The 72089-nt window shown below is 32.6% G+C and overlaps 1 protein-coding gene across 1 annotated transcript; it reads right to left on the bottom strand.

Annotated features, from left to right (window-relative positions):
* Positions 1–10044: 10044 nt before the first annotated feature.
* On the bottom strand, positions 10045–55858 carry LOC137398623 (uncharacterized). The gene is made up of 13 exons (XM_068084791.1): positions 55830–55858; positions 43440–43575; positions 40682–40778; positions 34359–34614; positions 30012–30117; positions 24731–24862; positions 22223–22325; positions 19871–20065; positions 18544–18759; positions 16358–16493; positions 14173–14264; positions 12000–12151; positions 10045–10601 (listed from the first exon to the last, which is right to left on the bottom strand). The coding sequence occupies exons 3-13, from the start codon at positions 40719–40721 to the stop codon at positions 10482–10484; spliced, it is 1548 nt and encodes a 515-aa protein (XP_067940892.1). The 5' UTR covers positions 40722–40778; positions 43440–43575; positions 55830–55858; the 3' UTR covers positions 10045–10481.
* Between the last annotated feature and the right edge of the window lie 16231 nt (positions 55859–72089).

Below are 72089 nucleotides of genomic sequence, written 5' to 3' on the forward strand. Positions count from 1 at the left end.
CACACTAGCAGGATTTGAAGCATTTTTGAGAGCGATATGTAAGTGAGAACTTGTTTTGGAAACCACAGGTTGCTCTCAGTGTACGAAATTTTGCATGAATCTTGCTAATGTAAAGGGATTTGTCAGCCCTTTATTTTGGCACAATCTAGAATGTTGCATAAAGAAGAGAGAGTAAATATGGCTTTTTGTTCAATTTATTTATGAAAGAAAATCCATTAGTTGAGGAGCTTACTACTATTGCTCTGCTTTCTTATCGAGCGCGCTCTCTCGATATACAATTATTTACCTATTCTGGATAGGGGAACCAAGTAAAGAAAACCGACTAACAATGAGAATAAATGGAATCACTAGTGCATTGTCATGGTTATAATACACTAATATTACAATATCAATAAAACATAAACAAAGGCAAAACATAATAGAAATGTAATATAACAAACAAATTATTAAGCATACAATAAAAAGAGCTAACACAACATGCAAGACATATATACAGTATATAGGAATATTTATAAAAATAAGAAAGCCGTGGCTCGGTGTCCACCACAAACTTCCCTCTATTAGAGACTGTGTGTAATTACACAAAAAATGGTGGAGTAACCAACCGGGTCCATGTTTCATAGAGTTCAGCACAATGTTCAAGGCAGGTAACTCCTCTACTGATTAATCGTCTGTCGTCAGTAGCAGGTGTATCTAGACTCTGGTACTGCAGGCCTCCTTTTTGCACTGTCTCCCTTCTTCCTAAAGTTGTCACTGCGTGGTCTGAATACGGCTGTCCTAGTAGAGTGGTCAGACGATCTGGACTGGGCTCCTGGGTCGTCTGGTCTGTGGCTAGATCTTCGTATTCTCTTGTTGTCTGATAGACCAATCACCGAACCATTCCGGATTTTGTCTAGTACGGGATAGATGATGATTGGGCTCTACTGTATTGGGGATGAGGTTTTCCTCAGCCTGGGGAGACATCGCCAGGTGTCCGGAGTTCAGGTCCGTATCCAACTCACCAGGGCTTTCTAGAGAGGAGGAGTTTATTTCCTTTCTAGTTTTACTTTAAGGGTGTGTTGTAGGAGGTTCAGAGTTTGAACCCTTGTGCAAGTTTTGTTTTTGGCATTGGCCTGCAGAATTGCCTTTCCCATTTTGTTGAGCTTATTAACTGGACTTATTTGAAAAGGGAACTTTATTAATTCCTTGTCCGTTTGTGCGTGGTTTCTTCGTGAAGGCTGAGCTCTCCTGGCCCCTTTCATATTTGGCCTCCTTTGAGGCTCGAGCATTGCTGGAGCGCGTCTGAGGTTTTTTGGACAAGCAGAATAAGGTCTTAACATGGAATCGTGTTTAGTTAAGGTTTAGCCCTGTCTTTCCACCACACTAAGCACCTACTTTCCTGATTGGTTAGTCTATGGAAAATATGAAAGGTTTATTGAAATAGTGACAGAGCAACTAGTTTTAGAAAAATCTAACCACTTCTATAATTTTTTTAAATGGTGCAAAACAGCAAGCAAAAAAATTGATGCTAATTTTTGCCAGACAAAAATTTGGAATTAAATCAATGACCTCTATCGCTAATCAATGACCCTATGATTAATTAGCGATAAAGATAAGTCAATTTTTCTCATGTGTGTTTTAATTTGAATGAGAGTTTTCTCGCCATGCTGATAGCCCTCACCCCTAACATAACCGCGAGCAAAAACTCACTAGTCCGTTCATACCTATATGTATACATAGTTTGGTTTCCATTATGTGTTTGTCTTTTACAAAAACCAGCTTCCAGTTAAATAATGTGTCTCAAACTTTACATGCCTTACTTTGATACTCCTCTGGGTTTTAGGCACAAAACGATTTTTAACTCCACAAAATCTAAAACAGTTAACAAACAGCATTGAAAATCTGATTTTATTTAACTTAAAATGCTGTCACATTTAAGGACAGAGCAGTAAAAAAATTTGGTAAAGTAATATCGCTAGATTTTGAAAACTTCTGTATCAAAGTTTAGTATTGACATTTTACTAGCAAACTTTAAAAATTTGTCGATGGTAGAGCTACTCCATATTGAAGAGAATTTAGAATAAAATGATTTAAAACTAAGATACAGTAAATAACAAACATCACTGAATTACATGTTTCTTTCATTTTTAAACTTTTATAAACAAGTTCTTTACTTTAGTATTCAAACTGTTTGACTTTATTATTGAGTTTTGGATTTATGAAAAATTACATGAAGCCTAGTATTTACACTAGGGAAAACAAACACATTAACAATAGACGCTCCTCTACTTCAACCATCCTTTTTGTAAATTCCTGTAAGATATCAATTGAAACTTTTTTTTATTCAAAACGAAGTTATAAGAAAAATGAAACAATTTTAGACAAATTAAAAAATAAAAAAGTACAAAACAAGTAAAAAAATAAATTTTTTTATTATATTATTTAATAGTGCTCCTCTAATGTTAATTTATTTTTCCATAAATTCCATTGAACATCAATAACTTATGGAAAGTTTTGGCATCGTGTTACATAAACAGTTACATATAACGTAACTTATCAAGTTTTGGCAAGTTCCCACATTCTATTTGTATGACAATAGTCTCATAGTTAGCTTTAAAAGCATCATTTTCTTTCTTGTTGTACTTGGGAGAGAAAATGACATATAGGGCTATATACATGTATTATATGTACTAGTATGCTTATTATTTCATGCGCAGTAAGAAATCGTCAGGTGTAATAACTATGTGCACAATTATCCTTAGATGTGGAAATGAGGTCGAGTGATGCAGACGTAGCATGCTTGAATGGGAATTGTTGGATATATAGGTTCAGTTCTTATATGGGGTAATCTTTTTATCGGAATATGGCAATTGGAATTTGACTATCCAGGTTTGATTATTGTGTGGTGCAATTTCTTTCTAATGCTCTTTTCATAGCTTTGGACAGACGGATGGACAGCCAGACATGGATCTTATTATAGTAAATATTTTATTAAATTTGTCTCAGACATATACAAAACATTCTTTCTTTTTTTTTTGCAGCATAGACCTTGTTGCAGAAAAAAGTAATGAAAGGTCATTATATTATACCGTGTTTTGTCGCATTATATTATGGTTAGTTATATTATATCTCTGAATGATATAATGATATTATTCATTATATTATTATATTAAAATATAATAATAAAATGAATAACATTATTACATGTATGTTATTGCATAATTATAGTACTTCCTATATTATTATAATGAATAACATTATTCATTATAATAACATTATGAATAATGTTATTCAATATTTTATTTCAATGTAATGAATAATATTATTCATTATAATAATACGATGAATAATATTATTCATTATTTTATTTCAATACAATAACTAATATTGTTACAAACGTGGTCTTATATTACAATAATATAAGGTAACATTTGTAATATAAGTATTACAAACACTATCAAATTATTGTAATACTTTGCTATATACATGTATATAATAACATATAAAATATATTATCTATGAAATATATAATAAATAAAAGTCATAATGATATACTATGTTTTGTCGCATTATATTACAGTTAGTTATATTATATTACGCCATATTATATTATTGTAATACTTTGTTTAGTAAAGCAGCTGATGAGTGATGACTTTCTTGTGCCGAGTAGACTGGCAGTTGTCTGCTCGTCTATTCCTCCATCTCTCAACTCACTAGAAGCTTGGAGAAGGTTCCAGATGCCACTAGATGAAATGATGTCAGACAATTTCCAATCATGGGGCCGTTCAATGATGGTATGTCTTGCTTTTCACAAAAAGCTTTAATTCTGCACAACTTTTTGATTTGAAAAATCAGTAAAGTGATGATTTCCAATAAAACCTTAGGCTAGATTGTCACACAAACCAGTTCTGAGATTTACCTCAATTTGACTTTTTCACAACACAATTTTTTTTGCAAGTTTTTGCAAAATTTTTGCTGCAAAGTTTTATCTGATTTATACCCAGTATGTTTACTGTTAAAACATAAGTTTTTTTCCTTCCTAGAGATTTAATCCTAAGTTCTTTGAAATCACCAAAAAAATTCCTGTCAAGAATCAATACATTTGAAGTACCGAAAACATCTTTTTTTTTCTAGTCCAGTAAAACCGACAGCAAGATAGAAATGCTATCATTTTCACAGTTTGATCAAAAAGCAGACAGTGTACAGTTTTTCTTTTCATCCATCCTAAACTGGAAATTAAAAAGATTCGGAATTTAGATTATTATGTAATTATATTATAGGGATATTGCACTGTCAATTCTAAGCAAAAATAAAACTAAATGCTTTGTTTGTGTTGGCAAAACGATAACACAACATCTTAAACTTATTGTAGCCAAATCTTCGGCAAGATATTTCAATTTTGTGATCGGTGATGAATATTTTTGTGAAGGTACTAAAACAGCTGTTATAGCAGACGATGCCAGAATGAAGGATATATGTAGGTAAACCGTTTGAATGCCTTTTTGTAGTAAAAGAGTTAAAAAACAGCATTTAGTTCACCATCCGCTTCAAGATTGAAGTACCAACTATACTATGCATAGTTTTAGATAAATAGAATTTGGCTGCAAAAGTACACAGTTTAGTTTGCGCGCTGCTAAAACCAATTCACTTATCAAAGCATAAAACAAGACTTGAATTTGTTAGACTAAAAGGAAATTCCCAAATTTGAACAGCTGAGATCAATTGTATTAAAAATCTATGCAATATGTTGCGCTAAACAAATGTACACATGTGTAATCGTTTGTGTCACCAGCTTTCAATCACACAAGAAAGCTAGTTCTTATACTTTGCTCATATAAAAAGCTCCAGTTTCACCACTTCTTATTATGGTGTTGGTTAAAACTTTCTATACTCTATAATTATGAATTTGATTTCAGATGATAGTCTACACCCAAGTTCTAGCTCACAGCTGCTTTGAACTCGGGTACATGTCACGCGTTGCCGAACTAATAGAGTTTTTTGGGCGATACATGGCTAAACATCATATAGATAGGTGGATAGAGATTCATGGAGGATGGGTAAGAAACGTAGTTTTGTACTTAGTCATGTCAGCTGTTAATACAGTGGTCACCTTTATGGTGAACATTGACTGTAAACCAGTGAATTTGTTTTAATATAGTGACAGTAATCATGTCAGATATAATACAGTAGTCACCTTTATGGTGAACATTGACTGCAAAACAGTAACTCTGTTTTAGTATAAGGACAGTAATCATGTCAGCTGTTAATACAGTGGTCACCTTTATGGTGAACATTGACTGTAAAACAGTAAATCTGGTTTAATATAGTGATAGTAGTCATGTCAGCTGTTAATACAGTGGTTACCTTAATGGTGAACATTGACTGAAAACCAGTGAATCTGGTTTAATATAGTGACAGTAATCATGTCAGCTGTTAATACAGTAGTCACCTTTATGGTGAACATTGACTGTAAAACAGTAACTCCGTTTTAATATAAGGACAGTAATCATGTCAGCTGTTAATACAGTGGTTACCTTAATGGTGAACATTGACTGTAAAACAGTAAATCTGTTTAATATAGTGACAGTCGTCATGTCAGCTGTTAATACAGTTGTCACCTTAATGGTGAACATTAACTGTAAACCAGTGAATCTGTTTTAATATAATGACAGTAATCATGTCAGCTGTTAATACAGTAGCCACCTTTATGGTGAACATTGACCGTACAACAGAAAATCTGGTTTAATATAGTGACAGCAGTCATGTCAGATGTTAAAACAGCAGTCACACTTTTGGCGAACATTGACAGTAAACTAGTAGATGCCGTGTCAATATAGTGACAACAGTTTAGTAAATTAATCTTGTTAATTTTAATAGAGTTAATAGCAGTTCAGTCTCTTTTGCTGTTAAACAGCCATCAATATAAACTTTATAAATACATAACAAAAATAAAGATATAAACTTTATTTTCTTGATCACTACCGTTCAAAGCAAATTAGTCAATGAGAAAAATATAAAGAATCGAAAATTATGATTGCTAGTATCCTGAAAGTCTAGTGGGTTGTGAAATATTGTCAGGCGTGCAAACAAGTGCAGAGGGTAACAGTATTATCAATAATTATAAATGCCTGGAAGGTGACAGTGCATGCTGAGTAGCTGTTTTGAAGATCACGGGTTCGAATCCTGTACGAAGTCATCTTTTTTGCCAACCTTCAACCTTGGCTGTGGACAAACAGAAGGACAAAAAAGGTAATAGGAAAAACTAGCACTCTGGCAGTCTAGCATGGTGTGAGAAGTCAAGCGTGTCGATAGAGCACTGCGAATAAGTATCGGCACAATTATTACATTCGAAAGCGGTTGAAGGGCACAGGTGTTAAATTGCAAGCTTGAAAAGTTGACCGTCATCTATTTAAATCCAGCAAATGCAATTGTTTCCCAATCTCCAACAGACACAAATTTCGTTGTAGTAAAGATTCATCAATATACATATACTTGTTGAATGCCCGGCATTGCTCGAGTAATAAAACGGTCTTGGCAAAAACTTTCTATTTTTATTCATCATATACAGCTTTGGCCATAACAATTTTAGAACTTCACATTTTGAGAAAAACTTTTAGGTCAGTTCAAATAAATTGAGAAAAAACAAAAGTTCTTGTGAAGGCATTTAAATGAAAAATAATTAGCAAGCAATCGCTGGATAGTTTGTTTTGCTGCAATGAAAAGGATATTCGCTGATACAATTATTATGAATTGAAAAAACTAAATAAAAGTAATAAATATGTTTAATTAATAATACCATTGACTCCATAAAAGTATGTGTATAAAAAAGTCATTGTTGCAGCAGAAGCTTGTTGTATTCAAAGTTTTGATGGAAAATACTAAAACCACTCAATACTGGTATGAATGTATAGCAGTGAAGCATACAAGGGTGTTTTTTTGTAATGTACTTTGTCGATTCAGCTATCGCCCTTTAAAGATACCAGAAATAAAAGTGTAGCGGCATATTTGGAATTAAAATGTTACACTTGAAAAGTACAAATTAAAAATAGAGGTAGCGAACTTTTATTAAAAAATTACAAAAGAAAAGCAAAAGGTATTATTAGTTAATATTAAAAAGTACATATTTAGTTTGTAACTTGCAGTAGAGATGAGGATAGATAGAGATTTGAAGTTGATAAAAATGGTGTAGTCTAGTAGTCACACCCGCATGCTAGTTGTCTTGTAATTTGAAGGCCGCGAGTTCAAATCCTCAGCGATACAGATTTTTTCTTACTAAATCTCTGTTGATGCAACTGGACAGATGTAATACAAATGACATCAGATGATCACATTTATTTATAGTAACTCTAAATGTAGAATCTCATTCTCTTTACTTTCTGCAAATAGAATCTGTGAATGTTTTTATAAGCACAAAAAGTGGCTCTCTGAATATGGCTGGACATGTTTGAGCACAGTGTACAAAACCTTGAAAACAGGAAACATGTCCAGCTGTAAAGAGCAATTCCTGTGACTAATAGTGACCTTTTTATAAATTGAACCCTAACCTCTCATTTATAATTCAAATTTTTGGACAATTTGGAGTTTACTGCCAGTTTGACAGCTTTAATGCAAAATCGCAGATTTTGCGATTTTGTCAAAAATCTTTTTTATAAATCTCTTAGCCTATTTTCCATATAATTACTAAGGATTACCTGATGAATGATAAACCTTTAGGAGAAAGCCCTGTGCAGAGTGATCTACCTATTCAAGTAATCAGTGGTGAGACGTCAGCCATCTTAGCATCGTCAGGTCTCGTTATGCGAGTCATCGCCAATAGACTTCAACAAATTGACATTGACATCAATGATTAAACTTTCTAGCAACTTTAAAGATGAGATACTAGTTTTGGAGGTCTAAAATTAAGAAATTACTGTTATGTTTCTCATGTGAAACTTTTTTAAATATTTAATTCAATTCTAATATTATTATCATTTTTTCAAACCTTAAGACTTACTTGATAGCAGTTTTTTGCTAATTCAGAATTAGCCAAATGTTTTGAAACTTTGTTTGATAGTTGTGTTTTTTCTCCTTTTTCTTTCTAAAATGTATCCTATTTGTTGTAATGGTTTTATTATTTAAAGACTTACACTATATAATTTTTAACGCTGGTTATAACGTTGTTTGAAACCACAATAAAGTACGCAAAATATCAGCAACTTACAATATATCTACTGCTCCACTACTAAACTCACTGTTGCAATTGATTCACTGCCAAGTGGGGCACAAGTTAGCCACCCTTAAAATTAATAAATACTCAGGCTATAGTGCTTTGTAGGTGGTCAGCAAAAATAGCATTAACGTAGCGAGACCGAAAACTAATCTAATATATGTTACCTGTCATGTGATGGTACGTGCAAGTATTAAAACAGTAAGAGTTGTCTCAACTCTGATATAAGAGTAGATAACTGTTACTTTGATGGGCATAATTACTGTACATTATATGAAATATTTCATGAGATAAATGTAACAATTTTAAATATTTGTGAAAATGAAATTAATATAATAATAACGATAAAAAGGCATCTATTCTTAAGTGGCCTTAAAGTTACAAATACCGATACGTAGATTACACAATGCAAAGGGTTGGTGAAAAACGGATCTATAACAAATAAAAAGTGCAACTTACTCCCACTTATATTACATAATTTATCTTCAATTAAATTAATTTACATGTATATGTTTGTTAGTTTTGTTTTATACTAGGATATTTATGTTTTACTTATAAAAGTACAGTGATATAGAAAAATAATTTTTCGTATGTCAATAAAAGTATGTCCTCAAACTGTATAATAATTTGTATGTAGAAGATCTCTGTTTGTCAATTTTTGGCTGTTCTGCTGCGGTGACTAGCACTAACAACTAAAATGGGCTCCACAGGATTCTCAGCTCTCTCGGCTTTTTTTAGCTTTCTAGGCTCTCTCCGCTCAATGGCCTTGCAGAGATCACATCTCTCCCGTCTCTCTTTCTCGTCTATCCCGGCTCCCTTGGCTCTCCCGGCTCGCCTGGTCTTCTCGGTTTTCCCAGTTGTCTTGGTCTTCCCGATTCTCCCAGTTGTCCTGGTCTTCCCAGCTCATCTGGCTCTCTAGGCTCTTCTAAATTTTCCGGCTTTCCTGGCTCTCCTAACCCTACCTGCTCTCTCGTCTCTGCCAGCCCTCAGACATTTTATTTCTCTCAGTCGTGTTGGCTGTGCCTTTGCCCAGACTTTGAGAATTTAGAGGTGTGAGAAGTCCTTGACCAGTGCTAAGACTACCCATTAACTTTAGGGTGATCTTTTTACATTTAAAAGGAAATGAAATGATAAAGCAATGCTAATTATATTAGAAGCAGGCTGTACTACGAAAGAGATGGCAAGCCAGCATAGTACTGCCAGATAGCATAGCTGATCTTTGGTCTGTTTTGGTTCAACTTCTATCACTATACATGCATACAATCTTTTATAATTCTATAAGCTTTGTTCCCACAACTTGCTAAAACAAAATCTGTATGTAATGAAAAGAAACTATCATGGTGTTGGAGGCTATTATTTAATTTGTCTTTGAAGCTAAATCATTTCTTTATCCTAATTTAAGCCTTTCCAGCAATTTGCTCAATTAATATTGAAAAGACCACAGCACAATTTTTATCATTCTGGTCAAATTCTTGACCAAAACTATTTGATGAAAATCGAACTATGTTTGACATGTTCTAGAAATATTATATTACTAGCCAAATGACCGGCGTTGCACGTGTATTAAACCTCAGCTCATAAACAGTGGCGCGTAATGCAGTCAGTCTGCAATTTGCCATTAGCCTGGATGATTGCCAAGGGTTAGTTTGAGTAAGTCAGCATCCGTATTGCTGAACTTACTAACAAGAGCCGTAAGAGCAAGCTTTAGTGACATTGCATAACACAGAGCGCTATGCGTATTTTAACTGACATAGCGACTGACACAATTTTTGCACCTTGCGTAGCTTAATTAGTAAGGTTGTCACCTGGCTATCAAAAGTTCTAAGATCACACCCAGCATGAAACAGATATTTTTTTCTAAATTATAATAGCTTAATAGTTAAACACACCAAACGAAAGACTCTGCAATTTATATATAAATAGATTATTTGAGGAAATTATAGATTTTACGAAAAAAGAAGTAGTAAAATAAATGAAATTTAATTGGAAACAAAGTATTTTATCATATAAAAAGTTTAATAGCATAAATATGCAAGTTGCTATCAATGCTGATAATATATAAAAAGCAACTTTTCATCCACCTTTGTGAACGAGTTTTTCAAAAAAGCCAAGAAAACCTGTAAACATAAACCATCATTGAAGCTGCAGCACAACCATGTGTTTGAGATCTATACAGCGATAGGCTAAATATTAGTTTACAACAATTGAATCAAAACTCTTTGCAATTGATAACAATTGAGTTGTGAGAGACCAACTCCATAGAATAATGCAGTTATAAAATAACTTTTGTCAAGTGTCAAGCCTGATAGCTGTATTGATTTGGTACTGAGGTCGGGAGGCTGCTAGTATAGCCTGATGGGCCGTTTGTAGCTGACGGTTGGTTTGATGCAGATGGCTGGTTTGGAGCTGATGGTTTCTGAAACAGAATAGCTACATTGGCAACAATTCTTGAGCTAGTTGTGTTGAGTTTAAATAAAAATTTGTTAACTTTTTATTATAAGTCAAGGTTGTTTTTTATTAAAACTTAAATTATATAGGAATGGTTATAACTTCAAAAGTTTAATATCTAAGAGAAACTTTTTGATTTAATTTAATAATAATGATAATGACAATAATAATTACAACAATTAAATAACAACAGCAATAACATAAAAGAGTCGAGTCAGTCTTGTCAATTGAGATGGAGTAATCCAGAATCATGAAATTACCAATATTCATTTTGAAATTTTGGTTAAATATAACTAACATTTATTTTGAAATTTTGATGTTTTAAAATAAATATATAATTCATAAATACTTGAAATAAATATTTATAAATTAACAAACACTTATTTTGAAAACTTCGACAACAAAAAAATGGAGCATTTTTTCAAATATACAGCAGACCTTGAGATTTGATTTCACCGTATGCTGAAATGAAGTACCAGATTTGTCTCAATCTGCACAAAAAACTATGAGGTTCTAATCTACGGCAGTTTTGGGATGGCGACGATTAACTGTTCGTTTTTGAGCTTTTCAGAGCTTGTAATCACATTTCCACATATTTTGCACTTACAACACAGCCGAGTAAGACATGGTGAATTTTTCAATACCAAACAACTGTAATGTGAATTTTGTTGCAAGTCTACCTTTAAGTTATTGTCGCATTACACTGCCGTATTTGCTAACTAATATATATCAAAGCACTTACAATTCACTATCCCAGTTTTTCCTGAATGCTTTCAGATTACCAACTTTTAAAAACCGTTTTTCATCTCAATCAATAGTTCCCGATTTTTTTGTTCCATCATTTTTTGGTCATGTAACAAAAACATCCTACTATTGATGACTACCAAAGCCAATAAAAATTTATACATGGTATAAAAATGTGCTTCTGGCAAAATTGCCAATACTTCGAAGAGCCTACTCAAAAAATTAAACACAATAAATAGTCTACAGGTTCCGCTAATCAGCTCCAATCAAATACTGTAAAGTCTAATGATGATAATAATAAGAATGGTAATAAGAATGTAAAAACTCTTTGCTATAATAAGAGCAGATTTTGTTTGTCTGCATGTTCGAAGCTGCGCTACAAACGTTAGACAAAATTGCCTCGCACAGGAATTGAACTAAGGTACTATGACTCACACACAAGCGCACTAGTAATAATATTTACTGATTTCGGTATAACGATTTTTCATGTTCAGTCAATTATTCTGCTAAAGGTTAAAGGTTAAGTGAAAGTAAAACACGAGTACGGACATAAAGTAACAGCAAATGCAGTTACGGTTTGCGCTATGCTTTTGTTTTTACTCTCTCTGTAAAGGAAACTTACGGTGTTGTATTTGTTGAACCGAGGATCATCAAACTGTAGCTGTGGCCCATCGTAACCGCCTTGTTCTGATCTCCTGTTGAACATCTTTGCAGCATCTCTTTGGCCTTTTATTTTTATATAAAATACAAGGCCAACAAGGCCTCCAATCAAAACTAAAATGGAAATAACAGTTATGTTAAATTAAAATGAATTAATATAAATAAATCTAATTATGTGTACAGTGGTGGGTGAAATAAACTGGACACCTTTGAATGAAAACTGAAATTTTCATTTCCTTTATTTTTACTCATGGCGAGTTTAGCCAATAGCCATAAATTATATATTAAACTAATCTTCACCTGATCATTATTTCAAATATGTAAACCAAACAATTATGTTAAATTATGTTTTTGAGTGATTATGTAGGCTAAATTACAAACATTTTATTATTTTAATGGTTGAAGATAGTGATCTATACAGATATAATCACACCGCATACATTTTTTTGCGTATTTTTTGTGATATATATTTAAATGAATTAGTATTGCAACAGTTGTAAAAAATCAGTATATATTTGTAGACTTAAGAAATATAGAGAGTTGCATTTCATTAGCAGTACAAACAGCACAAATGAGTACAGCCCTCTTTAAAAAATTTAAACATTTCCGGATCATTTGTACTGTTAACGAAGAACTTGCTGTAATACTAGAATTATTAGTCTTTAGTTATTTCATTATTACTATTATAATTTTGATAAAGCTAATAACTTTAGACAAGGTGATAAAAGTATTAAAAAAATATCAAAAAATACTGGAACCAAAAATTCAGAAGCTCTTTGTATACAAAGTGCAACTCTTTACTTGTAAAGGCTTTAAGTGCAAATATCTTTTAATAACTATTACTTATTCATTCGTAGCTGTAGCTAACACTTGCTTATTTCATATTAATTATGGCCTTTACTAGCACTACTAAAATCATTTTAAGCTGTTTAATGGGATGAAGCCATAAGGCAAGTCTGAATTTGAAATTTTACAGATAAATTTATGTTAATGTTATTTCACAGATTAATTTATTAATTTAATTTACGCCAACTTTATTGTTTCAAGTCAAACTTCGGTATTTTTAGGTCATATTCTAGCTTCTAATGATCTATCAAAAAAAATTTAAAACTGAAATTCAAATTATACACAAACGGGTCTTTATAATTTTTTACTTTTTTCGATGATTTGCAACACTAGCTTGTTAAAAAACTAAAGTGAAGATTGGAACTGCGTAACTTTAAACAGCGGCACTGATTGTTTTATAAAAAAATACAAAGCAATAATTATTATGTTTACAAAATAGAAATAGCACTATTAAAAAAATTAAACTTTAGTTTGCTAATATGACCTCTGAACTCTATTTCAGCAGTTGTCTAAACACTCAATAACATTCATAACATAAACTCATAACATTCATAACATAAACTAATAACATTCATAACATAAACTCATAACATTCCTAACATAAACTCATAACATTTATAACATAAACTCATAACATTCATAACATAAACTCATAACATTCATAACATAAACTCATAACATTCATAACATAAACTCATAACATTCATAACATAAACTCATAACATTCATAACATAAACTCATAACATTTATAAACAATCTGTTAAAACTAACCAGTCTTTTATTTTACATATAATAATATAATACATATAATATATACCAATAAACCCAACTTGTCATTGCGTCTGACTGTTAGCCTGTGTAAATAAACACTATGCGTTTCCACATTTTCTGCCTGATATTGTCAAAAATTTCCAAGTATATTTCCACAGATTTTCATAAGATCGCAAAAAATATTTGGTTATGAAACTCTGTTTGGTTCATGAGAACCAGGCTTGTAAACACCCACTTTCAGACTATCTGATTGAAACGGAAAACACATCTCGTGTATTGCCAAGCTTACCACTAAAAATCTATAAATAAATTTATTTTCATTTGCTCTGATTTGCTTGTATTTGTATTGGCAAGCAAAATAAAGTTAGATCAAATAAAATAAAAACCTAAGGCTACACAAAGGCTATTTTGGAAATAAGACTAAAATTTGGTAAATACATGAGCATGACCATTTATGATGTGGTTTACTAAAATCCCTAAAATAACCTAAGTTTATTAAATCTCTCCCTATACTTACCAAGTGGAACGAGAAGTCCTACAGATAGACCGAGAACCAATGGAGACTGAGCCTTTGCAGGCTCTTCAGTTGGAGGTTTCCAGACCCAAAAACTAAAACATACCGCAAAGTTTTTATTACCAGCAGTCATGTAGTTTAGACCACATCATATATATTTTGTTTGTATAATTTTTTTATATATGCATATTTAATATGTAAATATATTTATTTAATATATATATTTTTTCAGCTTGAAAAATAAAATAGAAGTATTTGTTTAAAGAGCAAACAGACCTCATTTTATAACCATCTCTACATATAAATTTTGCTACACTTGACTGAATTATTGAGGAGATACTTGTTTTTAAATACAAAGCAACTTTTAATTACTAAGTTATTATATTCTGCTGGGTGTGCCAGCTGTGAAGCTCTACACTGGGCCAACAAGCAGACCATGTTTTATAGCCCACTATTATAGTAGAGTGATGGTTGTGTGACGCCTTATGTAAAGGAATACGTCTGCATGTGAAACAACAGGAAAGCCAGGCTTATGTGCGTGCATACATGCAACGCCATTGGTTGCTGGGAAAAGTCGTCATTGGTTTGCACCTTTCATGGCAAAAAAATGACGCATTGCATGATCGTTTAACTTTGAAACAGCAACACTGAATCACGACAGAATGAGAGTGACCCGCTTGTTTCCATTATGACATCGCAGCACCACATGGGTCTGCCACTACGCTGCCGCTGTATGAAAACTTAGTAAATCTGTAACACAATTGGCTTGAAGCTGTGGGTAAAAAAATCGTTCATTTTGTTTTTTGCTTAGAGCAAATTAAAAAAATGGCAATGTATTGTTATAAGAACACTTGCTACAACTTACAATAGTTTTGACATATAAAGTTAATATCAATTCAAATTAACGTGATATGTTAGGGTGCAGAGTAGCAAGTCATTAATTATTCAAAAACACATAATTTTTCTCAAATCAGTATTATGGGTTAAAAATGAATTTTTTGAAGATTTATTTTAATATTAAAGTCATAATAAAAAGCTGAAAATTGCTACATTGTTATATTATCTCACACATTCAGAACATGATATTACTAGGAAAATCGTATATTTAAATTAATTGAAATATGTGTTTTTTATATTTAGTTATGTTAAATTAAAATATATTAATATGTTTAAATAAATGCACCTTTCAAATATAAAGTCAGATAAATAAATTTTTTGGTGAATTGATAGACTATTAAGTTAAACCTCAATAAATCACCACTTGATTTATTGAGGTTTAACTAAATAGTCTATCAATTCACCAAAAGTGGCAACCTTTTCTCAAACATATATTATTTATAGATGATGGAAATAGTTCAAGCAGGAGTTTTTTGGACAATTTTAGTTCAGTATTAAAACTAAAATGGAAAATTTAAAATTTCTTTTTGTTTTATTATCTCACACATTCACAGCATGATATATAGCTCTAAAAGTTTACCTACATAAACATCAAACAAGTTACGATGTAACGGAACTAAATGATGATGTATGTAATACTCTCATAAATAAATTTTCTTTATTTTTAGTAAAATGAAAAGAATACTTTTTAATCTTCAACAATGTTTTTAAACTAAAAAAAATTGAAACACTCTCATGGTAATTACCATTTTATTGGGCGGGTGCGCTTCCTCTGCTGTAACCATCGTAACATGTTTTTATTTCCTAAATTAATCTGACTCAACATTTTTTGAAACCAACTCTGCCACAGCCTGTGAGAACGTAGGCAAACCTGGTTCTCCCTACTTTATGCCAATAATTTTTCTTGGCAGGCTTTAACAGTGATTTTCCATTGCTTTCTCTTAGGTGTTTTTATTGAGACACTATCTCTAGCTAGCTGGCCCTCGACTCACAAAAGCGCTTCTTCGCCCTTTGTCAAGTTTTATTTTTAGTCCTACAGGGTTCCTCGCCAACCTCCTCATCCACGCTGGAGTGCATATGAGGAAGCCGGTTCAGTCAGCGACAACCCGACCAAAATTGGCGCATGAGCCATTGTGGCCGGATGCCTTTTCTAACACCATCAATGGTCCTTATGTGACTCAACCACAAACCTAATAATCACAAGCCAGCCCCAACCGCTAAACTACAGAGGCTCTCTCTACACAATACAGGTAATAATGGAAAATTCTATTGAATGTACAGCTAATCATACCCGCTAGTAACTTCTTGCTCTGGAGCGGTTGGTTTCCACTCTGGTTTAGATGTAGGTCTAGGGGGTCTAGGGGATTCGGGTGTAGATGTTGGTAAAGTAAATGGTGTGGTTGTTGTTGGCCTTCTTGGGGTAAAACCTAAAGAATTGTATTTACATTAGCAACCTGACAGTATCAAGTCCTGTGATAGATAATCACGTATAATAACTATGCGAATTTATTCCTATATGTAGAAAGGTAGTTTAGTGGCGCTGTGGTGGTGCGCTAGTCTTTGGATATGAATATCTGTGTTCAATTCCAATGTTGTGGAATCTTTTTCCTATTGTATTGGCATGGTTTCAGACAGACGAAAAGGCAGACAAACTGACCCGGTTCTTACTATAGCAAAGACTAACTGAATGCTTGGCGTTGTTCGGCTAATAAAATAATTACTCAATAAATTTGGGTAACCTACCTGGTAAGCTGGTAATTTTAACTAGTTTAAATATTTACTATAATAATTGCCGTCACTGTAATGATACACGTAATGACGTTACACCTAACGTCAAGCTAGCTAATAATAAACAAGCGCATCTTAAGTATATGTCTTAATATTCTGCAGTATGGCAAGTATAGCATAGTAAAATAGTCTAGCTGGACAGTCTGCAGACCTGAAGGTTGCGAGTTCAAATCTTGTATGAAATGGATTTTTCGTTCATAAAACTTTATTGCTATAACTAGACAGGCAAACGACAGATTACACAAAAACACTAAGATTTATATATAGATCATAGTAAAGAAGTCTATAGAAAGTGTAGTGCGCTGTGAGAGGTTATCTTTTGTAATAATGTATAGTTAAGTGTAATATCTTTTGTAATAACTATATGCATAATTATTCCATAATGCAGCAAGATGATCAAATCGAGCAGATGGTAGTGTGCTTGATTGGGAATCTGAGCACTTGGGTATGAATCCCGTGTGTGACAGTTTATTTTCTTAACGCTGAGGCTTCAGACATAGAGATATTTAAAAATATTATTTTCAAAATCATCATACAAAAATGTGCAATACTATTTTAATAGCTCTTTAAAAGCTTATTTAATATTGGTTTATTTAAAAATTAAATTATTAAAAGGTATACTTTCAATAATTGAGTATCTGCTATGTGAAATCTTTAATAATTCAAGTTAAATTATTTTTTTAAAGTTTAAATTCTCCGTTAAATTCATGTTAAAAATCTGAGCAATGCAAATAATTAAACTTGTTAAAATTTGTAAGAAATATTTAAAGAGAAAAATAAATAATTTAGTAAAAAAATTAAAAAAAATAAACTAACCAATCTAAATTCTATCATGAAAATTCAAAACAATCTAACATGAAAATGTAGAATCAGTGATATCAAAGTTTACCTGTTATTCTGCAAAATCATGAACGAATTAAATTACGTTATTACTATTAACTAAATTATCTATTTTATAACTAGATTATAATTTAACTATAGTATACATGCATAATAATATATTATATGTACTGTAAAACTAATAGATTATTGTTAGATTAGTTTATTTTGCCATACAGTCTGATTTGACTTTGTTGGCATTGGCCAGCGAAATAAAGTTTAGATCAAATCAAATCAAACCAAAATTAGCTAGCACACATACATGATTAACATTATAATGAAACTAGCTGTGCTTTCCGACGTTGCCCGGGTAATTAAAATCAGCTTCTAAACAATGAGAAGTAATAATAATTGCCTGCCACTTGCTATTAGCCTGACACACTGCCAATGGAAAATTTGAGAACGCTTAATAATGAGGGCTACCAGCTTCAGTGATGTTATGCTATGACCTTGTGTAATACGCAAAGCCATTGGGTATTTGCTCCCTTACACCGACATATATCAGCTAACTTCAAAATCAATCACTGTGACCTAATTGGTATGGTGCTAGACTTGCCAACGAGAGGGTCCAAGATCACACCTTCTTCGGTGTGGATTCTTTATTCCCAGATTTTGATAGCTATACCGATAATGCAGACATACGACATACTTTACGAAATATACATAGACAAAAAATAAGCCAGAGCAATGCTCCAGTACTGCAGAGAGTACAATAATCAAACTGTTGCATAATATTCAATAAAATAATATAAAATATATTGCTAGCTGCATATTAGACCTACTAAAACATACAACCCATTTATAACTTACCTGTACTGGGTAGAGAGTACTGAGCTCGCCGTATCACTCTACTACGATATTCCGTAACAAAGATGGCGCCGCTATCAATAACAGCAACACCTTGCGGCGAGTTGAACTCACAAGTTTGTGAAGACCCATCTGTTCTGTTAAGTGGTAATGTCAGCTGCCCTGTGCACATTTGAGCAGCGCCACCACGTTGTAAGTCAACAAAGATGAGACGGTTGCCTGCGACGAATACAGAGGAATTATATTTCAGTTGGTATTCATTTGTTTGTTGTCTATTGATAAATTGTTGAATGCATCGTTTAGGGTGTTCATGGCAACCTGCCGGAATATAGCAAGCAGTGGTTTTAAAAATAAAAAGCTGCCTTTTGTTAGAAACTTCAAATTATTAATAAGAAAGAATTACCCTATTTACCAACTGAAATCTGTGAAGCAACTTTGCGCGTCTTAGAGATGGAAAGGTCTGTTCAGATTTTAATCAGATCAGATTTTCTCCATCTTTAAAACTCATGAGAAAAAAAATCTAGATGGGAAAACTAACTTTAAGAAAAAATCACACGCAATTTTTTGAAAGTATTTGTTTTAATGTACTACCATTAATATATTTCAGTGCCAATAGAAATTTCAATCTTTTTGCCTTTAGAGTTACTTGAAATCTTTTTAGCAACAGAGTTTTGCTATTATTTTATATTATTATATAAATATATATATATTTATATAATATATATTATATATATATATTATGTAAATATATATATTTATATATTATTTTTCAAGTAATTAGTTAGTAATTTTATTGTGTATCTTTTCAAATCACTCTTTATCAAAACTTAAAAAAACGTGATTTTAAGCCATGAAGTTTTATAACCTAAAATATGTTAGACACAGCTTTGTTATACAAAAACTTCTTGTTTAGTAGCCTAGCAACATATTAACATATATTAGCAACATATTAACAACTAACTACCATAGCAACATAGTAACCTAGCAACTTAGTAGCATAGTGGCCTAGTAACCCAATAACATAGTAACCTAATAACGTAATAAAATTGTAACCTAGCAACCTAGTGAGCTAGTAACCTAGTAACATAATAACCTAGTGACATATTAACCTAGAAAAATAGCAAACTAGTAACCTAGTAACTAACATAGCAACATGGTAATATAGTAGTATAGTAACCTAAAAACCTATGACCTCATCAAATACTTCTAGGCAAAAGCTAACTGGTAAATGGCCTGGCCAAAGTTAAGAAATGCCAAAATTTAGAAACTGAGATTTTTACTGTCTAGTGTTCTGCTTTAGTCACAATGTAAAAAGCTGCTTTTTACCAACCGTTGTATTCTGGTACTACTGCGAATTGGCCACCCTCGATTAGCGTGAGACCCAGCAGAGTTGCATCATGAACTCCTGTTCCATAGGCGTGTTTCACTGGATAGCCTGTGTCATTGCTTCGATAGTTACTAATTTGCATTAGACCGTTTTCAGTTGTTAGATACATGTGTTCTTCATTAGGTCCCAAGGCTATACCTGCAACATTGAATGATACATAGAGCAACTCAGAGATATATGACAAGATAAATCATTATTATAATAAATATATCGTAAAGGCTTACATAAAATGATGAAGGAATATAAATGCACTAAGGCTATGATTACTGGTATGTACAGTATATCATCCCAGGTATAACATGATACTCTACCTATGATTATTGGTATGTGTATAATCTAAGGTATAACATGATACTCTACCTATGATTACTGGTATGTATATCATCTATGGTATAACATGATACTCTATCTATGATTACTAGTATGTATATCATCTAAGGTATAACATGATACTCTACCTATGATTATTGGTATGTATATAATCTAAGGTATAACATGATACTCTACCTGTAATTACTAGTATATATATATATATATATCATTTAAGGTGTAAAATGATACTCTACTTATAATTACTAGTATGTATATCATATAAGGTATAACATGATACTCTACCTATGATTACTAGTATGTATATCATCTAAGGTATAACATGATACTCTACCTATAATTACTAGTATATATATATCATTTAAGGTGTAAAATGATACTCGACTTATAATTACTAGTATGTATATCATATAAGGTATAATACGATACTCTACCAATGATTACTAGTATGTATATCATCTAAGCTATAACATGATACTCTACCTATGATTACTAGTATGTATATCATCTAAGCTATAACATGATACTCTACCTATGATTATTGGTATGTATATCATATAAGGTATAACATGGTATTCTACCTATGAATACTAGTAGTATATCATCCAAGGTATAACATGATACTTTACCTATGAATACTAGTATGTATATCATCTAAGCTATAACATCATACACAACCTATAGTTACTAGCATGTATATCATCTAATCTATAACATCATACACTACCTATAGTTACTAGCATGTATATCATCTAATCTATAGTATGATACATCACCTATAATTGTTAGTATGTATATCATCTAAGGTGTAGTATGATACTCTACCTATAATTACTAGTATGTATATCATCCAAGGTATAACATGATACTCTACCTATAATTACTAGTGTGTATATCATCTAAGGTGTAGTATGATACTCTACCTATGATTACTAGTATGTATATCATCTAAGATATAACATGATACTCTACCTATAATTACTAGTATATATATCATCTAAGGTGTAAAATGATACTCTACTTATAATTACTAGTATGTATATCATATAAGGCATAATACGATATTCTACCTATGATTACTAGTATGTATATCATATAAGGTATAACATGATACTCTACCTACAATTACTATTATGTATATCATCTAAGGTATAACATGATACTCTAACTATAATTTCTAGTATGTATATCATCTAAGATATAACATGATACTCTACCTATAATTACTAGTATATATATCATCTAAGGTGTAAAATGATACTCTACTTATAATTACTAGTATGTATATCATATAAGGCATAATACGATATTCTACCTATGATTACTAGTATGTATATCATATAAGGTATAACATGATACTCTACCTACAATTACTATTATGTATATCATCTAAGGTATAACATGATACTCTAACTATAATTTCTAGTATGTATATCATCTAAGATATAACATGATACTCTACCTATAATTACTAGTATATATATCATCTAAGGTGTAAAATGATACTCTACTTATAATTACTAGTATGTATATCATATAAGGCATAATACGATATTCTACCTATGATTACTAGTATGTATATCATATAAGGTATAACATGATACTCTACCTACAATTACTATTATGTATATCATCTAAGGTATAACATGATACTCTAACTATAATTTCTAGTATGTATATCATCTAAGGTGTAGTATTATACTCTACTTATAATTACTAGTATGTATATAATCTAAAATGAAATATGACAGTCTAACTTGGTTAACTGCTATGTTTTTATGTATGTACATTATTTCCAACATTGCGATTTGATTATTATTACCCTGCACCATAAATTATTAGCACCCTCTAGAAATTGTATATACAGGTATGTACTACTGTATAAACATACTCTATATGTACGAACTTAGTATATAAACATATGACTGTAACAGTTCATATCATAACCATATCTAATCTACTCACTTGTAGGGAGTATAACTCGACTCTTTTCAGGGAAGGAGTTGTCTATAACTGTCTCAACCCAATGCTCTTGAGAAACCAAGTCTAGTTTTAAAATTCTGTTATTCTATAAAACACGTAACACATCAAATGACATAGAACAACTTTAAAGATCTAAACAAAATTGAAATTTATTATAAAAGCTTTAAGAAGTTTTCCTTTGAAAGATATAAAAAATGCAAATAAGTTTTATTAATTTTATTTTTTCTCTACTGAGAGAGTTTTTTCTTTGACAATATCATTTTAAGTTGGAACCAGCTATAAGTAGGATTAGAAAAAGAACACAACTTCATATAAAAGCAAAATAGTATATTCTTCACAAATATTACATTATGCTTAAAAAGGTACTCAAAAAGCAAAATTTTTAATTAAAATAATATATTACTATTATTCAAAACTTTTTTGAAAACTGAATTAATTTGAATACAAATATTGAGTTAAGTAATGATATTGATTCATAAAGACTTTGTCTGAGAGTATAAGAAAATGCTGGCAATTCCTAAAAACAAACACTGGTGGCAGTACATTTATTAAAGCATAAACTTGTTATATCAATATAAAATTATGAATTTTTTAGTATTAAAGTTACCTCTAATAATAGTGCAAAAATAAAAAGAAAAAAAATGGCATTTTAACCAAACGTTGTTTTTCAGAAATTCCTCTGTTTTTAAGGCAAATGTCTGTAAGCTTGGTAATGGTTACATTTGCAAAAGAACGGACAGATGTATGCGTGATTGACTCCTTGGTTGATTTATATTAAAATTATTTGAGACTTTGCTCAAATTATTATTAGAAGCATTGTTTGTTTTGAATTACTGAGGAGCACTTTACAAAATCTTATTTTTTTTACTCTTAAATTTGTCCCGCAATTCATCTTAGCAAACATTTTAGTGGTAATAATAATATTAAATATGAGAACAGCGCATCTTTGTAGACTTTCCAATTTAGCAGAATAATTAAAAAATTTGAATTGAATTAACCCTAAGGAATAAAGATAGGAACAGAAATGCAAATAAAATTACTTTAAAGGAAATAAAACTTAAACAAGCCAAACTGGAAATAGATAATAAAAAACCAGACGATGACAAAATTAAAGTTGAAGGTTGATTTGCAACAAAATTCACATTACAGCTATTTGGTATCAAAAAGTTTATCATGTCTTACTCTGCTGTGTTGTAGGTTCAAATATGTGGAAATGTGATTACAAGCTCTTAAAAGCTCAATAAAGAACAGTTAATCGCAGCCATCACAAAAATGGCGTAGGTTGGAATCCCTCTAAAAACGGCTTAAAAGTGACGTAACTGAACACAATGTGCTTCTGTTTACACTTTCATGCACCCTCAGTCGTCGAAATATTCTCACAAATAAACTTCAGGCATTTGATAAAACCGTGTATATTGTCATTACGCCTCTATTTCAATATCATTGCAATGATGTCATTTTGAACATTTATATCTCAAAACCTTGCTTAAAGATTACTTTAATTTTTTAACTTTAGCTCGAAGGATTGCAAATCATTCGCTGATAAACATGAGGAGCCTGTTGGTCACCTGTGAGGGTTGAGAAATGCTGCAGAAATTGTTCATGCGATTTGGTAGAAAATATGGGTCACACGTCATATTATGACTAGATGATTAGACCAAGCTGAAATAGAACCTTAAAATAGAGAGGATTTATAGTTGATCAAGGCTTTCCATTAGAACACCCAAGTGTTTGTCATAAGCTAGTAATATGAGATGCTTTATATTGAGCTTTTTCTTGGCTTTTCATTTCACTTGATAACATCACATGCCAAAACAATGTCCACATCAAATTGAATAGGTCATCATAATAAAAGGATTCCAACCTACAGCCTTTTTTTAACTGACCGTTTCTGAGCTTTTAAACGCTCGCAATCCCATTTCCACATATTTTGAACCAACAATACAGCAGAGTAAGACATAGTGAACCTTTTGATACCAAGTAACTGTAATGTGAATTTTGTTGCAAGTCAACCTTATTAATATAGCTTTAAGAAGTGGAAGATAGTTTAATAATAAATATTGAAAAGTTTAATAATAAAATAACATATTTTTGTAATGCAAAAGTGATTTATAACAAATTGTATTCTACCCAAAAAGGTAATGCTGCTCCTCATTTTTGCTTGAAACAATCGAAGTTATTGTTTTATAATCAAATTAGAGTTTTATTAAATAGATAGGCGTTAATGTCCTCATAGTAAATTGCAGATTATTCCTTGTTTCATTTTAAAGAGAAAAAGAGAGAAAGAGAAGACAATGAAGAATCCTTTTTGTAGAAATCCATGTAATGCTCATGGTAACAGTGAATCATCCTGCATATACTTACCAGACAGCAAAAAAATTATTTACAAACTTAAACTAAAATTTTAAAACCTGTAGACTGTTTTAAGCTTTCATATAAAAACAAATTACAGTATATAACTAAACCAAGTTATTAGGGAGTTGTCTTTACCTGTCGATCTGCTATGTAAAGCCCAGTATAATCTTTTGTTAGAGCGAGGCCTGTCGGGCTAGATAATCTTGCATCTAATCGGGCTCCAGTATACTGCCCGTATTCAGTACAGTTTCCTACATACTCTGTAACCTAAAATTATGAACTATTGATGAAAAGCCAATAATGTGCTAATAACATAACAGTAATAATCAATATTAGATCAATGATTTGTAGAAACTGTAAACTGGTCTCTTATGATTGGTGCTAAAGCAGCTCTTTATGCAAAACACATTCCTTAAGGCTGGTTCACATTATACCGCTGTCTGTCGGAATTGTCCTCTCGGCAATTAATAGTTGATCATGTTCACCATAAACCCAAGGCATCGTCGAGAGGACCAGATACCTGATAGACCAGATATTTTCCGATAGTTTGTTGAGGACCTACAATAGCTTGTGCAATGTGTACCACTTCGGTGCTTGTTTACTGCAAATTGCTCTTCAACATTTTCTTTTATGACAGTTCCAGTATTTTGTTGTTTCCGAAACCGTATCATATAATGAAAACCTTATGTTGCAGAAATTTTGCAGACCTAAATGCGGATGGGTTTGTGATAGTGTGAAGATTGTTACCATAAATGATCACCCAAGTATCTTTCGTTTTTGCGTGATGTCATTTTATCGTTGTCAGCCATCTTTATAGACAATTTTATCGTTGAAATCACGAAGCTTTTGCAATGAATTTTTGAAAACGACGCTTTTGTTTGCAATTTTTTATTATAGTATCAAAACAACACCAAAAAGTACTATTAAATAAAAAATGATGATCGTTTTCTACAAATAAGGCGGCTTTTTCATGAACGAGCACATGTGCAAACGGCTTAATGATGTAAAAAAAATGATGGATTGTGTGGTTAACACTGACATACTGCAATATAGTGTGAACCAGACTGTATGCTCGAACCATATAATTTTTGATTAAATACAATAATCTTATATCTTTATAACAATAATTATAGCTTTTAATCTGGCGTTAATGAGTTTGTCGTGGGTGGTAGACCCATTATTTCATTTTTATGTGTGCAAGCAAATGACTGTTCCCCCAATGGCTTAACGTACAACATAATAAAAATAAAAATTGAAAAACACCATTTACTATAATAAGATTCATGTCCATCCGTGTGTCCAAAAATATAGTTAGGTGTTGGGATAAATTGAAGTGAAATGGAAAACGAGAATTGAACTCAAATACTTCATTTACCAAGGCAAACATGCGACCAACTGCATCACTTAACCACCTTTGCAAAAGTGAAGGATAGCTGTGCATACAGTTAGTTGACCTGATGATCTTTCATGGCGCACAAGTCTGCCAACGTACTAGTATTTACTACAAGATCTGTTTCTATCTGTTCCAATCCATGACTAGCGGTTAGAATAAAATATTGCATCATACAGAGTTTGATCTTGCAACATTCAGCTTTATAAACCTACTCTCTAGCACCTGCACCAAGTATCTTCTAAGGCACACTTAATGATTCCGCACAGCTTACTAGACTGACAGGCCACTAGTGTGTATAATAACTATACAAACAACAAAATCGTAGCGTGTTAGAGGTTTGAAACAGCCAAAGGCTCAGGTTTGAAACAGCTAAAGGCTCAGGTTTGAAACAGCTAAAGGCTCATGTTTGAAACAGCTAAAGGCTCAGGTTTGAAACAGCTAAAGGCTCAGGTTTGAAACAGCTAAAGGCTCAGGTTTGAAACAGCTAAAGGCTCAGGTTTGAAACAGCTAAAGGCTCAGGTTTGAAACAGCTAAAGGCTCAGGTTTGAAACAGCTAAAGGCTCAGGTTTGAAACAGCTAAAGGCTCAGGTTTGAAACAGCTAAAGGCTCAGGTTTGAAACAGCTAAAGGCTCAGGTTTGAAACAGCTAAAGGCTCAGGTTTGAAACAGCTAAAGGCTCAGGTTTGAAACAGCTAAAGGCTCAGGTTTGAAACAGCTAAAGGCTCATGCGCACTTTTGCTCAAATCAATGTTTAGCTGTGCGATGGATCCCAACGATTAGCTGTTTTTACGTCATCACAAACAAAGGAAGTGGGAGAGTGGTTAACACACTATACTATCAATCAGAAAGTCAGTGGTTTGAAAATAACTAATGAATGCCAAGATGAGCATTTGATCTTGAATCGCTCCAGCGCTTCCACATAGCGCTGTAAAACGGCTCTGTCTCAAAACCAACATTTTAGTTCAACAGTAATGACAATCTGTTGTCGTGCAAAAAGAAGTAACCATATAAATCTTTTTACTATAATATAAACCGTGTCCATCCCTCTATCCGGAGATAAGCTATAAGCGTTAGAAAAAAAGAATTGCACAACCCAGTAATCAAACTGATATATGAATTATTCTAGTCAAGCATGCTACCAACTGCACCACTTAGTCTTCCTGCTACATTGCAGGATAGTTATGTGTATAATTAATACACACGCACGAGCAGTGTAATAGCTGGTAAAAAATTGCAGCTGTTTTCTAATCGAACTAATACTTTTAGCCCAGCTAAAAAGTGTAAAATGTTAAAGCCATGCTGTATACATCTTTTAATAAACATAAATCTTAGATGAAAAATTCCTATCATTGCTGACAAGTTGAAAAGCATAGAGATGTCATTCATATAGACATCATAAAATGATAGAGCTGCAGTTACTAAGGAAACAGCTATAGGCTGCAACTTAAGCAATGTATGTGACATCCGTTCATTAACTTGTCACTCTCTAGCAGGTGAGTTTGAAAGAGGCATAGATTAGCTATTACTTTATTACGGTGATAAATGCTACGATAAATCTCCTACTCTGTATTAATTAGCATCTTAGTCTCCAGCAGTTGATATTCGGAGCTGATCTTGGTTGAGAAAGGGAAGTCATAAGACTGATATCTTTCCTCAGCACACCCGTTGACACCTGTCATTTTTTACATTGGTCTGAACTAGTATATACCCTGGCGGTCTGGGGTGCCGTGAGAGACCATCAGGTGGGATTTGACTATCTGAACAATTATTACCACAGGTGCTAAACAGATGAGTGATAGACTGTCGGTCTATGGATCCTGTATGGTGCAATCTTTTTTCACCACATCTGACCATGGCTATGGACAGAGGGGCATACACTTCTGTTATCTTAGAAATGCCAGAATGCTGGCAGTCCTTGGGCCAAGAGAGATCATTGTGTTTAATCAATAGGTACTCAATTATCTCGTAATACTGCAAAGTGGACAATTGCAATCACTGCAATTGTAATATAGATTGTGATTAAGTTCAGACTTTACCATAGATAAATGTACAAACAAATATCCAAACACATTCGCAAATATATATATTATATGTATATATATTATATATATATATATTATATATATACTGTATATATATAAATATATATATATATAAATATATATAAATATAATATATATATACATGTATATACCGTAAAACCTTTAATTGAATGCCACCTCTATTTGAACGCCATCTCTATTTGACCGCCACAACAAGAGAAAGAGTGAAAAATGAAGAGCCACTCTCTTATTGAACGCCACCTCTATATGACAGCCACTTTGACTATCTTTGATCCATGTGAACTCATAATATCAAGTGGTCAGAAAAGAAGTGTCTATAAAATGTGGTAATAATGAATTTTTTACATTAATAATAATCAATTTTCTCGTTGTCCAACTTCAAAGCTTTTTGCTTTGTCTTCATTAAAACTTTCAAAGCAACGCCATAAAAATAATTAGTAGCAGTAGTTCAATGCTCTCTTGAGACTTCTAAGTACATAGAGTACTTGTATATAAAACAACGGTTTAAATTTACGATGGTAGATGAACTTTGAAATCAACACCATAAGAATAATTGTTGTTTCAGACTAATAGTAGTTCCTTGTTTAACTAGTGTTTAGTAGTCCTGATACTTCGATGTACATGTATCAAAAGTGGTTTGCAAGTTTTGGGCAAAAGATTAAGTTTAGCAAGCAAAACATTTACGTGTTGCATTTCTGCTAAATGCAACACGTAAAAGTTTTGCTGTGCCAAAAATTGCTTAAACGCTAATATCAACTAGTTCAGCAGTGCAGAAGAAAAGATAAGGCCAGATGATATTGGAAAACCAGATGATGTTCATACCATCGAAAGCAACAATCAGAATGCAGCTGTTCTAGCAAACGATGCAAATATTTTTGTTTCAATATCGTTAATTTTTGTTTATGCATGTAATATAATTATGTTTCATTTATGTCACCTATTCATGAATCTATATTTGTAGCATTTGCTGGATTATCATTACATAATTTATAAATTTAAAGATTTATAGCATATTAATTGATAACATCATTGTGGCATGTGATCTTACAATTGATTGACACTCGCATCTCCTTTTCTATTGCACATAAAAAGCTAGCGTTGGCTGCAAACTGTAGCAAACATATCAACGAGTGCACTGAGCTTTATGCAATATTAGTAAATACATATAAAAAAATCAAAATGCGTTTTCTAATTTAAAATGAAGTAAAAATTGAAACCTCAAACAGATTGCAAACAGGAAACAGACTACAATATCATCTCAGTTTGATTGCAAGCAATAAATAACTACTGGTAGAGATGTTTCTCGATTTCTCAATGCATATTTAGTAAGAGATCTTTGACAAGTTAAAGGTGAGTTAGGAAATTTATTACGTACAAAATGTTTAATATCGATCCACCGAAAAAAGAGTGCAGAATATAGGCGACATTCGCTTCACACGATAAATGGCTAAATTTATTTTCCCACAATTCTGACGAAGGATTTGAAAAAAAACAGCGCCAGCTTTTATTTGAATGCCGCCTCTAATTGACCACCACTATAGGGAAAGAGTTGAGAAATGGAGCACCATAGCGTTCAATTAGAGGTTTTACGGTATATATAGTACAGTATATACGTATATATATATATTTGTGCATATGCCTGAATAGGTGCCTGTACATATACATCTACTTATATACATATATGTAAACATACATATATAAATATATATGCATATAGGTAATATATAGGTATATATGTTACCTATATAAATATATATATAATATATGTTATATAATTGATATATGTTAATATATTATATAATATATACATAGCTATATATATTATGCAATATATAAATACGTATATATTTTACATAATATATACATAACTATATATACATATGTATGATGGCTTGTGAACCAAGTTATAAGAATAACAAGAAAATTATTTTTACTATTCTCAAGGTATTCTGTCAACTTACAGTATTAAGAGATCTGTCGAACAGTCTGATGCAATGATTGTTCTGGTCAGCAATGTAAACGAGGCTGCCGTTCCGACTCTGCACAAAGTCGCTGATATGGGAGAACCTTTCAATAGGACAATTAACTTGTTCACACATGGCACAATATAAAAGTTTTATAGAATGCTGTTGGTGTCAAAATAAAAGAATTTTTTTATACAATCTTCATACAGCAAACCCTCTAACCAGTTTCTTTCTACTAATTTTGAGTTTTCCAAATCAATGAGGTCAGTAATAGAAATAGCAATTAGTAATTAAACATTTATAACTAATATATAATATATATATAATATATATAGTGTTTCTTGTGCAGTTATTAATGATGCATTGAATTTTTTATATGCTTTTCTAGTTTCATTCATACGCTCAGAATCTTACAGTAATCACTCCCATTTAGCGATGAAACACGACTGGCAACCGGCTCCTGGTGAATAGTGTAAGCCCACAGAGTACAAGCTAATAAACTCACATCTAATAGAACCTATTTGTTGTTAATCATAAGCATTTTCATCTGTTTTTAAGCTCATTAGAAGATTCTAAGGGTCGATGGCATTTAAGAAACACTTCACACATATAATTACAAACGAATTACAACTGTTTTACTACTAATTGCCTATTTTTTATTTTGTACTAGTTGAATGCCCGGAGTTGCACGAGTAATAGAATAATTACCTAATAAATTTGAGTAACTTACCTGGAAAACTAGACCTTTACTCAAACAATACCTGCCTTTATGGCCAGCTTAACAATTATTACGCGTAACAGTCAACAGTGCTAGTTATTAGCCCCAAACAAGCACTTTAAGCATGAGTATCTTAACCAATGTAATGACTCTTTGCACAATGAATCTGTTGTATTCTGTGTAGTTTAATGGTTAAGTCCACTGTCTCTAGATCTGGAGGTCTGGAGATCAAATCTAGTGAGATGTGGATTTTTCATTGCTCATTTTAGAGGTTACAACTGGATACAGGGTTTAAAAAAAGAAAAAAGTACAAAAGGGAAACACTGTGGTCTATATATATATATATATATACATATATATATATATATATATATATATATATATATATATATATATATATATATATATATATATATATATATATATATATATATATATATATATATATATATATATATATATATATATATATATATATATATATATATATATATATATAGATTAATCAACTCATTGATTTGACAGACACACAAACTTAATGAAAAGAATTTAGTTATATGGCTAACAGCCTAATGAACAAGAGTAGGCAACAAGCTTCCATTCCGTCTTACAAGAATTCGTAAAATTTGATGTAAGTCAGAAAATAATACTTTTTACTAAAGTTTTAATAACTTTTTTGGGAATAATCAAGGAAAGCCAACTAATGCTGAACTAGTATTGAGCAGCTCCAACCAGTGTTGAGCGTCACAGAGCGATGCCATGTAACGAAAAGCAGCCATGAACCAGTTAAACTGAGCCTGATGAAGTAGGGTCACAGCAATTGCTGTAGAGGCGGCAGCAGCAAACACTTGACTAAACTATTTTGTACGCAGCCCACCAAAAGTTTATTAATTAAAAACACACCAACAAAAGCCGAAGTAACCTTCACTAACCACATCACACGCTAATTGCCGATATTCATAGGCTTAACAGCATTATCCATGCTTGCGTTGTTTTTACCTAAATGAATATTCCTGGACTGGCACAGAAGAGAGTTATTGTAGAAAGTTTGTTTTAATCACGATAACATATGATATCAATATTGACATTATTTGTTGCTGTTCAATATCGAGTTTATCACCTATTATAACAAATTATTACCATCTTTGCTATATTTGAGTGATGACTCGTACTGCCGTTGAAATAATAATATAACTTTTTAGTTAATCTACCAAACACTGACTATGCTTGATCGCTAATATCTGTGCCAAGGGCTATTAATGTCTGTGACAACACATTCCTTTCACTTTTACCACTAGCCAACAATCCTACTAGCACAAAACGTAGAAAAAGGTGGTTTTTCAAATTTTGATATTTTTTATACAGATAGTTTTTTCATATTTCATTTACACCCGTAAACCTTCATTAATGTATTAATCTTTAGTATTAATGCAGGCAAATATTAATGTTTTTGATGCGATATCAAGTTGACTTCAAATGAGTTGAAACTTTTAAACCTTGAATCAGTAACTGTGTTCTCTCAGTTTCGTTTCGGTTCAGCGTGCTACTTCAAACAGCTGTTAAATATTTGAACTGATTGTAAAAAATGATTGCAATGCTTGCCAAATAGTTATCGAAGGTCATATGCCAATTGTCAACACATTGAAACATTATATTTTGCGTTTCATTAATGAACTTAATTGGGCATTATGCCAACTTCATCACCTGCAATAAACGGCTCTATGCAATGAGTTTTGGTTTGAAACGATGCCATTAATAAAAAATGGCTATATTTGGGTGAGTTTTAAGTGCCTGTGAAACACTTTTGTTGATTTTTAAAGTCCATTGAGTAATCGACGATTGACGGACAAAAAAAACAAGACTGTTCATAATTGTTAGTTGAATTTAAAAGGTAAACATATTCATTTAATTATATTTAAAAATTGCATATAAATTACCTCCTAAAGTATATTGAACAATCGGATTACAGAATTAATACATTTTTAATTTTTGGTGTATGTTAAAGAAATAGCTAAAAGTTTTTGTAATTTGAAGTAAAAAAAAACCAAAAAATAAAAGTTTTGAAAATGTTTTTTGTTATCCCAGTTGGTTGACGTGTTTGTGATCTTTGAAAACCATGAATGAAACTGAATCAAAATAAGTTCTGTCAGGTTTCCTATGTGAACCCATGATTAGTACATGGGATTGATTAGCCCAAAATACTTCAGCATTAGCTTAGGATTAAAGAGGAATTTACACATATTTTTGTAGATTTCATCATAAAATATAACAAATTTTTTGTTATTTGCAATTGTTTTTGATGTTTGAGGTGATCTGGTTGCCAGGATGTTTCTAGATTAACATTGATAAAACTTGATTGTGGTTAAAATGCTCAGAAGAAAAGTCCGTGCATTATGACATCACTAGTTGCCATCATTGTTATAATTGATATCAGCTGGTGCATTCAGGTTGAATCATTAAACGTCTCTGTTCTGCTGGCCTTTTTTAATTATAGATGTCGTAATCACACTTTTTCTTGATTTGAGCGTGATCAAGTTTTGTCACTTTTAACTTATTAACATCCTGACACTCAGATCACCTCCAACATAAAAAACAATTGCAAATGATTAAAAAATACCGATAATTCCTGATAAAATCTACAAAAGATTTGTGTAAACTCAGCTTCAAGCATATGTTTATCTGTAAATGGGGAGTTATCTACTACCTGAGGCTTTCAACGAGGTGACTAAAATGTTAATTACTTTACTAAAGATGTACGAAAAAATCCAATATGGCATTTTTACTATACACTTATGTGTATGCAGCATCTTTCGGTTATTAAATCTCAAAATGTCAAAATATTTATATAGATCTTCGACCATGACGTTTGCGTATAAATCACCTTACACGCCCTAATTTACTTTCAACAAGCCCTAACCCTTTAACCTTGTTCTCTTCATTCGAGGTAAAAACTAGTGTATTTCTCTTAAAATTGTGAGAGGTACACAAACCAACCGAGTTCCTCCCACTCGCAAGGATTCCGAAAGCAATAGATACAATGGTTATGTTTTAAGTAGCAGCAAGTAAACTAACTGAAAATCAGTCTACAACAAAAACAAACAAAACTATGGCCAAACTAAAAACAAATGAATAGTATTGGTTTGATGGATATTGATAGGATCAATATTCATCAATACTCTAAACAATACTCATATCAATAGGATTGATATGAGTATTGTTTAAACAAAATGTGGACAAATAAAAGCTCTGTGAAAATAGTTATAAATACCTAAGACAACAAATTGCTAGTTTGTTATCAATCAAGCTAAACACTTGATTGTTGAGAATGTAACTAACAGTTGCCTGGTAGCAAGTGTGGTGTAGAGGTTAGCATTTCAAGATACACAACACCTGGTCATAGGTTCAAACCCCACCACTGGTTATCTATTTTTAATTGCTCCTGTCCTTATCTAGTCATATTGCCAGCGTGGCTACTAGCAATTATTTCAGCCTCTGACGGTTTCTAATTACAGTTTTCATTAGCCTGATAAGCATTGTGATTATAAATTCAGCAAAAAAGGTAACTGGACACAGTTCAAATATGAGCAAAAAACAATGGTTCCTTTGTTTTTTCACATCTATCTTACCTGGCATCGGCTGCGGCATCGTCTACATATCCGGTTATTACAGGATGTCCAGCAAGCTGAGAAACCGTATAATAAATGTTTTCTCCTACTGGAGCACTCATCTTGACCAGAGCAGATGAATCCGCTACCAGAAAAGAGTTTGGACCATCCTGTGGTAGACGAGATCTCCGTAAAGTGTAGGGCATGTACATCTGGGCACTGGTATTCGTGAGAGTGACAACATCACCTGAGACTTTGGGAAGTTCTCTGCCTAAAGCTAAAATAGAGGATAAATTATAAAAAATGCTCAAAATTACCCATATTTGCGGTTTTTTCAACTTAGGAAGAGTATCAAATCTCTGTCAATTTTAGTGCTTGAAAGTTGTTAGTCGTAAGCAAGTAACTTTAATGAATTTTATGTCCAATAGACAGTTTTTTAGTTTACAGAATGATCATGCCATTTGTGGTTGACTGATAATAATAGTAACAATACAAAACATTTTATGTCACATTTTTAATGATACAAAAGAAAGCCCTTAGAAATATTTCTTACATGAAAAACAATGAATCAGTGCCTAAAAATTTTGCTATTTTGCGCAGTTTGTCGTAAGGAATATTATCTAAATATCACTTTTTGATGCATTTTATTAAAACTTACACAGCTGATGAATTGAAAGATATGGTTATTGGCCACAAACAACGCAAGGTTTATTAACAGCAATGCTATATATATCTACTATAAATTCCCCTGTCAAACAGCCCACGACCAAAGTGATATTGGAAAAAAGAAAGGGTACTGATGGTTGAGAAATGCAATATTAGCAGTCAAATAGCACTGCAGTGCAATAGGATAACTGCAATGGTAGCTGTAATGTACTGGGTGTGGGTGTTATTATGTACAACAAACAGCAATAATGAAAGGAAAAGATTATATGTTTATATCTCTCCCCCTACAATATGAGAAATGCAATATTGGCCAATATTAGAAGTAAAATGCACTGATATTATTAGAATAACCAATATTATTAATATAGTAATAATAGAAAACCAATGCACAATTTTGTTTACATTTTAAAACATCATAGCTAACAGTATCAAGAAGTTGTGATATTTATATAGATTTTCAGAAAATCTATTTAACAAAACTATTTAGAAAAAATAACAACAGTAACATATTGCCCATCATCGATGTTGTTACTGTGACTATAACACTTCAATAGTCATCCAAACTTGTAATTAACTATTGTAATAATCTCATAAGAATCGTTAGAAAAAAATATCATCGTCATTTCCTTTAGTTTCACTGCTTTGTACATCAGTTAGAATGCCAAAGTACTCAAAAGTGTCCAAAATGTCAGTTACTTTGAAATCGGCAAAAAAGAAATGGTTATATTTCAGTACTTCTACGTTAATTACAGAAACCTTTGGCAATTCGACACTGCTATAGACTGGTGAAATGTGCACGTTATTTTTTTGTGAAATGCGCACGACTTAATGGTTGTATTCTCTGTCGCTTGGCATTTCGTTTGCCGGTCTTAATTTTGATAAAAATAAGGCTTGGCAAGTTTTAATAACGATTTTCAGCCAAGTGAATCTGTTTATTTGTGCATAATTTGATCAGATGGGTAAGTTTTAAGATATTGTCAACAATTTACAAAGACTTTGTAATATATTTAAATAGGGTTTTATGTGTTTCGTATCGTTATTATACTTAAACGACTCTACTGAAAAATGGTTAAATTTGTTGATGAGATTTCGGTACAAGGGTTTGCGAAGTTGTTGATGAATAATTTTCGTGAGTTGTGGGCACATACATTTATCATAAAACTCTTAAACATTCACTCCGCTCTTGTTTGATCGTTGGATAAACAAATTAAGACAAAAAAGGCAAAGATCAATACTGCGTTCAGCTGAGACACTGTGTAATAAATATCTTAAGGTTTTGTCGAATTTTGTCACAGGTGTTATAAAGATTAGTCGAACTGGAGGCCAGTGAGAGTGTTTCAGTTTGAATAAAGTTGCTTGGAGAGGATAAATAGAGGGAGTTGTGTTTTTTTCTAATATTTTCAAATGCTACAGGGCTGAGTTGTTTTTAGTTATCAACTCTCTAGCAGTTCCTTTTGCTATTATTATGATTTATTTATATTTATTATTTCGTTGTAATGTAATAAAGTAACAGACAAACAGACAGACAAACACATAAATCTGACATTCACGAAACAGAAAGTATTGAAAAACGCTTAAAAACTTAACCGACCGAGTCTGATTTGGTCTAGTACAGCAAATATGATTTGTTGACCTCATTTTTATAATCTAAAATCTCACTGATTAATTAGGCATGTAAATTCTCTTATGTTTGCTTAGTGACCTATAGAGACAAAATATACCCTTTCTAAATGTGAACGGATGTTTTTATAAACCCACTGACTCCTACACAAATCAAAAACACTTTGTGGTGACCCACTTAATGACAACCAATCATCAATTAGTTTAAATAGAAGCTGAAATATTTAATTTTGTATATTAGAACCGTGCAAAATAAGTATTTATTAGTCTGATGCGTATGGTTTAGTTTGTCATAAATTACAGACCGATACTCCATATTTAAAAATGATCGGATTCAATATATGAATAGTAAATCATGTAATGTGGTGATTTGCAATTGTCTCCCCATGAAAATGTTTCATTTTGTTATAATTGTTTGAATTTACTTGTTGCATAAACTGTATATATTTATTTTAATTTGTATGTTATTATTTTGTGGTTCAAAAATGCTTTATTGTTAAAGATCTATATTTTTTTGTTTAAGTACAAAGTGATATAGTGTGACACAATTCTTTTACTAGTGTTGATATCAGACTGAGTAAAACCTTGTTTGAAATTTGTTGGAGCTCTAAGCTAATAGAGGTAATTTAGGTGTGTACCTAAGCAATAAATACATAGCCAACCAAATAAATAAAAACAGAGTAAACCAAACAGTTTAAAGATCGTTCTGAAAAGTTCATCAATCTAATTAACACTAATTGTTGATAACTAGATAACTGACAAAGAGTAGGTAATAGCAGAAAAACATTTTATATGAATTTTGAAGCAGAAAGCTACGGTCTATTTTTTCCACACGTAACGAATTATTCGTTCAATCTGACCGAATTCACGAATTTCACAGAATTCCCAGATTTATTCGGCCGAATATCACAGAATTGTCTGAGCTGTGCATGCACACCGAATTCGTCAACGAAACGTGTTTAATTGGCTAACCAACTTTTTTAGCAAGCACCACTCTAGCAGCTTTGACAATTAGTATAGTCCAAGACACGTACGACGACATACAATAAAAGTATAAAAGCGATATGACCTGATACATACGATGCAACTGCCTATATGCGCTAGAAATAGCGACTGTTTCTGCGACGGAGCTTTTGCTGCATAAAAATAAATTATTATTGAAAAATACAATTTATATCTCCTAAAACATCTAAAAGAAAATACTGGATACGCTATGTGAAGTTCCTGACATGGTGAACTAACGAGAGAACCAACAATAGCGCATTTAGGCAGTTGCAATGTACGTATCAGGTCATATCGCGTTTATACTTTTATTGTGTGTCGTCGTACGTGTCTTGGACTATACTAATTGTCAAAGCTGCTAGAGTGGTGCTCGCTAAAAAAATTGGTTAGCTAATTAAACGCGTTTTGTTGACGAATTCGGTGTGCATGCACAGTTCAGACAATTCTGTGATAATTGGCCAAAAAAATCTGTAAATTCTGTGAAATTCATGAATTCGGTCAGATTGAACGAATAATTCGTTACGTGTGGCTGGACCTTAATACCTCTGCACTTCTCTCCCTACATTTTTGTGCCTCTAAAGGCTGGTTCAACCGCTGTATGTCAGGATTGTCCCTTTGGCGTTCATCAATGACTATGTGCACCAAGGACCGATATCATTGATGAAGAACCGCGAATATGTCATGAAAGTTTGCAGCTTTCAAACTTTTTAATATTCCAGCGAGCATTGATGACAGCCTAAACAATGAGCAATATTTTGGCGATAGTAACTTGCTGTCGCGAATAACATAATTTATTTTTGTTTATGATAGTTGCTGCGGGTCTAGAACTTGATTCGAGCGCATGATAAGAGGTTTTTTATGAAAAGGAAAAATGAGAACACTATGTAAGATAGTATTTGCTGATGAAACGCAGATGGGTTTGCAATAGTGTCAACATTGTAATCATCGACGATCACCTAAGTATTGTGGCATCAACATCAATATATGGATATGTAGCGTGACTCAGGGTTTAGGTAAAGCGATGAAAAAGAACTTTTTCTTTACTGATATTACTTTATTAATTTAATTTTTTTTTAAATTTAGCGCTATTAAATTTTGAATATATATTTTTACATAATACATTTGTTTTGATCTCATAGACTTTTCTCTGTTGTATTTATTAAAATGCTATCACAAGTTTTTGAGCTCTAGAACAAATTATACAAATCACAGTACATTCAATTGAAAATATTTGTTTCAACATACAATCTTTTTAACCTGAAGAGCAAATTTCAAAACCATTTGACTTTTTATATTTTTGCCTCCCATAGTTCAAGTGTGTCTATTACAAAGGTTTTGCAGAGTAAAAGGATCACTACAAAGTTGTTTTTGCTATGAACTCTATTTTCCAGTCCACGAGACTGCAAGAAAACCAAACATTATTCAGCTGTACAGCAATCCTTCGTTTTTCGCAGCTAATCAAAACTGACAAACTCGCAAAAAATTAAGATCCGAAAAATAGAAACTCATAAATTATCTAATAAAGTAAGTTTTTTTTATTCATCTTATGCATTTCCCTTTTTTTTAAGTTCATTAAACAATTTAAAGAGTCAAGGACGGTCAAGAAGAATGATGACGGGTGTCAAAAACTCTTTACTTTTATGCTTCACAAAGCGTAACAAGAAAACAGGAGCGATTGATTTCGCAATAAGGTTTGTAAAGGACCTCATTGGGCCAGAATATAAGATATATATATATTTTAGTTTTTCTGTTTTGATTATATTTATATATATTATGTATTTATTTTATTTTTGATTATTAATTTTTGAATGAATATTTTTTACCCCACGAAGTACTGAAACTGCTGAAGCTCAACTGTGAACTAGCAAGAGATTACAGCACCAATACGTAATTGTTAAGATGGATGTTTCCTATAGCTAAGCTGGCATATCAGATTTCACAAGCCACACTAGTGATTCATGGCTAATAACTCAGTGCCATTCAACATTCATCATTTTTTATCAAAAAAATAACATAGCAATTTCCCCGTTGAAGCATATTTTTGAAACAGTTTAGAGCATTGCAAGTTTTGATAAATTGTTTTTGCGCTCTTAAACCGGAGTCTCAAATTTTAATAAAAGAGCTAGATTCTTACCACATTATGACATAGTTTATATTATAGTTTTTCATCAACAGATCCGCTTGACACATTCCAAGTACAAAGATAAAAAAAGCTATATTTTACAAATTATGTGAAAATAATTTAACAGAGCAGAAGCACATTCTAGCAGATAAAATTGGTTGAGAAATTAGAAATTGGTTCAACAATTTTATAGCTGTTTCTATTCAAAAAATAAATAAACAACTATAGGAAGCTTTTTAATAATTTAATAAAAAATATTTTGTTTTGTATCTAAATTGTTCAAAAAATCTAGTAATTATGTTGATGCACGTGTTCATTTATAATTATGTTTCAGATGTGCTAAAAACACAAAAGAAGGTAAGCTTGAGCAAACTCTACTTTGATTAGTTTGTGTAAAACGCTGGATATGATTTGTTGAAAGATATGCTAGACTGAAATCTCTCCATAATGGTTATTTATATGGCTATTCTAATAAATTTATGTGAGTAATTCCTTAAAGATCGAGTCTCTGCTTCATTTGCTGCAACTAGAAGCTATGCTTGTTTTGCCCAATCAACGGCTCCGTGATCTTGGCTAGACATGTCTGAGTGCAGGGAAAAAAAACCTCAATGAGCGGTAGACATGCTCAGTTGCAGAGCGCAATTTAAGTTTAGATATCATTCTTGTCATCACCGATGGATCTTTTGAGAATTGAGCCCCTACTTGTTGTTTGCAGGTCAAGCTACTCAGTCACAGCTGCACTATTTTAACCAATTTTGACTACATATTACACTTTTTTCACGTTTGCGGTATAAGAAGATATCATCTTATATTTATTTGTTTTAATGCTGCCCAAAATAAAATTAGCAGTTTCAAGTAGATCACATAAATGTCAGCAAAGGTTCAATCCCTGTGATTAATGCTCATAAACAGTGGGAAAGGTGATGTAACTTACCACATGATAAAAGAGACAACAGAAGTCCAGCTATCCACATTTTTTGAGTTTGCTAGGCAGCCAATAATCTTTAGACTTTGTTCTCCAAATAGTATATCTATAACATAAAGGTGCAGATAATTCCTCATGAAGATGCCAAGTTTATTATCTGAGTTTGTGAATATCTATGAAAATATGAGCTAACATATAAACCCACAAGTCTTTTTTCTCTAAATGGTATGCCTATAACATAAAGTTGCAGATAATTCCTCATGAAGATGCTAAGTTTATGATCTGAGTTTGTGAACGTCTGTAAAATAGGGGTCAACACATAAACTCACACGAGGGTAAAAGAACCATGGGCCAAGGTGATGAGGTGATCTGATTGCTAAGATGTTTCAAAATTAAAATCGACAAAACGCAATTTAGATTTCAAGTATTTTAGGGAATTGCTACATCAACAAATTTATAGCTTGTGCGTTCCATATCTCTCCTTTTATGTCAAAGACTTGAACTCCACCACTAAAAGCATTAAGGATTATAATCATCAATCATTCAGAACTAATTGGTTGAATGGCCAATGGAAAATTTTCAGCTTGATGTTCTGGCTTCAAAACCTATTGAAAAAGTTTGTTCGTTTTTGATTATTTTCAAATTATAATTTCTCAAACTATAGCATTCAAAAACAACTTTTCTATTTTAAATCACTTTAGTAATATTTTAATATACAGACATTTTACTGGTTGGTAAAGGTCAGATCAATGAGTTATCATAATATTTTGCTTGGTGGACCACAAATTTTCCCTAGGTAATGAGAGGTGCGACCACAGCTAATATAAGAGGTCTTTTTGATTCTCCCGATGACTCAACCTGACTTTCCCGAATGAGAGCGAAAGACCAACCAGTCATTGAGTGAACCCTCATATATTCCTCTAACTCATCCATAATATTGGCAAAATACGGCAAATCGTCATAGAAACAGGAATGACTCATAAGGTAGCGAATTATACACCTCATTGGCATTTGAAATGGAAACGTCTGTCATGAATGCAAGGTGTTCTTTGTAGTGTTGGTTTGTTCCATTTCCAGTGACATTGCTTCAGTAGCATGTCATTATGCTACTAGCCGGTTAAAGGTTACTTGCAACATAATTCGCATTACAGCTATTTGGTATCAAAAGATTCACCATGTCTTACTCTGTTGTGTCATAGGTGCAAAATATGTGGAAATGTGATTACAAGCTCTTAAAAGCTCAAAAACGAACAGTTAATCACAGCCATCACAAAGACTCCGTAGGTCGGAATCTCTCTCGAAACGGCTCAAATGTGGCGTAGTTGAACACGATGTTCTTTTGTTTACACTTTTATGCAACCTCAATCATCAAAATATTTTCAAAAATGAACTTCACGCATTCAATAAAACCATGTCTATTGTCCTTATGCGCCTATTTTATTATCATTGTATTTCTGTCACTTTGAGTACAGATATCTCAAAAGCTAGCCTAAATATCAATTTAATTTTTTAACCTTACCTCGAGGGTGCAAATCATCTTCTAATAAACATGAGAAGCCTGTTGGTCTCCTGTGATAGTCAAAAAATGCTGCAGAATTTGTTTGCACCATTTGGCAGAAAGCATGGGTCACATGATCAGATTACGACTAGACGATTATATCAAGCTGAAACGAAACTGTAAAGTTGTGAGCATTTACATTGGATAAGAGTTTTCCGGTAGAACCCGAAGTGTTTGTCATTAACTAGTGCTACGAGACGTCTTATAATGAGTCTTTTATTTTCATTCAATTTCTCGTGAGAACATCACATGTCAAAAAAATAACTACGTCGAGTTGAGTGAATATGTCATCAAAATAAGGGATTCCAATCAATGGCCGTTATTTTAACTGTTCGTTTTTGAGCTTTTAAAAGCTTCTAATTACATTTCCACATATTTTGAGCCTACAACACAGCAGAGTAAGACATGGTAAACCCTTTGATGCCAAGTAACTGTAATGTAAATTTTGTTGCAAGTCAACCTTTAAGAATATTTTGCCATGAGCAGTTCTCTTGTGACATGCCCTTCTCCAATTGCTTTGAGATCTCAATAGCTTTCTAGAGTTTTAGCCGCTATAGGATGTCAAAAAAGCATCTGGTTGCTCTATATTCCTGGATTAAGCATTCTATGAATTTCTTGAGAGAACACTTAGGTAGTGTAGAGCACTCTAGATAGCCAAGCAGATGGTCAGTAATTTTAAACCCCTTATGGATGGAGTCCGAAATTTCTCCTGTACCTTAGCATGATATAAAGCCCTGTTACGAGACCTTACTAATTTTTTATGTTTTGAAAAAAAAGAATTGCACGGGAGACGAACTCAGGTAGTCAGCTCATCAAACCAGTGTACCAACTACAGCACGACTCAGACACTTTGCCATGCTAAGGAATAACTACAAACAAATTTATTACACATGAAAATCTCTCATGGGCTGCCAGCATATTAGTACATCTTAATACAAACTATTTATGCAAGTGTTCAACACAACAGACTATCTTGGTATGTGACACCTTGAGTGGTTTTTGCCGAGGATTCTTATTGGTGACAGTAATCATGTGTTGTATGACTTGTCATTCCGCCTTAAGTGTTTTTCAACCACTGTAAGTGTAATTGCAAACACCAAACAAAGCCTGGTAGTGGTTTAACTTTTTCATTTTCAAAGCCAGTTGAATAAAAGATGACTGTCCTAGTTATTGTATTACTTATTGTTCTACTCCAATCTTATTACTCACCTCGTTGAAGAAGACTTGAATATTAAACCTCAGATTAAGTCAAGGTAGATAGTTCCCTTTCTAAGCTGCTCCTCTACTCAGTTAAAGCTTGGTAAACATAGAAAGGAACGCTTTCACACTTGTCTCCAGACTTGACCTAGCCAGAAGTAAAATACATTGAAAATAAATCACTCCACAGCACGACGTCAACAACTGCGCTAAATAACAAATCATTTGCATTCTTGTTTCCATAGTGATAGCGCAAACGGAGTCTCAGCCTAGTTTATATGTTGATTAATATTTAGAAGATGTTCTTAAAGCCTCATCTATTAGGATAAGTGACAATAAGTGACAGGTGGACGTTTTGTAGTTTGCCGGTTGTTAACATTAAAATGTAAGTAAATTTAAAAGTTGAACTAGACAGATTTTAGATGTTAGTTATGACTTGTCAGAAAAGTCTGTTAAACTTACAAAAAACTCAAAGTAGAAGCTTGGAAAAGGCATTTTTACAAAACTGCGATTGACTTCTGGCTCAGTAAAATAGTTGAAGATAAACTTGCGCAAAATTTTAATATATTTTATCAGAAATTATCAGTATTTTTCTATCATTTGCGATTATTTTATATGTTTGAGGTTGTCTGACTGCTAAGATTTTTCAAGATTGAAATCGACAAAACTTGATCGCGATTAAAATGTTCAGATTCAAGCGAAAGTGCGATTATGATATAGTTGCAGGGGGCGTCATAAAGAAGACGCATAACGATTCAATTTGAACGCAATAGCCGCCACCAATATAGCAACGATAACAATTAGTGAAGCCATTTCCAATTTATTTTTTTCTGACTGTTTTAACCACAATCAAATTTTGCCAAACACTGACAGTCAGATCACCTCAAACACCAAAAACAATCACAAATAATAAAAAATATCGGTAATATTTATAAAATTTTCTAAAATCAGTTGTAACTTCATCGTAAAAAAGCATATGAAATGAATGGTTAATTTTTGAAATAATGGGATCATTCAATGTTGCAGTCAGAACTTATTTTAAAGCCTTTCATTCGATTTTTAAAATTATAAGTTATAAACTGTCGCAATGTAAAAACGTTTATTACCAGCCATTTATATTAGCTTTCAAGTTCCTTGCAAATAACCAATTATTTTACGTATTAGTAACTAGCTGGTCTTAGCGTCACGTCATCATAATTTAGGTACTATATGTAGGGTTTATAATAAACAAACAACTACCCTGGTGTCAGCAGCTAAATCACATCCATAGCAAATGCCAAGTAAAAAGTGAATAACAATGACTTTGTTTTAAATAAAAGCAGTTAGTTTACTAGTCATAAGACATTGTCTAGTACTCTCTTGAACATGTACTAACTTTGGGTCTACAATTAATTCCTATGGCCCTAGTTTAAGATAGGCCAAAAGATTTTCCTTAAACTTGTAGTTTATTTAGCTTGATTCCTTCAAAAGCAGGACTTGATTATGCATTCTCTGTGGTTTATATATATATGTACATCTATATATATATTTCTCAAAGTATGTTTGTGTGTCCCATTAGCTATAGCTATTATTAGAATAGCTGTAGCTGGACAACGCTGATGCAATGTCATGGTGTACCGTCATTAGAAGCCTAGCGCTTATTAACTAGCTTACTGAAATTTTCCATTAGCGGTGTGCCAGGCTAATAACAAGTGGTAGGCAACTCTCATCGCTTCTCATTGTTTATAAGCTAATTTTAATACTCGGGCAATGCCAGAGGCACAGCTAGTACATACATATAAATGCACGTATAAGTATATATATCCATATATGTTACATATATGTATATACATGTATATTCAAATATATTACATATATGTATATATAGCGTGTATATATATTATGTGCATGTATATATAACAGATATATACGTAGTATATATATTAAATACGTATATATAGTATTATATACATATTTTATATGTATATAATATGTAGAAAGCATTATATATGCAAATAATATGTATATATATATATTCATATATACATGATATATATAATATATATTATATATACCTATATGTAATAAAGATGCATATATAACAACTCTCACAGCTGAAATGAGCAACAATTCTGAAATGAAGCTGATTTCAAATTAGAGTTATAATGTAAATTGTAATCTGTTCAATGAGGACCGTGGATTTATTAAATATGCATAAAATATTCCATATTTGTCAACTACAAAAACTAACAAATGAAAATAATAGTACATGTAGCTATCACTCAGATTGTCAGCCAGCAGATTTGAAAAAAAAAAGAACATAAATATTTTGTTAGAATGAACACCTGTTTCACAACAGCTTATAAATTCAAGTGGAACGCTGGAAAGCTTAGCTTTGACGTCATGGCATACTCCCTGTTGGCATTTACCACATTTCTCTGGTAAGAATTTCACTGCTTGCAACTAATTTTAGTTCTAACTATTAGCTTATCTGCATCTAGAATTTATGTTTTCAAAGGCATTCAAACTAATCGGCATTTTAGCTAGGTTTTCAACTGAAATGGTGTCAATGGTAGGTCAGGGTCTCGCCAAAAACAGCAAAGTACCCTCTTCTTTATTAATAGCCACAAATATCGTTTTGATGTTTAAGCGTTTGATAATTTTGAATGCAATTTTAATTCTTATTTTTTATATAAAGCACTTGCGGAATTGACATTTTAAAAAAACAAACCAGACAGCTTTAAGTGCAATGTTAAATCCTATTTTTTACACATAACACCCTCAGACTTGACATTTAACCAAAAAAGACCAAACAAGTAAAATGAAAACTCTATAGGCACTCAAATATTACATTGCAGCACTTATTGTTGTGCAGTATTACTGTATATCTATTGGTTCTTCAGTTTTGAAAATGTTGAAAATTTATAAATGGATATGTACAGTAACTATTAGCTTTGACCTAATTAACAGAGCACTATATTTTAGTGTGCAGCAAAAACATTAATTTACAATTTTTTAATGAGTTGCCTCGCTTTTGTAGGCAAGATGATTTGTTTATCATAATTCTGTTGCCAATATGAACAAAATATTTTATGTTTATTATTATTGTTTATGAGTGCACTGCCAGTTCCATGCACCGTGAGAGATCATCATGTAATAGCTATGTGCACAATTATACTTATATGAGTAGTACAGGCAGTAGTTAGTGTGTTGGTCCTTCTAAATATCTGACCTAAGTTCTGGTGGAATGCATTTTTTAAAGCTCTAAATTTGACTTAGGACAGAGGACTGAACACTATTGTAGTAAAAATTCCTAAAAGTAAAAAAGATGCTAGAGACTCTTTAAGAGGCAGGTTCTCAGAATCCAAATGTAGTTTTGAGACGAAATATTCTTAGCCTTCTGACAGAAGGCAGCGGGGCAAATGTGTGCACACAGTCTCACACAAACACGGACTCATGCACACTCACGCTCGCACACACTCATGCCCACACACACACATGCACGCACACACACAATCACGCACACACACACATGCATGCACACGCACTCATGCACAAACACACATGCACGCACACACACACACACACACACACACACACATGCACGCACACACATGCACGCACGCACACACGCACGCACACACACACACACATGCATGCACACTCATACACACACAATCACGCACACACACGCACGCACACACACACATACATGCACACACACGCACGCACACACGCACACACTCATGCACACACACACGCACACGCAGACACTCATGCACACACACACGCACACGCAGACACTTACGAACAGTGAAGAAGTGGAATATAAATGTTCATAGATTATTGTTGCAGGAGTGCAGCAACTTGTGTTGAAATTTTACACGAATACTGCAGGCTATCTGATAAAGAAATAGATAAAGCCATAGTAATAAAGACATTGTACAGTGGTGAAGAACAGTGAGAAGGAAATGCATTAGCTTGAGAAATCAGGAAATAAATGGTTAACTATTTGCATAACACAATGATTTGTATTCCTCTTAGAATATTAGGGTTAGGTAATTTATATTTTTTATTCAAGATTACCGCAGATTTATCCAAATATGTTGACCTGCTGATAGTAATGCAACAGCTTAATCAATATACATTCAAACAACCATAGGTAGATCAAAGTGGTTAGCTTAAGTTGAGGTACCTAGAAATATTTGTAGGTAAAAATTATAATGTAACTATGGTTACTAGTATGTATATCATGTTAGCTATGCTATGATACTTTACCTATGATTACAAGTATGTACATCATCTAAGGTACAACATGGTACTCCACCTATGATTACTAGTATGTATATCATCTCAGCTATAACATGATACTCTACCTAGGATTACTAGTATGTATATCGTATAAGGTATAACGTGATACTCTACCTATGATTACTAGTATGTATATCATCTAAGGTATAACATGATACTCCACCTATGATTACTAGTATGTATATCATATAATGTATAACATGAGATTCTACCTATGATTACTAGTATGTATATCATCTAAACTATATAGTGTGATACTCTACCTATGATTACTAGTATGTATATCATCTAAGGTATAACATGAGACTCCACCTATGATTACTAGTATGTATATCATCTCAGCTATAACATGATACTCTACCTAGGATTACTAGTATGTATATCGTATAAGGTATAACGTGATACTCTACCTATGATTACTAGTATGTATATCATCTAAGGTATAACATGATACTCCACCTATGATTACTAGTATGTATATCATATAATGTATAACATGAGATTCTACATATGATTACTAGTATGTATATCATCTAAGCTACATGTATATAGTGTGATACTCTACCTATAATTACTAGTATGTATATCATCTAAGGTATAGCATGATACTCTACCTACGAATAATAGTATGTATATAATATAAGATATAGTATGACAGACTAACTGCGTTAACTGGTATGTATATCATCAATGGTACATGTATAACCTGATACTCTTTCTATAGTTAATAGTAAGTATATTACACAAGCTATAGTATGATACTCTACCTGTAATTACTAGCCTGTATAAATCCTACAGAAAGCAGCACGAAAGATTATATTTGTTTAAACTTGACTTAACCAAACAACATGATAGAGAGATAGCTAAGAATCCTTTGATAGAGTTGGAGTAATATTTAAATAAGAGATGGTGAGTCACTGCCCATAGTTCAATCCATCCTTATCAGGGACCCAAGCATTCTTTTGTAAGCTTATGGGCTAATAGAGTTATTCCTTGTGGGCTAGTAGAGTTATCCCTTCATTCGCACAAAAAGTGATCAACAGAATCAAGTTTTTTGACAAAATCACACACTATATTGTTAACAAAAGTCTAATATACACACAGGATATTTCTGTAAACTAATCTAATGTTAATTTTGTCACACCCAACAGTCAAGCTTTTTGAAAAACGTTTGTGCTGTTGTCAGTTTAGTCTGTCGATATGATTTTAAAATTGTTTGCAAGCATGTTAAACGTTTTAAAATTTGACAATGTTTTTTTATTTAATGTATTTAAAACTTTCACAGTTTCAAGATTTTTTGGCAAACCAAAACTCTCGTGTTACCTTAAACAGATTTAATGTTTAAATTCATTAAAATAATTTTGTTTTTTGGTGTTGTTAACAATTTTATAAATACTTAATACAAAAAAATTAACAAATAGAAAAGTTTTATAGGTTACACAGAATTTGTAATAATAAGTTTTATAATTTATGTAATTTTAAAATTTCACATAGTTATAGAATTTATATAATTATATATGCATTTGTTATAGTTATTTAAAATATTTATACAATTTATGTAACAAAAATTTTAGAATAATTCAAACACGTTCAGAGCAATTATTAATCCAATTGCTGCCTTTTATGTTTTAGTCACCAGGTGCAAAGTAGGGTTGATTGTTCTTCTAGCTAGTTTGTACATTTCTGTTCCGGTTCATTCTATCAGTTAGTAGCCCTACTGCTCCCACAAGAGTTGTGCTCTCCTTGTAGTCACCTTCGTTATACTAGCCCAATGAATCATTCGATATCTCGAATTTAATTGGATAAAATTATCTTGCTGAAGTTTTACACTTTACAGCTGTAGCGACCTAGTTTTGATTTTGACAACAAAACAAAAGTACATATATGTATTAGATAATTACGTATATAAATTATATAATATGTATAATAAATTTGTAATTAGATTGGTAATCCAAAAAGAAACAGCTAGGAGTTAATTGTCATTAACTCCTAGCATTACATATCTGTTTCATTATTAAATGTAATTTCATTAAATGAAATTTTGATTCAAGTTATTTTAATCTAATAATGAAATAGACCTATGCATCAATTTATCAGCACAGATACATGCAGCAGAGACGTATGCATCATATAGATGCATACGTCTCTGGTGCATGTATGGCACTGTATTCCGAACCAGATTTATCCTGGAACTAAATACACGGTGAGTAACTGCACATGGAATTTGACACAAAAGCAACAGCGTCTGGATGCCCTTCGTAACACCACTATTCGTCCTTCCGTGTTTTGAACCACAGATCTACTGTTTACATGCCAGTCCACTAATCACTCAACCACGGCTGCTCGGCAGCCGCAGGTCTTAAAAAGCTTTACAAGTTTTAACTAGTATATCAATACTAGCTGTGCCACCTGGCGATGCCTGGTAATAAAAGTCTTTGGTCAGAAAATTGATTTGATTAATTTGATTTAACACATAACAACATTTGTTCTAACTTCTAAGTTTCATTCTAACTTTCAAACTATATATATATTATATATATATTATATCTATATATATTATATATATATTATATATATAATGAGAATGGTGTTTTGTGTAATTGAAATAAATTAGGGGAAAATAAAAACGACAGTAAAGGTTTTCAAACTTTGTCAAACAACTTTTAAACTTCATATCACAAGGAAAATGTTTCGTGCAGGTCAAACAAATTAAAAAAATAAAACAATTATAAAAAGGTATAGATGTAAATGTGAAATAACTAAACAGTAATACCGAAATTATGTATGTTTTGTTATGATTACAATAAAACATGATTTAGTAATGATACAATTAATACACACTGATAAAACAAAATATAAATCTTGGACATGTTGAATTAGTAATAACAATTCTTGCATAGAAGTGTGTGTATGAAAAAGATCCCTGTTCCAGCCGAAGCTATCCATCAAAACTTTGAATATGACGACACTGGTACCTCTTGATACCGGTACAAATGTAGAAATTAGATACCGTACTGTTTTTGTGCGACCGAATGGAGAGATGATAATTCCCACCGAGACATAATAATTGTCTGTGTGGGAAGAATTGGTCTTGACCTCAGATATAGTAATTAAACCATATGAAAAATGTTTCTTAACAGGGGCATCGTAACGCATAGCCGCATTAGTAAAATAATCAGCGTGCGCTATATCTATAGCCTGAATGACACACATACTTTAGGAAATATATATATATAAATATATATATATATACATGTATATATATATATATATATACGTATATATATATAGATATATGTTTAGTAGAACTGCTTTCAACAAGATTCGAACTTGCACTTTTACTTTTTACACGGCATGCTACCACCTGCCCTAATCACAAACCTTGCTAGATTGTAAAATAATTGTGTACATACTTATTCTCTGCACTATATTTTCACCCTTGATGATCTCTTACGACACACTAGACTACCAGGGTACTAGTGCTACTGAGTTTCAACAGCTTATCCGTTAAAGTTGCCTCAAAGAAACTCCTACAGCTTATAACCAGACACCAGTACCTTGCCAATTCACATTATAAAACAGCTTTATGCAAAAAGAGCATTTTATTTTAATAAACATAATTTACTTGCATACTTTTTGTTTTTATTTCAATATCTAATTTGCTTTAAACAGCATAAATGTAATTAATGTCTATATGTTCCTTTTACTATGTAAATATAATCGTGACTCCACGAGAAAGAACTTTCAGCTACCGTCGGCTCTGGTAACACCACCCGCCATTTTCATTCAAAACTTTGTGGATGTCCAGGACTGTATATTCTAACAAGCTTCAACCTACTAGTAAATACCTGTACCAGCGAACTTAGCCGGAAACAATCATAGAAGTATGCAGAGCTAAAGCTTACCTAGAAATAAAATAGAGGTATTTCGGCAGCAATTTTCAATAGCTAAGGGATTACTAGCTATCTCTATGTTCTCACTGCGACTACTCGCTGTGCACTGTTGACGGATCAGAAAGCAGTCAACATGACTGAGCTATAGGCTCCATTGACTTCACTGATAAGAGTGTTATTTTACAGGCGATAAGAGTATTGGTAATAGAGAAGGAATCAGCTGGGAGTTATGTGTACCGTCTATAAACAAATGCATGCATGAATACGTATGAGTCAATTTTTGTTTGCCTCTGTATATGTATGCATACCTCTGTGACTGTGTTTGTACCTTTGTGGGTGTGTGTGTGTACTTCTATGAGCATGTGTATACCTCTATTAGTGTGTTTGTACCTTTGTGGGCATATGTGTACTTCTATGAGCATGTGTATACTTCTATGAGTCTGTTTGTACTGTTGTGGGTGTGTGTGTACTTCTATAAGCATTTGTATACCTTTATGAGTGTGTAAGTACCTTTGTGGGTGTGTATACTTCTATGAGCATGTGTATACCTCTAAGAAAGTGTTTGTACCTTTGTGGGTGTGTGTACTTCTATGAGCATGTGTATACCTCTAAAAGAGTGTTTGTACTTCTATGAACACGTTTATACCTCTATGAGCTTGAGTAAACTTATTTGACTGCGCATATATCTCTATGAGCGTGTTTGTATCTCAATGAACACACATTTGCTTCTGCGAGCATGTGTATGCTTCTATGAGTGTGTGTATCTCTTCATGACTATATGTATATTTTAGGACTATGTTTACAACTCTAAGCATTCGTATACCTCTATGACCACGTGCATACCTTTATTACCATATTTATATCTCTAAGAGCGTTTTTTTTTACTTCTATGAGCATTTTTAAATGCTCATAGAAGTATTGTAGTGGCAGCCAGCAGAGCATCAGGGCTGTGGAAACCGAATCCCTGGTCACCCCAGTTACTGGGCCGAGCCATTCAATCATTGGAGAAGACTCAGTCACCGTTAGGAATGCTCGAGCTACCGAGAGGACCAAGAAGACTGTAATAGATCACTGGACGCAAAACAAACCCAAAAATAAAAAATATATATAAAAGGAGCACGAAACGATTGTTAAGGCAGAGTTGTACGCACACTTTCTGCATGTTTGCATATTGTGTATTGTCAATCTTACATGTATACTAATGTATACTTATTTATTTAAATATATATTCCATTGGAGTTTAACACTCAGGGCTATTGCTTGACTGTCTTGTGGAGAGTGTTAGGTATTCAAACAGGAAGTCCCTTTATTTAATCAGGTCAAGGTTACATCAATGTATAATAACAAGGTCAAGGACATTCAGTATAATAATAGAGTTAGTAGTAAAGGAGGCCGGCAGTTTCCTTTGCAGTACAAGCTATAATTTTTTTGAAAAGCTGGATACTAAGACTCTTTGCTGTTGAACATTGTTATCAATATTTAGCCTTAAAGTTTTTATTACATTAACGCAGGGGTTAGGGAACCTATGGTTCTCGAGCCATATGTGGTTCTGTTGATGATTGTATCTGGCTCTTTGATAAATCAGTGAAAAAAAGAATCCATAATTTTGCTGGTAATTTAATTACATAGTAATAAAATAATGCTGAAATTACAGCTAAAATAAACAAAATAAAAAATAATGTCCATTTAAATTTTTTTTATTTTCTTTTGCACCTTTTTGAAGTGGCACGCGCAGCAAAGAGATTATAGTGCTTTCTGTACTCCGCTCTGCACAGGCCACACAGAAGACACACAAGACGTTTTTAGATCAAAATGCACACCCTTCAAACCAAAACATGGCTAAAAAAATTGTTATTTGAAAATTGTTCAAAATACATCTAGTTTATTATAATTTTAAATTGCTTAAACATACTAAATTTGTTGGTCTTCCTTTTCCATTTTATGTTTTCGAGATTCAAAATATATATATGGCTCTTCTAAAATTAAATTTTGAAACATGTGGGTTTTTTTACTCTTTCAGTCAAAAAGGTTTCTGACCCCTGCATTAATAGTTTAGAATGCTTGTCTTGACCTACTAAGATAGCGAAACACCAATCTCTAATATCATTTCATTATATATGGAACCCTACAGTACTTGGAAAACTGAATACTAATGCATACTGATGTTATTCATTGTCATCAGTATTATATTTTAATATTTTTATCTCATTCAAGTTTTAGAATGTTGGTCTACAGCTACAAAGATAGGGCAACTCCTGTTCTTATTAGAAATTCACAAACTAGCTTAACTAATCTTGCAATGTTCACTGGTATCATTACTAATAATGATGATAGATCATCAGGTGAGCCAATAAGTACCTGCAAAATTATTCTACAATTCTGGAAAGTGAATGAAAGCTGAATAGTGTGGGTTCGATTCTCGCTTGGTCCAATTTCTTTTTCAACCTCCAACCATGGTTTTGGACAGACAGACAGAAAAATTGATAGACATGTCTTGTATTATAGTAAAGCTTGGAAAAGTTTTTCTAGATTTCCAAAGGGGAAACAACTCTATTTTTATGTTTGTTTCCTACCTCACAGGAATAGGCAGCCCCAAAGCATTGATGCATTTTTTTTTAAAGTTCAGTTCTTAAAGCATTTTTTATCTGGAAGACCTTAAAAAAGGTTAAAGCTAATTAGATGAAGCCAAGAGATCCCAAGATCAGAGCAGGAGTAAATATGACTTGACTAACATATTGTGTCATGGCAGACGACAATACCTGTAACTACTATTTATATATAAATATTTGTGTTTGTTTGTATTCTGTCTGTTCATGTGTTCAGTCATACACTGAATTACGTATATACAAAAAACACAGTTCATAGAAATACAACACAATAAACAGACACAAACATATTTCACAAAAATAAACAAACACCTTTATTTAAATGTTGCAAATATTTATTAAAACCCTTCTGCGCAAAAATTTTTTACTTCTTGCGCAACGCCACACATTCAGCTATATGTATATAAAATCATGCTCTGTTGGGGTCGTCAGCATTGTGTTATAACAAGATTGAATGATATGGCAAATACCTCTTATCTCGATATGCACAGAGATGTAGGAACTGTTTATGGTGGATTAAAATAAACACATAAATACTCAAAAATAAATATGATTATTTAACGCTTTCAAATTATAGAGTTCAAACACGATTTCAAATTATAGCAACAAGTGGCTAGCTCTCATTAATAGGGCTTTACAAAAACTAAACAAGTTACTCAAATATCATCTCTATTGACTTCGATAAGTCAATTTTATTTTATGCACATCAACAATCTTTTCTCTTAAAGAGCGCCCACTCAACCAAGCAGTGACTAGTAAATGTTATACCTATTCGGTTGAAAAATAAATGTACTCAGCATGTGTGAATTTAGTATAGAAAATTTCTTCGATATTTGTCCCAAAACACTAATCTAAATAGGATTAGAGTGCACAGTGTTGTGCAACCTCATAGCTTCTAATTTTGAGCAAAAAGGAATACAATGAATGTGATTTGAACCTGCTACTGTCAAAAGCTATGCTGTATAAGGTATCGCCATCACATAACCCAGAATTGCTTATTACAAAGTAGTGATAAAACTAGATGCTTGATTATAAATTTTGGTTGTTGAATAGAGATCAGTAGTTGTTTAGCGGCCTCAAACATCTGACCGGTGTACAGAAGGTTGGAGTTGAATTCACCAAAAAGCCTGATCTCTGGTGCAAGTCTCAACAAAAACCGATCATACACTCCTGTGTACAGTAAACACTCCTATAACATGAATAATCCATTCAAAGAATGTTTATGTTGAAAGAAGTTCACATGATACAGACAGTAAATTATAAGACAATTGTGTAATCTGTTCCAAGATCTTTCCAAACTCTCCTCTTTCGCCTTAAATTAAGAAAAACCAAAACTTTCTAATGTACAGTAACTATGGTATTTCACCCAAATTCCTCTCTTTGTCAAATCAACCAATGCGTATCAGTCACCCCAAAGAAAAACACTTGTTCAACTGAAGTTGTGCTTTAATAGAACTGGTTTGAACCGGTAGAAAAGTATATGATTTGTTACAAACTTAACGGCTTTTCATTGAGATTGATTTGTCAAGTACGCCAGCTACTGGAGCTTTTCTTGCGCTTCCAGAAAAGCCCAAGAGTAAGGGCAGCATGTAGGATTAGTGTACAGCACTCACCTATATAACCCCCTCTGTTCCGATCCAGCGTTCTAATGAGTGAGCGATGAACTAACCTATGTTTGAAGCAATTATCTCCAAGAATAGCAAATTACAGTGTGAGTACCTTTGGAACAGACAGGACACATACAATATATATACATCCTTTACATTCTTTGTACAGCCGTCTGGATACTTGTTGTCATCGTATCTCATTTCAGCCTTACGCTTGAATGCGTTTGAATGAATTTGATTGTTATCTACTCATTTGTATGTTACAGTAAGGGTTGTGACCAAGAAATAGCAATAACATGAAACCAGCCAATTTTGTACGGCGTATAAATGTGCACAAAAGCTATTACTCATTTAGGATAACAAGCTCGCATTCATAAGCCTTGAGTGGATTGTCAAAACTAGCAACCTGTCAACTATTGTCAACTTCATTGCCAAACAGTACCAAGTGTAGGAACAGTTTTCATTTATAACATGAGCTATCAGAACATTGATTATTTTATTTGGAATTAGAACAACTAGAATAATATATTTAATATCTAAATAGTAGTAAGTCCAGTGATGCTCGTTGTTGCTTTTATTTTTCATCAGACACGCGGGTGGGTGTTGAGACGCTGATTCTCAAAAACCAGATGGCGTTTTTGTAACCAGATATTTTAGGAATTTGATGGAAGGTCGTGAGTATGTTCATATCAAGTTGGACAGAAATAGGCAAAAATGTAAAAAATCATAGCACTTACACAAATTATCATACACATACGCACATGCATACACGTGCATACTCAAGCATAAACACATACACTCGCGCGCACACATGCACACACGCAGACAGGCGCACACACACACACCCATCTTCACATGCATTTGCATACACTTACAAACGCACACACAAATGCATATGTGTATGCATATGCATGCATACACTCACACATGTGTGCATGTGTGTGCATGTGCGGGCACACACACGTGCATGCATACAAATATGCATATATACACATGCAAACACGCATACATACAGAAACATGCATATACACACTCTCACACATACACAGCCATGCATACATACACTCTCACACATACACAGACATGCATACACACACTCTCATACATACACAGACATGCATACACACACTCTCGCGCATACACAGACATGCATACACACACTCTCTCACACACACAGACATGCATACACACACTCTCACACATACACAGACATGCATACACACACTCTCACACATACACAGACATGCATACACACACTCTATCACACGCATATACATGCATACACACACTCTCACACATACACAGACATGCATACACACACTCTCACACATACACAGACATGCATACACACACTCTCTCACACACACAGACATGCATACACACACTCTCACACATACACAGACATGCATACACACACTCTCTCACACACATATACATGCATACACACTCTCTCTCACATACACAGACATGCATACACACACTCTCACACATACACAGACATGCATACACACACTCTCACACATACACAGACATGCATACACACACACATAACCATGCATACACACACTCTCACGCACACACAGACATGCATTCACACACTCTCACACATACACAGACATGCATACACACACTCTCACACATACACAGACATGCATACACACACTCTCACACATACACAGACATGCATACACACACTCTCACACATACACAGACATGCATACACACAGTCAAAGCAGGTTTTATTGTCTTAACTTTGTTTCTAAATTGTTTAAGTTTTTTTCTCCAAGTTGAGAATTTCGTTATTGCCGAAATACACAATGTATTTTAATGGCTTTTCATTTTAGCATTGCAACGCTACTCTAAGCTAAACTACATACCGTAATGTATTATATTTTTCCTATAAACATAATAAATACAAATGTAATAAAAATTGTTTAACAAAATGATAAATACAATAAACATATATATAAGAAATGATGAGCGGATAAATAATTAAATTGTTCGTAAGTATGAACTTTTACTTAGAAAGTAAATTTTACCTTGCTCTATGTTGTCTGCAACATAATATTTTAAATAGTTGTTTATTATTGCTGTTGCAAATAAATTCCAAGGATTCAATTTTAAAATGAAAGAAATCTAATAATCCTTACTGTAGTAAGAGCTGCATTCATCTACTTGTATCTCCAGGACCACTTTTGGAAGTTTGAAAAAATAATGCATCAACTGGGATTTGAACTCACAACATTCAAACTTGTAGACCAGCACACTAACACCTGCACCTGTAATCAACCACTCCCACAGCGCAATGGACTTCTAGGGTACTAGTTATAAATAAAACTAATAATAACTATTATTAATTATTATATAAAAAAAACTATGCTATTTGTTGCAAAAAGTAAACTAAATAGCTCATGATGTAAGATTTGATAGCTCTGTCATTCTGCCACCCTCATTTTTTAATTTTGTACAAAAAATATTATGTTGGATGTGATTTGAACTTGCTACCGTCAACAGCTGTGCTGCGCGGTTTATCATCACATATCTCTGCGTTGCTTGTTATAAATCTCTATTTATAACCATTTTTAAAAAGAAGAAATCTAATATTTTTACTATAATAAAATTAATACAATATAATATATAATATAAAGCATATAAACTGAAATAATAAACTAATAAAAACTAACATAATAACTTATTTTTCAAATAGATAATTAGGTCGGTCTACCTGTCCGAAGCCACAGTTGACAGATAGAGAAAAAAGATTGCTTTTTACTGGATTTGAACCCTCAACATTTAGATTTACTGCCAGATATGCTACTACTTTCACCAATGATCTGCCTTTGAGGCTGGTGATTTCTCACAGAACTCTCAACCGCCAAGGTACTGGCTAGTGATAAGACTAAAATTTGACCATAACAGTGCTTACCCAATGTGGAGAGGTCACGACTATGTGGTCTAAGTAGCCTGACCTGCAAATAGCAAGTTGGGGTCCAAGTCTTATCAAAATCACCAGGAGTGACAGCGAGTGCATTTGACCCAAATCACTCTTTCTGCCAAACCAGCCGATGCAGATTAATTGCTAACTGGAGTTGGTGAAAGCAAAAACCTCAAAGCGCAGTTTCTAAGTGTTTTGCATTTTATAGTTAAAATCCGATTCTTCACATGATTAATATGGTTTTCCTAGTGCAAAGATGGTAAAAAGCCGCAAACACCAAAAACTAGCAAAAATGTAGCACGAACAAGTTGAAAAAAAAAACTAGAGCGTTTATTAAATTGGCTTTATAGCTTTAGATCGTTTTTTAAATGTTATTATGAAGTTTTTATTTGTTTGAACAATAAAATTAAGCAAAAAATGAACACTATTTCTATGAAATGAATAGTTTTTTGCAGAATTTGCATTAGTTTAGAAAATTCAATTTCAAGCATTCTTGTGCTCTTCGTTTTGGTTTTCCTCAGCTCACCAGATGCACGGCAAGCAGCAAGGGAAACAGCAGCATAAGTAGGAGAGGCAGCACCTGCCTTCCGGCTCTTCTTCATAGTTATTATGGCCGCCTCTGCAAAGTATATACATGTATATGTAACATTGAGAATAAATCACCCATATAGATATATCGTTGAGATAGGGCCACTCTAAAGTATTTGAGATTAAGTCGCTGTAAAGCATACGACAGTGAGATTAGATCACTGCAACAGAGAAAATATTTTTTCTTGTCTGATATTTTCTGCTTTGCTAATTTATTCCTTTGAGTTGAACCTAGAGGTTAAAAGGTTTTAACAGAAATGCTGATTTTATTAAGCTAATCAGTTTGCTAGCTCTTAGGTAAAGTTTAAAAAAATTTAAAATCAATCGTTCTTACAAAAAACTTTTTATAGAGCTTAAAGTTTTTTTTGCCAAAGTTTCTATATGTAGAAGCCTATTTTTCTAATTATCTTGGAACATGTAAAACATCGACAAATTTCCATCACACATTTGCATAACTGTTCATGTAAAAAATTTGTAATGAATGCACTTTAATTCATTTATTTGCCAACTACTATATTGTTGGCAGGACAACTCCTAAATGAACTAGCTGTTATATTGTTAACGAAACAACTAATAAATGGACTATCTGTTATATTGTTAATAAGACAACTCCTAAATGAACTAGCGGTTATATAGGTAATAAGACAACTCCTAATTGAACTGACTAGTTCTTACATTGTTAATAAAACATTTTTTGAATGAACTAGTTGTTATATCATTAGTAAGACAACACTTAAATTAACTAGCTGTTATATTGTTAATAAAACAACTCATAAATGGACTATCTGTTATATTGTTAATAGGACAACTCCTAAATGAACTAGCGGTTATATAGGTAATAAGACAACTCCTAAATGAACTGACTAGTTCGTACATTGTTAATAAAGTATCTTTAGAATGAACTAGTTGTTATATCATTGGTAAGACAACCCTTAAATTAACTAGCTGTTATATTGTTTATAAAACAACTCATAAATGGACTAGCTGTTATATCATTGGTAAGACAACTATTAAATATACTAACCTGCTATATTCCATAGGTTGTTTTACAGCATTGTTATTGTCCTGCGCTGGCTTATATTCTACATCACAATCACATCTATGGCTTCTCTTGAACGGAGTGTATTTAATACCTATTCATAAAAATTTAGATTTTGATAAACTTTGAAAGTTGTCATTTCAATTAAAAAAAATTTCAGTTCTTTAAGTAGTCTTTTAAGCACTAAATATTACAAGCAAAAAATATTTGAAAACGAAAACATGTGTATAAAACGGAGTGAAAAAATGAAAGCATTGAGATGTCAGCTTTTTAGAGCTTTTAACCAAATAGAAATATTTTTATATGCTGCCAGCAACCAAAAATTGGAATAAATCAATGATAAAATACCTTTAGACTTGAGACAGGAAGGGCAGTCTAATTTACAATTTTTCAAATTCACACTTGCTGAGTTGTTACTGTTATACAAACAACACTTGCTTCCCTTGTCACAGTTTTGACACTTTTGGACAGGTGTTTCTTTGTAGCTGTGTCTCCTAGTCTTGTGTGAACAGTGGCAGTCTTTGCTATGTGAGGAATGAGTTTTACACATTTTGTGTTTGCGCTTGGTAGATGGCTTGCATCGGCTATATACGACAGAGATATTTAGTTATAAAATGTATAAGTACCAAACTAGCTCTCTCTCTCTCTCTCTCTCTCTCTCTCTTTCTACTAGCTAATATGGGAATAACTCAACCAAAAGCTACAAAGCATAGTTTGGTCATCAAACCTACCAAACCTATAGAAATGAACTAACAGCCAAAGCTATTGTCGTTTGAAGATAGCTGCCGGACTGCTGCACAAAGTTGATAAACTTACACAAAATTTTAGTAGATTCTATCAGAAAATGTTGATATTTCTTTATAATTTTCAACTGTTTGTGATGGTTGAGGTAATCTGACTTTCAAAATGTTTTAGGATTAAAATTTTCAAAACTTTATTTATCGACAAAAGTTTCATTGGCAAATCTTGATCACAGTTGAAATGTTGAAAAAAAGTAAAAGTTCCGAAATAATGTCACTAGTTGCGATCGTTGCTAGAGTTGATTTTTGCTATCACAATCAAGTTGCATATAGGAGCGTCTCTATTCTGTTGGTCTCTTTTCAACTAAGTCGTCATAATCGCGCTTTCATTTGATCCGAGCGTTTTAACCAAGATCAAAAAATATATTAAAAAGTTGTTCCTGTTTATCTTTATGCTGTTTTACCTGTACATAGCTACACTCTCTGATAGTACTTGTTAGTTACCAACGGCAGAGCACCTGTCAACGCTTGACACTTCTACATGTCAATGCCAGACACGCCTATTATCTTGATGAATGCGCACATCTAAACTTTTCCTGTAAATCTCATCATGCCAACAAAAGAATGTAGACAATTTTCGTTTTATTTGCAAGCTTTTCTATATGCTGCTCACTATAGTATTGCTAAATATTTAAACTTGTCACTTTTATAACCTAGAGCAACACTTGTTAGCTAACATAGGCAGAGCACCTGCTAACACATGACACTTCTACATGCTGAATCTAGTCACACATTGTTTGATTAGTATCTACAACTTAACATTAATCTAAATATTTCGTCATTTGAACAAAAAATACAACTTGTACTTTGTTTCAACACTTTTCTGTTGAGTTTATTTTAAAGAAATTTACTAGATTTTTGGTAGTTATAAATTTAATTGATTTTTTTAATTACTTGGTTTATTCTGTTGGGTTCCAAACTTAGATTACGTTGTTCTATTAGCATATGCTGTAACTAATGAACCTTTTCTTTTTTTCTGACTAACTTTTTATTTTTTTTTAAACTAATTTTTCTTCTCCTAATTAGTTTCAACAAAAAGGAAAAAGATACAATTTTGTTTCTTTATTGATAGTCAACCCATGAATTTAGCCAAAAATAGCAAATAGTAAGAATCAAATTCTTACCACAAATGACTGCTTGTAGCAAGCCAAAAATGTCACTATACACTATACAGTATACACACAACTCCATCGCAGCCAGCTGGTTTAGATTCATTGACTTCGGGTTTGACTACCAGAGCTTTTTACTTTAACTCTTAAAAGATTGACTCGCAACAAAATTCACATTACAGTTATTTGGTATCAAAAGGTTCACCATGTTTTACTCTGCTGTGTTGTAGGTGCAAAATATGTGAAAATGTGATTACAAGCTCTTAAAAGCTAAAAAATGAACAGTTAAAAAAATGGCCGTAAGTTGGAACCCCTTAATTTGATGACATATTCAACTCAACGTGGTTAATGTTTTGACACGTGAGGTTATTAAATTAAAGGCCAATAAAAGGCTCAATGTACATGTAACACTTCTTGTAGCAGTAGTTAATGACAAAAACTTCGAGTTCTACCAGAAAGCCCTCATCAAATATAGATAATTGTTACTTTACAGTTTTGTTTCAGTTTGGTCCAATCATCTAGTCATAGTCTGATCATGTGACCCATATTTTCGGCGAATGCTGCGAACAATTTTTTCAGTATTTTTCGTCTGTCACAGGTGCCCAACAGGCTTTGTATGTTTATCAGAAGATGACATGTGCCCACTCGAAGGTACATGATTAAATGTGATACATTAAACATGACACTATAATTAACTCTCAATTATAGTATGAGCTGGTTTAGTCCATCCGTCTGTCTAAAGCCACAATGGGAAAGAAAAAAATATTTGGCTGTGAATGATTTGAACTTCCATCATTTATGTTGCTACATGTAGACTGACACCCTAACTCCAATACTGACTGATGAAATTGCAGCACTTTAGAATAACCAATACGCTTTGCCATGCCCCGAGCGCTGTGACAGATCACCATGAATAATCAGTATATGGAGAATTATCACATAAAGCGGTAAGTTGTGGAGTAGTGCAGTGGTAGTGTGTTTGCCATGGAATCTGTTGCCCCAGGTTTAACCCCCATGCACAGTAATATTTTTTTCCTAACACTCATAGCGTGACTTCAGGCAGACAAACGAAGCAGTAAAAACTATCCGAATGTTTGGCGTTGCACAGGTATTAAAACCAGCTTATAAGCATGAGCAAGTAATGTAGTTGCCATTGGCTAATTTGAGTAGGCTAGTATCTGTACTGCTACACTTATCAATAAAAACCGTGAGGGCAAGCTTAGGTGTCGTTGCGCGTAAATCAAGTCACTATGCATATTTGAACCCAAATAATGACTCATATTGTAAATGAACTCATTGCATTCTATATAGCTTAATGGGTTAGCTTGTTGCCTTGTGAACTAGAGGTTCTGGGATCAAATCATCTGCGATACAGATTTTTCATTGTTAGATTTTAATCGCTATAGCTGGTCAGACAATGACTGAACAATGTCAGGTGAAAAACCTTGAAATATATATATATATATATTATATATATATATAAATAAATTGTTTCCTCACCACGGTTAACCTGTATGGGTGGTAGTTTCTGCTCTAACTCGGGTTTCCTACCATAGACCTGGGAGTTTGAGCACTCATATAATATGTTATATTATATTAATAATATATATAATATATATATTTATATATATAAATATATATATAGATATATATATATGTAGATATATGTAGATATATACATATATATATATCTATATATACGTAATATATACATATATATAGATATATATATATATGTATATATTACGTAAATAAAAGCGTAAGATTCGAGCAGAGTGCTCAATGATAAAATCAGAGCGAGTTAAAATCAATAAGACAGACTATAACTTTAAGTAAAACACTTCATTACTAATAGTTTCCTGCTTGGTAAGAGCAATCTTCAGATTCTCAGGTCTGAAGATTGCTCTTACCAAGCATGAAAATAATAGTAATAAAGTGTTTTATCTAAAGTTATAGTCTGTCTTATTGATTTTATATATATATATTATATATATACAATGTATATATATATATTATAATAAATATTTTGTAGATACTTATTCTTATGTAATATATTGCCACACTTGATGATCTCCCACAGCACATTAGGCTACCAGGGTACCATTTTATATATGGAACATACTGGCGTACAAAACTGCTAAAAAAAAAATTTTAAACCAACTGCCACTGCTAATGCTTTACACACTCACCTATTATACTGGTTACATTTGTGCTGACCTCTATGACAATTTCTTTGTGTGTTCTGGCAACGGCTTGAGGCCTTGCCACCACAATGCTGACGGCAACTCTGATATCTATCAATGTTGTTGTTTGTGGAGTCACCAATGCGGTAAGATGTGTGGTTGTTATTTGCACTAAATCCTGAACCTCGTAGATTGGAGGGCTAAAAGATAGTTTTAGGAAGGATTTGTTGAATATAATAAAATATTGTATTTAAATTAGAATTCTTGCCAATTTTTCATTTTTCTTTTCATCAATCTCTAATGAAAAGATGCAATACAGTTAAATTTGATCCAAGCATGTTATAGTTACTAACATTAATTTAACAATAAATTAGAAAACTAAATCACTGTTTAAAATAAATGCTTTGATTGCTTAAAAACTTTAACAAAAAAGTACTTTTGTTTAACTTATTGGCATTCTGATTTAAAAACAAATTTATAAAAATATAATGTGTGCATCTTCAAATAAAAAAATTTGTTCAAGCAAAGAAAATACCTTTTTTCTGAAAAAGAATTTAATTTTAAAATGAAAAACATATCATTTAAAATCTTTTAAAAATATACTGCTAAAGCACTTTACAAAAAATAAAAGAGAGTTTGTTCTAAGAGATGAAGTTAAATACAAATAATTCTTTATTTTTCTAGTTTAATGACAGTTGAAGTACTTGCAAACGCCATCAAATCTCAGCACAAATATCTCATCACCTACCATCTCTGCAATATACATCATTAAAACACCAAATTGCCCCTGCAACTTTCAAGTTACTAAAATTTCTGAGCTACAAATCTAAAATACTGCTTCTTTTAAAATTGTCAAAACATTGAGTTTCTAAAGATATGAGTAGAAATCTTTGCCGCATCTGTCTGTCTGTTTCCACGACTAGAGGTAGGGGTAAAAAATTGTTTCTGGAACATTGGAAAATTGGAAAACTCTGCTGGAAAATTAGAACTCATAACATTTTGCGTAATACCTAGACACTTTAACAGCTTCCCCAATCGACCCCCTTCCAATGTTTTTAAATAATCATGGACAAGATTATATTTTTTGCTTTATTGGCACTTCTGACCACCTCTTACTAGATTAATATAATGCTTGTACTTGGCTATTGCAAGTTCAAAAACGTACATACACCTTGAGTAAATTATTTTAGGGTAAGTATTATAGAAGTTAATATTTGTATACTTGCTTTTAAAATCTCAAGGTCATAAAATCTCTAATTTGCAGACACCTGTCATTTTTAAATTTATCTGTTTTAAAGATGGACTTGGACAACATTTGAGTAGAATTTGTCAAAAAGTATCAGTGTTTTTCAATTATTTGCAATTGTTGCAGACTGCCGGGATGTTCCAAGATTGAAATTGATAAAACTTTATTTTGGTTAAAACGCTCAGATCAAGCCAAAGAGTGATTATGATGTCTATAGTTGCAAAGAGACTGAAAGAATAGAGATCCATAACACTGCAACTTGAACACAATAGCCTATATAAACTGTTGCAATAATAACAACTAGTGACATCATTTCAACACATAATTTTCATCTGAACATTTTAACCACGATCAAGCTCTGTTGACTTTAATCTTCAAACATCCTGGCAATCAGGATCACATTAAAGAGCAAAAACAATCACAAACGACAGAGAAATAACGTCATAGACCTAATAGTCAACAAACATTCAAGTTCCTTAAACTTTGAACTGTAAGTCTCATAGAGCTGTAGTTATATGAACCTAGAACCCTAAGACCTGAAAGCTCCGTTGACATAGCACTCCATAGCTATAGAGCCCTAAAGCATAATAGACCTAAAACCATATAGCCCCATAGACCTTCAACCCTGGAGCCTAAACTGTTAAATCCCATAAATGTAGAGCTGCAAACATCTATAAACCAAGAACTTCAAACATCTAGAGACTCATTGATATAAATCCTCACAGACCTAGAGTTATTTGAGCTAATGCGCAATAGGCTCAAAAGTCTGGAAATCTGAAAGTCGTTAGCGTAACACTTTCATGAGCCTCGCAAACTGTACCAACCATCAACAGAGTCTATGGTTGGTACAGTCCAACCATAGACTCTGTTGATGGTTAGATAAGATCTACTCTATTTCTGATAAGATCTACTAAAATTATGCCTAAGTTCATTTTTAAGCAAAATTTAAAGCAAACTTAAAATTTCTTATTGCAAACTCATCTTTGCATAATGCTTGTTAAAAATTGAAAATATTTACAAGTATATCAAAAATTCTCTAATTTAATAAACTAATAAAATAAGCTCTATTACCAGATTGTTGAATAAAAATTACTAATAAAATAGTCATGACTAGCAGAGGATATCAGCAAATTGAATTTGTAACACTGAACTTACAACATTATTAAGAGATCCATAGGAGCCACTCTCAGCAGCTAAAATAAAAAAGTTTTTATGTGTATAAGAGGGTCTCTGACATAGAACACATAGACAAATGAAACAATTCTAAGCAGTGATAAGCTACTGATTGTCTTCATTAGCAAGAACGATTTTGCAATTATGAGCTTATATTTTATCCCCTACTAGCGTGTTACTAGCTACCTACTAGTTGTTACTAGCTACCTACTAACATGTTACTAGCTACCTACTAGCATGTTACTAGCTACCTACTAGCATGTTACTAGTTACCTACTAGCATGTTACTAGCTACCTACTAGTGTTACTAGCTACCTACTAGCATGTTATTAGCTACCTACTAGCATTTTATTAGCTACCTACTAACATGTTACTAGCTACCTACTAACATGTTACTAGCTACCTACTAGCATGTTACTAGCTACCTACTAGCATTTTACTAGCTACCTACTAGCATGTTACTAACTACCTACTAACATGTTACTAGCTTACTATCACGTTGCTAGAGTATCATGAAAGCCATCTAGCAAAACATGCACGCTTGTATTGATTTGATCAAAATCAATTTTTTGCAGATAATCAACCTAAGCTGAGAAAGTAATCAGCACAACTTGTTTTTTTTATTACAACGAAAACTAAAATAATATTTATTTTGCATAAAATTTTATTTGTTAGCTAAAAGTGAAAGACATAATAATGTCAACCAGGTAAGCATTTAAAAGGCTGAACTTAAAATCTTTTAGGTGAAGTTTTGTTTTATAGTTACTCTCGTTACCAAAAATATCAAGTCAGCTCGGCTTCTGTAAGTTGTAACAACAAAAACATGATACAAACCACCTTGAGTGTAAAAGCGTTAAACGTAACTATTCACGATGTTAACATTCTGGGTAGCAAGAAGGCTATGCATTTGTTTTTTTAAATTTACTTATGAAGTATTTTAATTTTTACAAGGTTGTGCAATTTTTCAAGTGTCATCTACTTGTGATTGCCACCATTAGACCACAAACTCAATTCAAAAATTTGGTGAGATTTTCAATAAAAAAATTTTAAGACAATAAATAAATTTTATTTTTTTCTTTCTTAAAATGTGTACATAACCTATTGGTCGGCCTAATTTTGACTAATCGTGTTAATGTGCGCTAATTTTAGTAAAATAAATAAACGATGAAACAAGCTATGTATACTCAAAGCTTTAGTTTTTAAGATGCTTTTTTCAAAAGGAGTTATTGAAATCTATATTGGATCATTTTTCTACTAGGTCTGAAATAAACCATGTTATGGTTAAGCTTGCCAGCTTTTGTAGAAGTTAGACAAAATGGTAGCTTAAGATATACATAGTCTGAGTAAATATACTACTTGCAGGTAATATATCTTTACCTGCTAAATCATCTGCTAGAGTTTCCTCTTCATCATCATTCTTATTTTGGCGGAAGCACTTTCGACAAAACAGACAAATGTCTACTCCGCAGGCACAGGCAAGGCACAGAAAGACACTATAAATTGACAATATGGCTGCAAATGTTGGTAATAAATGATTTAAAGAGTTAAAAGGGTTAAAGATAAAGAGTTAAATTAAAAGCAACTTTATCTATCAAGCTAAATATAGTATCTCAGCATCTAAAAACCTGGCCTGAGATCTTCATCAGTATTTAAGGTTCTTAGGCAATGACAACCAACAAATTGTTGTTTTAGAATATCTATTTATTGCTTATTATTTTATTTATAATTTTATTTAATTATTATTTTATTAATTTATTAATTAATACCACTTGTTCATTGTGTATCTGTCTATTAGTATGTGTAAACACTATTTCAACACTTTTTGGAAAATTTCATCAAAACTTTATGCTCCCGGCCTTCCACTAAGTCACTAAAAATAATTGGTTTGTAAGCTTTCTGTGGTTCTTGAAAACCAGCCTCCTAAACACCCCCCTACTAGCTATCTGATCGAAAATCTTACAACTTTCTTTGTTTATATAAATTTGCGACAAACTATTTTATTGGAAACTCAAAATTAGGCCTTTTGAACGCATTAAAGGCTAGTTCATACTATATCACCGTTTGGCAGCGTTTTCTTTTGGCGTTGTTTACCGAATAGGTGAACCAACGGCTGATAGCATTGGCGAAGCAATGCAGATAGGTCGAGAAAGCTTGCGGCTGTCAAACTTTCCAGATGTTTCGCTGAGCATTGACGACAACCTGTATAATGTGAACTTTTTCGACAATAGTAATTTACTGTTGCTGATAGTGTGTTTCATCTAAGGCTGTTTATAGTTGCCCTGGGACTAGTACTTAATTCAAGCACGCAAAAAACAAAGAGGTATCTTTACAAAAAATTAACAAGAAAAATTAGGACACTATGTCAAATATGTAGTATTTGGTGATGCAAACATGGCTGGCTTTGTGATAGTGTGATATCGTTATCATCGTCGAACCCCAAAGTATTGTGGCATCAACAATTAAATATGGCAATATAGCGGGAACCAGCCTTAAGAACTATTGCCCTCAATGAACAAATTTATGGATTGTTGTCATGAAAGCAGCATGTGCAATTTGTGTTAAACATCTACACACTTAATGCAGACTACTTGATTGAAAATGAATAAAATCCCGAGCAGCACCAGACCTAATGTTAGTAATCATATAAAATTTATGTACTGTAACAGGTCTGTATTCCCTGGTTGCAAATTGGGGCGGCTAATGTTAGGCGACTAGTTATAAGCATCTGGAGGTTTGGAGGGGTGGTATCAGCCCCCTCAACAGGTTTCTTTCATTTAGGGCCTCAACCGGGCATCTCACGTAAAGTTTAAAAAGATTTTATTGAAAAGTATAAACATTTTTTCTATTATTTGAGATGTGTTTGCTTTAGGTTATGTGACTGCCAGGACATTTTCAGATTAAAATAGGCTAACCTTGACCGCAGTTGAAACGCTAAAAAAAACATTTTTTCTTTTGAGCGTTTTAACAAAAATCAATTTTGCCGATTTTATTTTAAGTTCATCTGAAGGTTTTTAAGCTTTCGTTGGACCATTGCCAAACGGATGTTTGTTAAAACTTGACCTTTTGCAAACCTTTATAAAAATCGTTACCAAAAATAATTTGCCGATCATGGTAATAATGACGCCCAAGAACTATTAAAAGTTAATAATTATCTCTATGGCTTGGAATAAAGTGATATTCTACAGCGATAAAAACTGTTCCCATAGCTGTTGGGCAAATAACTGTTCGAGTTAATGATGTTGAGGTCGAGTTATCTAAAGCAGTTTATCATTGCGTGAGAATGGACCAAACAAATTTGCGCGAGTTAACCAAGTGTTCGTGATAAAATTTTACATTTTATCCGAGGGCGAGTTCTCCGTGTTTGACTATACTTAGCCGCCAAAAATTCCTAAAAAGTTGGGGCGGCTCGGCCGGCTAGCCGCCCTAGGGAATACGGGCCTGTACTGTAAGAGCCAAAATTTTTGCTTATAAGGTTTGTCCACAGATTGTTTGATTACTAACTAAATGCAGAGGAAGGATAGCTCCATTGTTATGTAAGTACAGAAACTTTACTGATACTTCATTTTGTACTCTTTGTCAAAAGAAAAATAATGTAAAGCACCCTTCATACAATGAATATGTTTTTTATTTTTCCTCATTTTGTACTCCAACTCTAAAGCAGGATAATCTAATACAAAAAAATTTTTTTTTAATTATTATTAGGCCTATTCCTTTAAATATAGCGATTTAGTTTGTAGACTAGGGAAGATAACTCCAATGATTGTTGCTTTTTCATTCGAAATCGGTTTTTTCTTAAGCTCGTATTCAGAAAGAGATAGTTTTTTTAGAAGTTTTAGTTGAAAGAAGTAACCGCAAGAACAAAAAGAAACAAATTAAAAGTTTTACCGTCCAGTGCAACAACAAAATACAGATAGATTAGTTGGTGGTAATCAATTTTTAACCTGAAGTGTTGTGTTGTTGCTTTGCTTTACATCTTTCAAATGCTCTTAAAATATTGAAACAAAATGTGTTATTGCTTTGACTTAAGAAAAAATATTTAAAGTAAAGTAAAACATTATTTTCTACTTTAGGTTGCCGATAAGTCCGTAGGTTAAATCGAAAAACACATTGCAAGCTTATAATTGAACTTACAGAAAATCTTTGGAGATTTTATAAAAATTATTGGTATTTTTCTTATCATTTCCAATTATTTTTTATGTTTGAAATGATCTAATTTCCTTGATGATTTATGACTAAATTCTATAAAACTTAATTGTAATTTAAACCCTTAGATCAAGGGAAAGTGTGATTATTACGTCTATAATGGTAAAGAGATCGTCAGAATAGAGACGTATAATGCTTCAACCTGAATGCAATATCAACAATAGTAACGATAGCAACTAGTGACATCATTTTACATGTATTTTTCTTCTGAGAATTTTATTTATGATTAAGATTTATTGATTTTAATCTGGAAACACCCTGGCAGCCGAATCACCTCAAACTTCAAAAACAAAAATGATAAAAAGTGCCGATACTTTTTAATACAATCTACAAAAAAATTGCAATAAACTCATTTTTAAGAAGAGTTGTTATACATTGTAGAACTTGTTTGAAAGGTTGAAATTAAAAGTTCAGCCCAATTTAGACATTTGAATTTGAAAGGACGATTTTTAGTTTTTTGGCAAATAACTTTATTTATAAAGGCTAACAAATTTCAACCAAGTCTTTAGTTTTTACAATTACATATCAGCATTATTGTTAAATTTAAATACTATTGTTAGTTATGATATACATTGCAATTATCTGCTTGAAATAGATACTATACCCACTGCTTGTGAATATGTGGCTATTTTCACATATTCACTTGTTGAATATTGTTGACATAGCCGCAAATTCACATATTTATATTTTATCAAAAATATATTTATATTTATAATAAAATATAAATATATTTCTAATAAAATATAAATATTTGTGTAAAATATAAATATGTTTATATTTTACATATTTTTAGTAAATATTCGTTATATCTTCACTATATACGTGGCTAAATATTATGTCAGTGGTTGGGTTGGTACTGTGATAGGCTTATCTTAAGTTTAGCATCGCAATTGTCACTTTTGTTATACAAACAACTTATGAAATTCATACACCGTGTAGTGGGGTTTGAACCACTGACCAAATGATAGACCATTCAAAGCACTAACCAGT

This window comes from Watersipora subatra, chromosome 6 (genome assembly GCF_963576615.1).
Source record: "Watersipora subatra chromosome 6, tzWatSuba1.1, whole genome shotgun sequence".
NCBI lineage: Eukaryota > Metazoa > Bryozoa > Gymnolaemata > Cheilostomatida > Watersiporidae > Watersipora > Watersipora subatra.

Coding starts and splice junctions, on each gene's coding strand:
- LOC137398623 (XM_068084791.1), bottom strand. CDS start 40,721: ATGTGGATAGCTGGACTTCTGTTGTCTCTTTTATCATGTG. Junction 24,863..30,011: donor TCGACAGATCTCTTAATACT/GTAAGTTGACAG, acceptor TCATAATTTTAG/GTTACAGAGTATGTAGGAAA. Junction 22,326..24,730: donor TTTACATAGCAGATCGACAG/GTAAAGACAACT, acceptor CGTGTTTTATAG/AATAACAGAATTTTAAAACT.